The following is a 72,089-nucleotide window of genomic DNA, read 5'->3' as shown; positions in this document are numbered from 1 at the left end:
GACTACTTTACTAAATGGGCGGAAGCAGAAGCATTAGCAGCTATAACTACTGCGAATGCCATAACCTTCCTCTGGAAGTCAGTGGTGTGCCGGTTCGGGATTCCCCATGCTTTCGTCACAGATAATGGGAAGCAGTTTGACTGTGAACCGTTTCGGAAGTGGTGTTCGGAGCTCCGTATCCGAAACCATTATGCTTCGGTACAATACCCAAAGGCGAATGGTCAAGTAGAGGCGACAAACAAGACCTTGGTAAAGATCCTGAAGAAAAAGCTTGATAAGAAGAAAGGAGCATGGGTTGATTACGTTCCAGAGGTGCTGTGGTCGTACCGAACCACCAGAAGAACTCCAACGGGCGAGACACCATTCTCACTTACATATGGAACCGAGGCGGTGATTCCTGTGGAAGTAGGATCTCCAAGCTTCCGGGTGGCTCATTACAATCCAGGACTCAACGACGAGAATGCTAAGGTACACCTGGACCTGTTGCAGGAGAAAAGAGACGACGCTCATGTCACATGGGCGGCATATCAGAATCGAACGGCTCGGTACTTTAACAAACAGGTGGTGCCCAGAAAGTTCCAAATCGGAGATTGGGTATTCAGGAAGGTGAGCTTGATGACGAAAGATCCAACGGAAGGCAAAATGGGACCCGGATGGGAAGGCCCCTACAAGGTAATAGGATGCCATCAGAAGGGAGCTTATCGCTTGATGACCGAGACCGGAAAGATACTTCCAAGATCATGGAATGCCGAGCACCTGAAAAAATATTTCATGTAGTTCATTGTTCTCTCTTTTCAGTTTTTTACAAACAATTTCATATTCAATAAAGAATGTCTATTCCCAGTATCTACTGACAATCGTAGAAATCCAAGAATCAATCCGATCTATATACTTAGGAAAAGTCTCTCGGTTTGTCCAAAACCGAGAGCAGGAAAAGCCTCTCGGTTTGTCCAAAACCGAGAGCAAGAAAAGTCTCTTGGTCATTCAACACCAAGAGCAGGAAAAGTCTCTCGGTTTGTCCAAAACCGAGAGCAGGAAAAGCCTCTCGGTTTGTCCAAAACCGAGAGCAAGAAAAGTCTCTTGGTCATTCAACACCAAGAGCAGGAAAAGTCTCTCGGTCACTCAGTACCGAGAGCAGGAAAAGTCTCTCGGTTTGTCCAAAACCGAGAGCAAGAAAAGTCTCTTGGTCATTCAACACCAAGAGCAGGAAAAGTCTCTCGGTTTGTCCAAAACCGAGAGCAGGAAAAGCCTCTCGGTTTGTCCAAAACCGAGAGCAAGAAAAGTCTTTTGGTCATTCAACACCAAGAGCAGGAAAAGTCTCTCGGTTTGTCCAAAACCGAGAGCAGGAAAAGCCTCTCGGTTTGTCCAAAAACGAGAGCAAGAAAAGTCTCTTGGTCATTCAACACCAAGAGCAGGAAAAGTCTCTCGGTCACTCAGTACCGAGAGCAGGAAAAGCCTCTCGGTTTGTCCAAAACCGAGAGCAAGAAAAGTCTCTTGGTCATTCAGTACCGAGAGCAGGAAAAGCCTCTCGGTTTGTCCAAAACCGAGAGCAAGAAAAGTCTCTTGGTCATTTAACACCAAGAGCAGGAAAAGTCTTTCGGTCACTCAGTACCAAGAGCAGGAAAAGTCTCTCGGTTTGTCCAAAACGGAGAGCAAGAAAAGTCTCTTGGTCATTCAACACCAAGAGCAGGAAAAGTCTCTCGGTTTGTCCAAAACGGAGAGCAAGAAAAGTCTCTTGGTCATTCAACACCAAGAGCTGGAAAAGTCTCTCGGTCTTTCCAAAACCGAGAGCAAGGAAAACCTAAAGGTCAGTCCAATAAAGGCTATCAATGCAGGATTGCAGGTTTTCGGAAGGACAAGAGCATCCAGGAAAGAATCTGCCCACGTCCTTTCCTTAGACAACCCGAAGTGGTCATGAAAAGAACACTAAGACAAGAAAACCTCTCGGTTGGAGGTCTCCAAATGTTGAAAGATTGAAGCCTTCAAAGATAAAGAAATTAAAAGGTGAATATTTCAAGTTATGATTTCATTTCAGTAAAATATGAGGTCTCTTACAGGTTACAAAGATTTCCGAACAGAAAGGTAAAGCTCAACAACCTGACTACCCACCTCGAACGACTTAGCCTGCGGTCGCAGACTAAGGTTATGGGGGGTAACTCATTAAGGTAAGCAGGAAAGTCTCTCGGTCTGTCAAACACCGAGAGCAGAAAAGGTTTTTCGGTTTGTCCGACACCGAAAACAGAAAAGAAAATGCCTAAGCAAAAGGTAGAAATTTCATTCAAAAGATATCATATTCGAAGTTTTATACAAAGAAAAATGTACAGGTAAAGAAAAGATAAGATAAAAATTCAAGAAAACAGCTTCTAGCTGGCAGGATCGTCAAGAGGGTCTTCTTCGGGAACTGGCTCGTCAAGACCCCAATTCGGAACGTCGGGCATAAAGTCCTTACCGAACTCCTCCATCTCATCAATGGCTTCTTCGGGAAAACCCACCAACGTCGGATCAACAGTCTCGGGATCAAATTTATATTGAGGATTTGTCACCAAAGTTCGAAAATTTTCGAAACCCCAATGACAACCCCGACCCCAACTCTGATCCCGAAGATAAGGCGCATAGCTCAACTGCTTCTGATAACGTTTGAGCTTTGCCCGATCGGCGTCATATCTGGCCCTGAGACGAATCAAGAGACTCTCCGAGTGATCCTGCGCCTTGAGAGCTTTATCCCTCTCGGCTGTAAGTCTTTCAACCTCATCTTTGAGTTTGTCCTTTTCAGCCTCGGCACTCAACGCATTCTTGCACGCCTCGGAGCATTCATTCTGCACAGTCGACAAACGGGTAGACAATTGATCCGCACGATCCAGCTCGGAAGAAAGACTTTCAATAGAGCGAGCGTACCGACCGTTGGCCTCCGCCACTTCGTTACTCAAACGAGCGTTAGCAGAACGCATCTCGGATATAATCAAGTCCCGGGACGCGAGTTCCTCGTCCTTGGACTGAAGAAGAGACTTCAGCGCCGCAACTTCATCCTCTAAACCCGAGATGCGGGCTTGCACTTCGGAGGAAGGAGTGGGCGGAGACGCAGGACGATTTTCGCACTTCTGCCAGAGGGCAGTCATCTTCACAAGAAGCTGTCAAGAAAAAAGTAAGCAAAGTCAGAATCGGGATGCAAACAGAATAAAAAGTCCTAGCTCCAGAAACTTACCTGATAATGAGAGATGAGAATGCCTTGGGCGATCTTCTCGGGAGAAGACGCCCCTGCATTCCCCAGATATCCCTCGGGGATTAAGTTCTTTATGGCCTCCATCGGATGACCCAGAAGACCCCTGCCCAAAATCTCGAAGCCGGCCGAGACCCTGGAGGAAGAGCTAGGACCCACTTGAGGTACAGCCCCGGTGCTTGGGCTGGCCTCAGCACGAGACTCGCTCCTAGTAGAAGTCTCGGGGAGCACGCCAGCTTCAGGAATAACGTTCTCAGAATCGATCCGAGACTCCTCAGCCACTCCAACATGGGGAGTTGTTTCGGGTTGACCGGGACTTTGAGTTTCAGGAGCAGATCCCGGCACCTCCTGATCAATCACTTCCCGAGAGGGGCAAGGCTCTTCAACGTCCTCAGCCTCGAACATTCCAGTAGGAGTCTCGGTTTGTATAGGCGCAGAACATGAAACTTGGGGGGTGGAGCACCCCGTTTCACGATTTTCTTCAGGGGGTGGTGGTGTTTCTGGACGTTCCGAAGAAGGAGTTCGGGGAGTACCTTCTACTTCAGACTCTTCAGCCAAAGGCTCGTCTCGGGGGGTGCCGACTTCTTCATCCATCTCTTCGAGAAAGTCACCACTTGAAGCGACAGGCTCTTGGCGCACTTCCTCTTTGTCGGAAGGTATTATAACCGCTTTACCCCACAATCGCCCGGCGTCCGCGAGTCTTTGAGCCATTCGGTCCTGGCCTGTAAGCTTCCGTTTCCTGGCCGGATGCTTTACCCTACGCGCAACTGGGACATCTCGGGCCTCAGGTACATTTCCTTCTCCTTCTCTAGACCTCTCAGGTACCGCACATTGTTCACCATGGAACGAAGCCTCGGAGCCAGACTCATCCCGTGGAACAAAGGAAGGAGCAGGACTAGCCTCGGGAATGAAACCCCGAAAGCTGGTAGACCCCTCTTCAACGCTTACCCTAGGTGATGGAGCCGAAGGAGTTCTCCTCGCACCTGAAGCGGCCAAAGGAATCTTCTGTTTCTTTTGTGCAGGAACATCCCCGAGAACTTCCTCAGGTGACCTCTTCTTAGTCGTAGGTCTCGGGGATGGAGGGGCTTCATTCCTCTTCTTGACAGCTCCCCTCTTGGTGATTAACTGTTTGTCTCTCGGAATGTCATATCCGAGAAATTGCCTCATATTCTCCTCGGTGACGAGATTGTCAAAATCGACTTCTTCAAACTTGTCGGCCTTGACTCTGGCAGCGGACCACCCACTTATCTCCTTAACATCCTCCAGTTCGGATACAGTGAGCGAAGGGGGGTCACTTCGGTCAGGTCGCAACAACTGCCAAGTCCGAGGCATCATACGATCTTCAGGAAGGAGAGTACCTTCGGGGCATTCCCACTCCCCGGAAACTCTGAAAAACTGCATCTCCCAGAACTTGTTGTTCGTCAGCCCACTCTTGAGCTTGATGAAAACAGGCGGGTGACGGACGCAGAGTTCAATCATTCCCTCTGCAGTCTGCCTCGGCCTATAGATGTTGAAGAATTGCAGGATGTTCATCTCCTTCTTCAACACAAGCCTCCATAGGATGTAAGAGGCGAACAGGTACCGCTAAGCATTTGGCATTATCTGACTGGGCGCGATCATCAGAAAAAGAACGAAGTCTCGAGCAATCTCCGGAAACGGTAATCGGAGCCCAGCAAGAAACATCCTCTCATAAAGGGTAATATCACCGCCATTAATGGACCGAGCTCCAGGCGCCTGATAGAACATCTTCACAGTTGGAGAAATTTCATAGTTCGAGCGAAGGACACCCTCATGCTTCGCGAAGATGATGGAATCGACCCTGCTCTCCAAAGGAGAAAGATCCACAGAGCCGTCGGATCTCTTTGTCCGAGCCCGAGACGAGGCTGAGACAGCTTTCTTGGGAGCCATGGAAGAAAGAAGAAAGGCAGAAACAGAAAAATACAGAGAAAGGAAAAGTTTGGGGAGGAAGACGACAATGGAGTATCGAGAAAAGGAAGTATCAGTGAGTGAACAGTACAATATCCCAACTTTAAACGCCTCCACTACCACGTGTCCGAAATGCCAAAGGGCGCTGTCGATTCAAAATTTCCGAAGGTGAAAAGGCGCGCCTTCCGTAAATTCAGCATTAAATACGCTGCCTCGACAATACCATTTAATGATGACAAAAAGGCGGCTGTGCAGAGATGACGTCGACATTGGGAAAAGAAGCGGTCAAATTTAAAATTTGAACTGTTGAAAAGACGCGCCCTGCGCAAACATCGGATACAGACTGGCAGCCGGAAAGTAATTCTCTTATTTCTGTTTATTTCTGAAATTAGAGAATTAGGGGGGTAACTGTTAGGGATAAAATCAACCCTAGAGACACGTGGATCCAATGACATCTCGGAGTTATGTCTCGGCTACTTGTTCCGCGTGGTTCCATCTAGTGAAGGGAAGGTCGTTTAGGTCCGAAGACATCTCGGAGATATGACGATGTCTCGGTCTTAACATTCCAGGTTACGGTATATAAAATATCCCGTGATCTCCCAGCCAAGATGGAGTGAACATATCTCGGATATTTGTGCCTCGGAGTAATAACACCTCGGTATGATATCGAGTCAGTGCGGTATCTTCTCGGGGTGATATCCATTGGATGAGTCAACATCTCAGAGTATAAACATCTCGGACTTACACAACCCTGTTATGGTGAGGATATATCCCGAGATCTCCAGGTAAGAGCGGAAACGTCTCGAATATCATCACCTCGGAGGTCAGCTGAAATGTGCTACAGTCTCCTAAGAAGGTGCCATCCGCCATACCCGTCTCAGAATTCGATAAGGATAGAATCCCAGGAGATCAGGGATAAACTACAGATCCATGATTTATGGGATAAGATGGTTATTGACATGGAATCGAATTTAAAGAAGTACAAACGCAATCAACTGCGGATTCAACACTCCTACTCAAATTCCCAGAAGATATGATTAAAACTCAAACCAGGCTAGGACTCAAACTCCTAATCCAACTCAATGTCAAGAGGGTCCGGCCTATAAATAAAGACCGTCACACCAGGTATAAAGACACGAATTCTCTAAGCTCTTGAGATTAAGATTAAGAATTCTCTACAGAAAACTTTTTAGACTGACTTAGGCATCGGAGTGGGCGTGGTCGGCACCCCCGACGAGTTGTTTGTTCCTTTTTGTAGGGTCAAAGTGTTCGGTAGCAGCGAATCCTTAGGCGACACGTCACCATACCGGAAACTGTACCAACAACATTTTCCCCAAATGAACTACCGGCCATTATCAATATGTCTCTTGTGTCGTTTACAAGTTGTCTAAATTCAATTATGTAAGATGTATGATGAGTTGTGGTCTTGATTGGATGGGGATTCACTGCAATTCCTTGTATCATTATCCGACTCAATTATAGTTTGCCACATGCTCTTTCGGATATATGGACTCCGAATTTTCTTAAGAAAATCTTATTTGTAAATTAAAAATTAGATTTAAGGTTCCCTCATAAAGTTCTCATGAAACCATATTTCTCATTGTTATTGAAAGCATTTGTCTAATTATTTAGCTAGTCATATGTATACATATTTAAAATACAAAAATTTTCAATTTAGTGTATCAAACTTTAAAAAAATTTCAATGTCACCTCTCCCATTAGGATTTGGGGTGAAACCATAATTACATATATAGTTATATTTAATTAAAGGGAAAAGTACACATAACCCCTTCAAACTACTACTCAATTGTCAACGTACACCCTAAACTACCAATTGTGTTAATATCCCCTCCTAAACTACCAAAAAATGTCAATATCCCCCCTAAGACCAACAAAAAGACAAAAAGGACCCTAATTTTTTTGAATAAGACAAAAATGTCTTCATAAATTCAAAAAATTTAAACTAAAACTAAAAAACTTAAAAAAAAAAATTAAAAAAAAACGAATTTTTTTATTTTTTTATTTTAAAAAGCAAACAAAAAATAACTGATTTTTTTTTTTATTAAAAAAACAAATGAAAAAAAAGAAAAAAGAAAAAAGAAAAACCAGTTTGTTTTAAACGAAAAAGAACATTTTTTTAAAGAAAAAAAAACGAAAAAACAAAAAATAACTTAAATTTATTTATTTATTTTTTTTAAAAATAAAACAAATGAAAAAAAAAACCAGTTTTTATTAAATTAAAAAAACGAAAAAGAACAATTTTTTTAAAAAAAAAAAAAAAAAAGAAAAGAAAAATGAAAATTATTATTTAAAAAAAAAACAGTTTTAATTTTTAATTTTTTTTTGGAATAATTTTTTGTTATTTTATATTTTTTTAATAATTTTTTTAGTTTTTTTATTTTATTTTAATAATTTTATGAAGGACATTTTTGTCATTAGGGGGACATTGACATTTTCTGGTAGTTTAAGGGGGGAGGTTGACACAATTGGTAGTTTAGAGAGTACATTGACAATGATGTGGTAGTTTGAGGGGCTTATGTGTCATTTTCCCTTAATTAAAATATATAGTTACAAAATTACAAAGTTATCTATTATAGTTATCTACTTTTTCATAAATTTGACTAATAGAATGAAGGTTTTGATATGCAAATAGTAGTTCAATACTTTTTTTTGGTAAGAATATCAATTCATAGTAACATATTGACATCGGCATATAGATATTTGATGATTATCCTCTCTCACAACAAAAACATTCTGACAGGTGATGCAACAAAAACACAATAGCCTCTAGTGAGTAGTGATCCAACAAAAACATTCTGACAAACGACAAAAATTAACGGTCTCAGCTCAATAAATTTGAAAAAGTAATGTTTTTTACACCACTCTTATATAATTTTAATTTTTTTTTTAATATTTATCATTACATATTTAAGGTCTACATGTAAAAAAAACAAATTCAAAAATTAATCATAAAAAAATTAATTAAAATTATACAAAAACTATATAAGAGTCGTAAAAAAAACATTGCTCAATTTGAAATACTTTTCTTTGCTAGCTTTGTCATAACTGATTAATGAAGCTCCTTGTCCTGTCCTGGTCTGCTTTTGGATGAATTAAAGCTACAACCCCTGTTTATTTTGTCTTCTTCTCAAGTTGTGGTCTTTCCGTAAATAACTTCCGTACTGACACCCCACGTGGAAGGTAGATTTTTATACCTTGTTTTTTCTTCGCTTCTGTAGGTACAATAACTACCTTACTAAATATCCTTATTTATTAATAATTAAAATAAAATAAAAATTTAACAACATCCTCGTTGGAGGATTCACGTACATATAACTTAGCAAATTTATTTTTTATTTTAATTGAAAAAAATCAAATTTTTTATTTTATCTATCTATTTTTTAATTTTTTTTTTCATCTGATTCTTTATTTTAACTATTATTTTTTATTATTCCATTTAAATATTTGAACATTTACGAGAATGCTCTTGTTATTGAAAAGTAAGACTCCGATCGCGTAAAATATGACAGTTCGGTAAACTAGGCAAGTTGTCATACATTTCTTGGCCATTTACATAAGGAATATATTACTTTGTGTTTGGGTGTAGAATTTTTGAAATTAGAATTAAATTTTTATTGTGTTTATAAATTTTGAGGTTTGACTTTTTAGAAAAAGTTAAATAAAATATGATTTGTTTAGAAAAAGTTGAATAAAATATAATTTATTTTTGAAAAAAGTAGAATCAAAATCATATTCTGTTTCCAAAATTCATCTTCTAATTATTTATTACTCATTTATATACAAATAAGTTTTAAATTTACTACTGATTTTGTGGGACCCACAAATCCAATGATAAATTTAAAAATGAGATGGTTAGGGCCTAGGGGATGAATTTGTAAAATTTTTTCTTTACATAAAATCTTAAAAATTCGTAAGAAAAATGATGCACATACATTTTCTGCACATCTTCATACAACCAAATTTCAAATCTATCATAGACTTTGACATGGCTTGTTTGGGTGTACCATTTTTAAAAAAATTGCGAATACTGAGAGAATTTGTTTTTTGAAATTATGTTTGAATGATTAAGAAAACCTAAGACAAAACTATAAAAAATTGAATAAAATCAAAATAGAATTTGATATTTAAAAAAAAGTATTTGAAAACAAAAATCACCCAAATATATGTTTGATATTTCTATCTTGAAATCATTTTCTTATTCATTTTTCCTCGTTACCAAAAGGATTATATGCTTTTTTCCTTTGCAGCGGGGCCGGAATCACATGTAGCTTAGGCTTCACCTTTCTAAAATTTAAAAAATGTTACAAAAATTAAATATTTATATAAAATAAACTCCCTAAAAATTTTACTTTTTAAATTTTATCTCGGCTCTCTTAAAATTCTAGTTCCGCACCTGTTTTGGTATGAAAAAAATACACTATTGCTCAAAAAAAAGAAAAAAAAAAAATACATTGGTGCTATTAGAAGAGAGAGAGAGAGGGGAAAAAAAAAAAAAAAAACAAGATCACTGCTGTTAATTAGCAAAAACTAACTATAATCACGTATAAATCTACAACACCACAGCCAAGGCATGCAGGATGATGAACCTCGAGATCATCTAAACAATAAGAATTAATTATTAAATATGCAAGCCATATTCTCCGTCATCCTAGCCAAAGACCTAAGGTTGCATCCAACTATAGTATCGACAAAAGTACACGTATCCTCCTTACTATTCTCCACCGGAACATCTACCACGTACGACTCGATCACGACAGTTTTCACGCCTTCTTCATCTTCCTCCTCATGCAAGGTTGTGGTGGAACGATAATTCACAAGCCGGTGATCGCCGCCAATGACGCTGAAAACCATGACGTGCATGTCATCATCAAGCTTGTCAAGCCTCTCGGTGCTAGTTCTGGCCGGTAAGCCGGAGATGACCATCACATCGCGTATGCTTCCGATGCCACCGTAGCCTGGACGCATGGTGCTAGTCTTCACGAACCGCTTGTAGGCTTGTGGGTTGTCAAAGCGGCGGACCATGGACCAAACTAGTGAGAGAGGTGCGTCTATTGTTTGGACTAGGCTTGAACCGCACTGGTTTGGGGAGAGAAGGGGCTTGTGGAAGCGACTCATCATGGCTTGTGTCATCTGACTCCTCTGGCTCTGTAGAAGATGTACGTTGATGTTGCTACTGCTGACTATATATATAGATTATAGACACACATATACATATATTATATATAGTCGTATTAATAATGGATTTACTAAATTTAGCAAAGGTTTTTGGGAGAGAGAGTCACTGAGACTTCAACTTAGGGTCCGTAAAGTGCCCTTCATGCGTCTTGGGTTTTGAGCTCTTTGCCAAACTGTCGGTGAGAATTGCAGGGCTTCTTTCAAGTTCCAACCCAACCTTATAAAGAGTATAAAAAAGAATTAAGGTTTTTTATACTAATCAGACATAGAAATTCTCATTACGAGATTTGAATTTATACCCTAACATATATATCTAACTACTAAAGATTTTTTTAGGCCATTGAAACCACCACACTTAGAGTTGTTAGATATTGAGCTCAGCTGCTCGTGAACTCAGTTCGACTCAGCTCACTTAAACTCGATTCAATCTCAATTCAAAAAATAAATGAGCCGTTTGTGATCGCAATAATCTGCTCGTACATTAAATGAGACATACTCGTATAAACTCGATTTGGCTCGGATAAAGCTCATGAGCTCGACTTGTATAAGCTTGACATAACTTGTTCGGCTCGAATCGTTAGCTCACTCGTTTATATATATATATATATATATATATATATATATATTGAAATAAGTTTTATAAATATAAGATTCTATAATTGTAATGTATAAATATTAACATAGTAAACGTAATATACGTAATACTGCAAACGTTTCATTTAGAATATGAAATATATATCAAAGTTAAAATTGTATTGAATTTTAATATTATTTTTTTAAAAAGTAAAAAATATTAAATAATATCAATAGCGCTTGAACCGCTTGAGCTCGATTGGAGGTTCAAATCAAATTCGAACAACTCTTAACAAGTCAAATTCAAACAACTCTTCAAAACTCGGTTCGAACTCAAACCGAATTCGAATTCGAATTCCTATTTTATATATTCAAGTCAAATTCAGCAATTTCAAACTCAACTAGACTAGAATACAGCTCTAACCACGCTAGATGGTGAGCTCAATACATTAACTGTTCAAGTGATAAGTTTATCTTTTGTTTCATGTTAACGGGTTAATAATGGATTTACTAAATTTAGTAAAAGTTTTTGGGACAGAGAGTCAATGAGACTTTAGCTTTTGGCTTCTTCTGTTAGGAGTCCGTAAAGTGTCCTTCATTCCTCTTTTGCTCTCATCATGTCATTCAAGGCTGACCATACGACAAACAAGTAAAAACTCTAAGTAATAATTAGAGTCGGCAAGTTTTGTCCGCTACTGAAAATTTAAAATTACTAGATTATAATTAAAGAGTTTTTTTTTTTTTTTTTTTTTTTTTTTTTAAAAAAAAAAAAAAAATTAAACAATTTAACCTATTTAATTAAATGACTTAGATTATAATTAATTTATATAATTTTATATTTATACCGGGACATAATCCAAACCAATTTTTACACGACCTGCAAATTCGACATGAAATTAGCGAATTAAAACTGAGAGGTTTGATCTGTTTAATTAAACAAGTCAGATTAGATTTGACTTATATGCAGGGACGGAGCCATACATTTTAATGGGAGGGGGCTAAATAAATTTTTTTCTTAAGTAGGGGTTAAAGTAGATATATGAAGGCAAATTTTAACTAAATTAAACATCACCCAGTTTTGATATTTTTATTATTCCCTTCAAATTAAAAATCAATAAGCAAAAGTAAAAAGAGTTTTTTGGAAAAATAAAAAAAAAACCGTTGTCCAAAGATTCAGAAAATGAAAAAAAAGAAAAAAAAGAAAAAAAAAGGTATCAGTTTCTGTATTGAAATTGAGAAATTTCAGTTAAATGAATTGTGTGCTTCTCGGCCTTCTCGTAAGGCTTTACCTGAATGACATGGCTCTTGAAGCTAACATTATCTTGCTCCTTTTGCTAGAACAGCCCACTCTAACTAACACAATAGCTCACTAACTGTTATACAAAACACATTTTCCTAAACGCAATACAAAACAAATGGAACGCATATCTTTTAGACTTTTTTAATGTCATCTTGCTATTTTTGCCAATTTTACCTTATTTTTACTACACATTCTTAGGAAATCGAGCTTCGTTAGGCGTGTGACTCCTTAATTCCACACATGTCTTCTTCCAATGCACTGCTTTGCTAAACCCTTTTCATTTACTTTAAACAAAGCCTCTACAACTTTGTAAAGCTCCTTCTATTGTTACCTTTTCAGACATGTCCGTTGCTACCGGTGAAATATTAAAGGAAAAAGTTTTGATAATAAAGCTATTGTTCCAAATTAGATGAAATCAATTGAATAGATAATAAAAATGAAGGGGCTAAGGGGCAAAAAAAATTATTATTAGGAGCCAATAGGTAAATAATTTTTTTTTTTTTTTTAACCTTAATTATTATTTTTTTTCTTAAGAGTTGAGGGGGGTCATGGCCCCACAGACCCGACCTCCCCCCCCCCCCCCCCCCCCCCCCCCCCGGGTCATTGCTTATATAGTTTTAAATTCGGCTTGTGTGCTTTAGTAAAAACTAAAGCACATCATCTGTAAAAGAAAAAAAAAAAACCGAGAGTCCAGATTTAAACAACATTTTTGCCCCATTTTACGATTTTTCGTTTAAGTTTAAAACACTTGTATTCTTAAAACCTCTCTTAAAAAAGCTCTTTGCAAGTGTTGTCGATGCAGATCTGAATTAGTGCCGGCTCGATAAATTTTGAGGCCTAAGACAACAAGTTTAAGTGAGACCATTTTCTTATATTTAAATATTAATTAAATTAAATTTATTTTAATATTTATATTATAGTTTTTTTTAATATGTCAATTATAACATTTTTTTCTATTTATAAAATGTATTTTAAAACTTTTTTATTTCATTTTATAACTTATTAGATAGATAATGACTTATCACTTCATTTAATGATATAAAATAATAAGATTTAAAGAAAAATAAAGAGAAAAATAGAAATAGATTATATAACGATTGATTTGTAATAGAACATAATACCGAAAAAATTGTTGAAAATTGAAGACACACCGAAGATGTAATTTTATATATTATGCATAACACAAACAATGAGAATTTATAGAGTTTGAAGACTTTTCATATTTTTCTAAACATTCAATTCAAATAATGTAGAAGTCTACTCAAAAATAAAGAAAAAGAAAATAATAAACGTTAGATAAAAAATTATGCAACTTGGACTAATTTCATGAATCTAAAAATGGAGCTTTTAAAAAGAGTAAAAAAGTGGAACTTTCCAAGAATATATGAATTTTTTTTGAGACTTTCAATTTGTAATTGCTCTTACCATGATTGAGGGTCTTAATTAGAAGCTATTTATTAAATTTTTACCATATTAGAGTCTTAAAATTTGTTTTGGAAATAACATTTATCGTACAATTATTAAGTGAAGGCCTTAATTAATGAGTATTTTATTAACTTTTAATCGTATTAGAGCCTTAAAATATTTTTTGTGAGCTTTATTTTTTTTTTTAAAAAAAAAATATATATTTATTGTATAATTACTAATTGGGGCCTTAGGCTACGCCTAAATCATCCGATGCTCGAGCGAGCCATGATCTATCTGAATACCCTCATTTGAGAAAAAAAAGAATTTTATTATCCAATCAAAACATGAATACTCATTTGAAAAATGTTGCAGTCCACGCTAAAAAAATAATTGACAAAAAATAATTATGGAGAAACCCAAAAACCGCATTTTTCCTTTCTTTTTCCTACTGTTTTTGAGGAACCAAACAAACAGAAAAAAAAGGTCAAAAAAATATGTTGGTCCAGGTCCACTCAACATTTTCAAATGGGTATTCATGTTTTGATTTTATGTTATATCTCTTAATTCTGTCCTTATTGAGTTTTATTTTCTTTATTTTTCTCTGAGAGCTAGTTTTCTTCTCTTTATTAACAGAAACTTTCTCTCATGGAAGTGGTGGCCGGAATCCAATGTCTATTAAACATTTGATCTGAATCCAACGTTTCTGAGTTGCTCCATAATCATTTTTTGCCATTTTTTTGGGTGGAAAAATGGTGTTGGGGATAAATCCCACTCAACCCGATCCAAAGAGGAGATTCAAAAGTCTAATAAGGTCCAAACAGATAAGAATAATGATCAGATAAGAATAATGATCATTATCAGAAGTCTAAGAAGATATCAGATCAGAAGTCTAAGAAGATATCAGATCAGAAGTCTAAGAAGATATCAGATCAGAGGTCTAAGAAGATATCAGATTAGAAGTCTAAGAAGATGTCAGATCAGAAGTCTAAGAAGATATCAGATTGGAAGTCTAAGAAGATATCCAATTAGAAGTCTAGTAAAGGATTGAAGTCCAATTAGAACTCGGACAGCAGTTCTAGATCAACAAGGAGCAGGAGTCCTAATCCAGGTTTGACTCCACCTCTATGCCTATAAATAGGCCCATACCCCAGGTATAAACTAAGACTCAATTTTATGCATAAAGCATTATTTTCTCACAGAAGCTAACTTAGGCATCGGAGCAGGACCCCCGGAAGGGTCCCTAGGTTTTGTTGTTTTGCAGAGTTATTGAGAAGCGTGAAGAACATCAAAAGAACGTGCAGATTCACACCATACCGAAAACTGTACCAACAGTTTGGCGCCGTCTGTGGGAAACGATTATTCGTTCCTTATAAAAGAAAAAGAAGATCCAGCATGGTGATGAACACACGTTCCGGAAGCCAGACCAATCGATAGCCCGTGGCCCCACAGGAACCGGCTATTCAGAATAATTTGCAGCCTCCACCGAACCCTCCCCCGGGGGGTGGAGATCAAGATCGCATAGCAGCGTTGGAAGCCCAGATTGAAGACTTAAATGCAGAATTGTTACGCATGAGGACGAGACAGCCCAATCCCGAGATGAACAGGGATGAGCGTGAGGAAGAAGATCACAATAGCAACATTAATCCTCGGAGGGAGGATGACCGCCAAGGAGATCTGAGCAGAATTATTGCCGAGCTGGAGAGAAGGTGCACGGACATGGAGATGGAAAGAAAGGACAAAGGCAGATCCGTGATGGTGGACAAGCTCCTAATGGGTACAGACTCACCCTTCACCAGACGGGTGGCAGACTATCAGCTTCCCGATAAGTTTAAGGTACCCCAAATTCTAAGTTATGCAGGAGACAGAGATCCCTTGGATCACCTAGAGAATTTCAAAGCTCATCTAGACCTTCACGGGACACCCGATGAAGTAGCATGCCGGGCCTTCCCTCTTACTCTTTCGGGGAATGCCCGAGACTGGTTCAGGAAGCTGCCCCCGAATTCCGTTGATCAGTTCAAGGAATTGTCCAAGATATTCCTAACGGAGTTCTTGGCTTTCCGGACAAGGAAGAAGCCTTCGGGATATTTGCTATCATTGCACCAGCAGGGCAATGAGAGTCTTAAGGAGTTTATGGCTCGGTTCAACCGAGAGAAGGCTACGGTCGAAGATCCGACCGAGGATATGATTTTTGCTGCCATTTATCAGGGAATTTCACCCGAGGAGCCTTTGATGAAGAAGTTGATCCGGAAGCAACCGAGTACCTTGCAGGGCCTCATGGATAAGGTAGAAGAATTCATTAATCAGGAAGAGACGCTGAAGTCTATGGCCAGTTCTAGACTACCCCGAGAGACAGCCCCAGAAAAGAAAAGGAAAGAACTCAAGAAAGCTGATTGGGAAGAGCAGAGGCAGGTAAAGAAGTTCAAAGATTACAACTTTACACCTCTTAATGCCGAGATATCAGAAGTCCTCATGGAGATCAAGAGAGATCCGGCGTTTCGGGAACCGCAAAAGATACCAGGTAATCCTCCTTATAGGAATGCAGGGAAGTATTGTGATTTCCATAAACAAGCAGGTCATTACACCGAGGGGTGCGTAACCCTAAGGTTGTTAATAGAAGAATTCATAAAGAATGGCAAGTTGGTTCGGTTCTTGGGAGAGCGACGGAACCATCAAGGAAATAACAGGCCTCGGAATCATCAGGACTATCAGCCCCGAGATCAACAGCCACGGGATTACTATCCCCGAGACCGTCCTCAGCTAGACGAAAGGCATCAAGAGAATGCTCCCCGAGATGACATAGAAAGAAGAGAGGACTGAAGAAGCAGAAGCCCACAGCATAGAGAGCCGAGGCAACAGCAGTATCTGCCCGTGATCCCATAAAAAGGACTCTCGGAAATTTCAGGCTTGCTTTTATTTTTTAGTATTTATATTTGCAAAGAACTAGACTTTTATTTTTAATTCAGACTAGACAGAAAATTCCCCAGATTTTGGGAATAAGTATTTTCAGAATAAATGAATAAAGCTGACTTAAGCATCGGAGTGTTTCCGGTCTAGGGACCAGGAACCCGTTGATGTTGTTTCTTTTGCAGGCAAAAACTCTCGGATCAGTCCTAGCCGAGAGTCTCGGATCAGTCCTAGCCGAGATCAAGAAGAAAGGGGGGTCGTCTCGGATCAGTCCTAGCCGAGAGTCTCGGATCAGTCCTAGCTGAGACCAAAACTTCTCGGATTAGTCCTAGCCGAGAAGGAGCCTCTCGGATCAGTCCTAGCCGAGAGCAAGAACAACTTCTCGGATCAGTCCTAGCCGAGAAGGAGCCTCTCGGATCAGTCCTAGCCGAGAGCAAGAAAAACTTCTCGGATCAGTCCTAGCTGAGAAGGAGCCTCTCGGATCAGTCCTAGCCGAGAGCAAGAAAAACTTCTCGGATCAGTCCTAGCCGAGAAGGAGCCTCTCGGATCAGTCCTAGCCGAGAGCAAGAAAAAACTTCTCGGATCAGTCCTAGCCGAGAAGGAGAGTCTCGGATCAGTCCTAGCCGAGACCAAGAAGAAAACTCTCGGATCAGTCCTAGCCGAGAGTCTCGGATCAGTCCTAGCCGAGAGTCTCGGATCAATCCTAGCCGAGAGAAAGGAGCATCTCGGATCAGTCCTAGCCGAGAGCAAGAAGAAACTTCTCGGGGGGTCGGATTTAACCCTCGGGTTTTGCAGGTTTTTCAAGATACAGGGAGAAAACCCTAAGGAAAAACAATAAGGTAATTGGGGGGTAAGATTTAACCCTCGGGTTTTGCAGGTTAGCAGGTTTTCAGAAGGAGACAAAGATCGGGTTTCCTTAGACATGGAATTCCCATTATTCAAGCAAGCTTTGGATAAGGGAATTGGGGGGTAACTGTTGGGGATAAATCCCACTCAACCCGATCCAAAGAGGAGATTCAAAAGTCTAATAAGGTCCAAACAGATAAGAATAATGATCAGATAAGAATAATGATCATTATCAGAAGTCTAAGAAGATATCAGATCAGAAGTCTAAGAAATATCAGATCAGAAGTCTAAGAAGATATCAGATCAGAGGTCTAAGAAGATATCAGATCAGAGGTCTAAGAAGATATCAGATCAGAAGTCTAAGAAGATGTCAGATCAGAAGTCTAAGAAGATATCAGATTGGAAGTCTAAGAAGATATCCAATTAGAAGTCTAGTAAAGGATTGAAGTCCAATTAGAACTCGGACAGCAGTTCTAGATCAACAAGGGGCAGGAGTCCTAATCCAGGTTTGACTCCACCTCTATGCCTATAAATAGGCCCATACCCCAGGTATAAACTAAGACTCAATTTTATGCATAAAACATTATTTTCTCACAGAAGCTAACTTAGGCATCGGAGCGGGACCCCCGGAAGGGTCCCTAGGTTTTGTTGTTTTGCAGAGTTATTGAGAAGCGTGAAGAACATCAAAAGAACGTGCAGATTCACACCATATCGGAAACTGTACCAACAAATGGGTATATGAGATTTGATTGTAAAATAAGTTTTTTTTTTTTCAAATGGGTATTCAGATCTGCCATTGACAACACCTACAAAGAGCTTTCATAGAGAGAGAGCAATGAGTATTCAGCTCTGCCATTGACACATACCAAACACCTTTCACAGAGAGAAAGTGTTTAAGAATACATTATGTTTTGAACACAAGCGAGAAAGATAAAATGGGGTGATGTGTTTAAATCTCAAACCTTAATTTTTACGAGAAATGTGCTGTAGTTATTACAGCATAGAAGGCTGATTCTTTAATTTTATATTTATACCTCGATATAATCTGAACTCACAAATTTGCCACCTCTCTAAGCAATGATTTTTTTTTTTTTTGAAAATCTCAACTTAATAATTAGTACACCAACGCTTTTGAAAAGTGATTGAACTCTTTAATTAAAAGAAGCTTAATGGTTAATAGTTAATAGTCTAATGGTCTATTAAGTCATTGATTATTTATAAACGTCCGGAATGGATCCCAATTTTTTTGAACAAATTCCTTGGTATTATAAATCATCAGCAATAACTGGAATCAAAACATAAGGACAACTAGTTCCTAATTACAATATTACAATTCAATGACAAAGGAGAATATAAGAACTTTGCTCTTATTAATAGTCTAATTGCATTAGCATGTTTCCTCACATTGTACGCATATTATACACACATTTATCATATATGTAGGTCTACAAAAAACACAACACATATTATACACACATTTACCATATATGTACGTATAGAAATAAGGATCCGGCTTCCATGCGGTAGTTTAAACTACCGCATGAGTGCTAGAGTGGAAAACGGTATTGTTTTCCACTTAAAAAATTTGCAAAACTTAAACTTAATAATAAAAAATTTATTAAAACTTAAAAATTATAATAATAATAATTATTAAAAATAAAAAATATAAAAACCTAAAGAACAAAAGAGGTGGCCGGCGTTGTCCAAGGGAGTGGTCGGCCACCCCATTTTTGGCCAAGGGGGTGGCTCCATTGGCCAATCTGGGGTGGATCATCCACCCCAGTCGGCTTTGGGGGTGGTCCGGCCACCCCCAAAAAGCTAAAAAACAAAAAAAAAAATGTTAGGGTTTTGGGGGGTGGCTGGACCACCCCCAAAGGCCTTGGGGGTGGCCGAGATCGGCCATATGGGGAGGTTGAAACCACCCCCAGGCCTTTAGGGGTGGTCCGACCACCCCCAAAACCCAAACCTTTTTTTGTTTTTTGTTTTTTGGCATTTTGGAGGTGGTTTCGACCACCTCATACAACTGATATGGGGGTGGTCCGGCCACCCCCCAAACCCCTAACTTTTTTTTTTGGCCTTTTGGGGGTGGCCGGACCACCCCCAAAGCCGATTGGGGTGGTTCGTCCACCCCAGATCGGCCAAGGGGGTGGCTCCAACCACCCCCTTGGCCAAAAATGGGGTGGCTGGCCACCCTCTTGGGCAACGTCGGCCACCCTTTTGAGTTTTTGAAGTTTTTATATTTTTGATTTTTAATTATTATTATTTTTAAGTTTTAATAAATTTTTTATTATTAAGTTTAGGTTTTGTAAATTTTTTTAAGTGAAAAATAGAACTATCGTATGAAAAATGGTACCATTTTTTACTACTACACTCATGTAATAGTTTAAACTACAGCAGCAAAGTCAAATCCTACAAATATCCTACAAATATCAGAAGTTCATAACTCGTTAAAGTTCGTGTACTTTAAAGCTGGGATCCCCTTCCGGATAAGATTTTGCGACGTCAAAGTCTAGATAACGACGATGTCAGATGTGCCAGGATAAGAGCTCTGCTATGTATATATCTTCCACGTACGGCAACTATACGTACGTAAGATTTTCATAATGTAAAGAACGGGATTTTAGATGTGCAGCATGACGATGCAATTCTTATATATTTTTCGACCACCATAATTCGCATCAGTGGTGCCACCCTCTATTCTAATATTCTCATTGGTGGTGGTTTGCATGGTGTCGACATGCTCCCGTGCTTAGAACTTAATTAGAAGGATAGTTTTGTCACTTCATCACTTTTATTTATTTATTATTTAGTGTTTTCATGAGTTGAACTGTTTATTTAAAATAAAAAGCGGTCCATAAAGCAATAATAATAATAATAACAAAAGAAAAAAGTATACATTTCTCCATCAAACTACTACTCAATTGTCAATATCCTTCTCAAACTATTAAAAAATATCAATGTCCCCTTAAGACTAACAAAAATACAAAAATGACCCTAAAATTTTTTTAATAAGACAAAAATGTTTTTACAAATTCAAAAAAAAAAAGAAGCTAAAACTAAAAAATTAAAAAACAAAATCGAAAATTTTTTTTAAAAAAACGAGAAAGAGAACCAAAAATTAAAGGAAAAGAACGAAAAAATAACTGAAAATTATATAAACTTTTTTTTTAAAAAAAAAAAGGAAAAAAAAAAGGGAAGAAAAACCAGTTTTTTTTTGTATAACTTTTTGTTATTTTAGATTAATTTAATAATTTTTTAGTTTTTTCTTTTAAATTTTAATAATTTTATGAATGATATTTTTGTCACTAGAAAAGCATTGACATTTTTTAAGAGTTTAAGAGGAGACATTGATACACTTGGTAATTTGGAAAGACATTGACAAGAAAATGATAGTTTAAAAGTGTTATGTGTACTTTTCTAAAAAAAAAAATAAAAAAAATAGTATAAGTGATACAATACCTTAAATATTGCACCGAATCCAAATCGTCTAAAAGGAATATGCTGATCGAAGATGCGGAAACTAGAGGTGGTTTGTTTGTTACGTGGTGAAGAGTCAAGACTGGAAGGTGGTAACAAGGGCGGCGATTGCATCTCACTGGCAACGCATTGGTATTGGGAAGTAATTAAGATCAATTTTGAAAGAAGAACTCCCTGCAGGATGGCAGATGGCAGTTGGCAAACCATCAGTTTGTTGTTAGCATTATTCACGTAATAAGAACATTCAGAGCAGTCCCAACAAATGATGTAAATTCTACTTTTAGCTAGTTTAGATAACAAGAATGATAAAACACCGTTCCATCAGTTTATCTAAAACAAACGTAAAATAGATTCAGCCAACATCTATGAACAGTGCAATGCTACATGTGGCATTGCACTGTTCATAGATCCAAACTTGTTTATGTTCTTTCTTCTTTCTCTCGTGGGCGCGCCGCATCTCTCTCTCTCTCTCTCTCTCTCTCTCTCTCTCTCTCTCTCTCTCGTGGCTTTCTTCTTTCTCTCGTGCGTCCCCAAGTCTCCCTCTCTTTGTGTCGTCTATGGCTGTTGCTTGGGCGGGTCGATATTGTTCTTGTTCCTCCGATCAATGGTTGGATGAGAGGGCGGTGTGGAACCAGATACTCGTCTCCGATCCAGCCTCACCGGAGGTATTCGTCTCCGACGACATGCTGGTCCAGTGGCTCATCATCTCCCGCTTCAAGGTCTCGCCAGGAAACAACTCCGACTCTAACAATATCGGCGCTAGAAAGAATGGCTATGATGTGAATTTTAATTGTACTCGCAAGTGTACGAATCGTTTGCAATAAAGGGTTTTGCAAGTGCGAGGTCGATCCCACAGGGAATTGTGTTCTTGAAAACAAATTTATGACTAAATTAATTAAATCTTAACCTAGTTCCAAAAAAACGTTTGATTTTTTATAAAAAGAAAAATAACATAAAGTAAATAAAGTAAAATAAAATAAAAGAAAAGGTACTAAGGTTTTGGAATCCACACCCACCAAATCATAGCAACATATTCTCATGTTCATCAATACACATCCGAAGTTCTCATTATACAAATCTTATGTATGTTCTACTATGCTTTAAAAAATCATTAAATCATTCAATGAATCCGTTCTTTGCACAAATTACAAAAGATATCCGGTTTAAACCAAATCATCAAATGTATCCGTAGAACGAAACATAATGAATATCTAACGTTTTGATAAATAAAAACCCAAGCAATCAATTATGTGAAATTATCTCAAATTATCAAATGTATCATTGAATCACAAAAGATATCCAAGAATCATTCCACACATTGAAAAGAAGTAAAACATAGGAAAAATTAAACCAAATAAAATCGGATAGTATAAACTTACATGAAAATATTGTTGCTCTTCAATGGTGAGGCTTCATCCTCAACCTTAGTTGAAAAATTAGCTACACATGGCTATGAAAAATAAATCCTAAACTAAAGAAAAGCTAAAAAGAAGAAAAGAATATTTTGGTCTCTAGCTTCTCTCCTCTTTCTTGAGACTTAGAGGTCTATTTATAGGGAGAAAACAAATCCTAGAAGCCCTAGAATTCCTAGAAAAATCGGAGGTTAGTCTCCTAGTTTGAGTAGGAGACTCAAAACTCAATCCAAGAAGGAAAAGGACTTCAAATCCGTCCAGATTTGCGGTCTTTTATTGCGGGATACTTTTGGCATAGCAGACGTCTGAATTAGGAAAATTATATTTCACAATTATTTGTAGAAAATTGAGTTAACTTTCCAACGCCGCTTGATTCACCTTAATCGGATATTTGAGATGAAAGTTATGGTCAAAATACTATAACATGTGCAGAATCTGAATTCTAATCCGATTTTGACTCCAATTAGAGAAATTCCGATTTAGTCCTCTCCTTGATTTGGTTGAACATAACCACATCATCTAGGTCTTCTCAAAGTGTGCTTTCTTTCACCATAAAGCTATTGTTTTCTCTCAATGACTTGCAAAATACTAAAATACAAAAACTAACAACAAACATTAGAAAATAGCAAAACTAAAGGTTTAGTAAATGCAAATTAAGGGGTCCACATATGCAATATTTGACACTCATCAGGCTACTCCAACTCTGCTAATTTATTAAGGTTTTTTTTTTTTTTGTTTTTTTTTGTGTGTGTGTGTGTGTGTGTGTGTGTGTTTGTGGGAAACGGAGATGATGGGTTGGAGTTGATGAGAGGAGGGCTTGATGGGTTGGAGTTGATGAGAGGAGGGCTTGATTTGGGTATTTTTGACGAGGGAGAGGCGATCGACGGTGGAGATGTTGTGGAGGAGGACGCCGGAGGGGAAAGGAGGGAGAAGATGGCATGGGTGGAATCATCCGGAAGAAAAAAAAAATAAAAAAAAATTATGAGTGTAGTCTATGCAGATGATACATGCCTGAAGATGAACCATCCAAAAGAAAGAAAGAAAGAAAGAATAAAAAATTTTAAAAATGCTTATTTTAATAAAATAGAGAGAAATTTAGATAATCTAATGGAGAATGCCTTTTAAAACTCGTTAGCTAAATTAGATAAAGTGTGTTTTGGTTAGCTACAATAGATTGAGAAATAGATAAGCTGTTGGGAGTGGTCTCACAGTTGGTTATGTAAAACCCACTGTGAATCTATAATAGGTAATCAAAGTAAAAAAAAGCCCCTCCAATAGATTCTTTAAACCCAACGCCAGAATACATTCCTTAGCATTTTTGAACAGTGTTACGCCTCATGTGGCGTGACACTGTTCACAAACATATTATTATTATTAATTTTTCTCTTCTTCTCTTTCTCCAGAAACTTCTACCTTTCTGTTCTCTCCTTTCGCCTGCCTTTTCTCTCTGGCTTTCTTCTTTCTCTTGTGTGTCCCTGCGTCTCCCTCTCGTTGTATCACTGATGGTTGTTGCTTGGGCGGGTTGGTGGCTTTTGCTCGTGAGTCCTCAGCCAGACCCAAAAATGAATCGTTGAGAGGAACCGGCGGAGCCTTAGCAACGGGTTGATGGAAACCATGGGATCGAATTGATTGGTAGGTGGGGGGTTAAACTCAGAGAGCATGATTTGGAGCCATGTGGACAGATCGCACTCGGAGAAGGAGAAGACAAAGATGAGGGAGAGGCAGATTCTGGTGTTTCGGTGGAAACCATGGGATGGTTTCCAAGAACTTCGTCCTCCTTGTGATCCTCGTTGGCCTGATCCAATTGATCTGTAGACTCGCCGTGAAACCCAGCGACGCCGTTTCAGATTTGGATTTGGGAGGATGGGTACGGGTTGCCAATTTTCTAGAAGTTTCTGAGTTGGGGCGTATGGGTTTGGGTTGCTGATATTCCGCAAATTTCTGGGTTTGGGTTGCCGATTTCTGGAGGTTTCTGGTGGTCTAGTTCGGTGGTTATGGTTGCCGGTTGTATGTAGTCTATGTGGTGTGTCTATGTGATAATTCTGGTTGATTCCGGTTGGTTGATAATGGTGTGGTGATGTATCGTGAGTTGATTTTGATCTTGAAAGTGCAGGTCGTTTGGTTGATGAAATGCCTGTGAGATGATTTCGGGTTTGTGGAGATGAGTGGATATGAGGTTTGAAATTTAGATCATCCATTGTGGATGCTCTAAACAAATTCTTCTTTTACCATGCCTTCTTTATGGATACATTTTTATTGGGAGAATAAAAAATAAAACAAAAAAAAGTCCCCACAATTAATCTACAATATAATTAATATTTAAATACAATAAAAATGTGGTTGGATATTTTCGGACATAGAATTGTAAAGCCAAATACTTAAATACAAAATACATATTCTTCACTCTTTTTTTTTTTCCTAAATTATTTTCTATTTGTACAGGGTTCGTACATGGATCCCAATAACATAGTCATTTTAGTTCTTGAGTTTTCACACATCTAAAAATTGTTACCTAAGTTTCAAAAAATATATATATATATATATTTCTTAGGTTTTAATCAGTTTAAAACTCACTCTATCAGGTTTTTTTTTTTTTTGTCTAAATTGCCAGCCCCCAAATTACTCGCAAGCCACAACTATGTAATAAATAGGACTAGTCATACCATCACTCCCTGTAAAATTCCCATTATACTCTTAAAAATAATAAAATTATAAGAAAAGAAAAGAAAAGAAAAGAAAAGAAAAGAAAAAAAAAAAAAAAAAAAAAAAAAAACACCTATGTAGCAGGGTAGTGGCTATCCAGGGTGGGTTTTTTTTTTTTTTTTTTTCCTTTAACTTTGTAAGGGTATAATTGAAATTTGATATGAATTGATGATGACCAAATATTGAATATTTAAACCCCTTAATTTACTTTGTAGGTTGCTAAAGAAAAACGACAGCTTTAAGGTGACAAATGCAAAATTTGGAAGAAAGCATACTTTGAGAAGACCTAGATGATGTGGTTATGTCTAACCAAATCAATGAAATGATTAAATAAGAATTTCTCTAATTGGAGTCAAAATCGGATTGGATTAAATTTCAGATTCTGCACATGTCATAGTATTTTGTCCATAACTTTCTGCTTAAGTATCGGATTAAGGTGAAACCAGCGTTGTTGAAAAGCTAACTCAAAATAATACAAATCATTGTTAAATATGATTTTCCTAATTCGAACGTCTGCTATGCCAAAAGTTTTCTGCAATATAAGAACGCAAATTTGGACGAATCCTATTCCGATTTGTACTAGGATTGCTTCCAAATTTGACTAGGAGATTGAAGTATGATTTTTTTGGGATTTCTAGGGCTTCTAGGGTTTGTTTGCTCCCTATAAATAGACCGTTATGCCTCAAGAAAAAGAAAAGGGAGGGGGAAGCTAGAGACCATAAATATTTTCTTTTTAGTTTAGTTTTTCTTTAGGTTTAGGATTTATTTTTCATAATCATGTGTAGCTAAATTCTCAACTAAGGTTGAGGATGAAGCCTTATAGATGAAGAATAACAATACTTCCATGTAAGTCTTTATTATCCAATTTTATTTGGTTTAATTTTTCCAATGTTTTACTTCTTTTTAATGTGTGGAATGATTCTTAGATATCTTATGTGATTTAAGGATACATTTGATGATTTGAGATAATTTCACATAATTGATTGCTTGGTTTTTATTTACAAAACAAGTGGATATCCCTTGTGATTTATTCTACGGATACATTTGATGATTTGTTTTAAACCGGATATTTTTTGTAATTTGTGTAAAGAATGGATACATTTGATGTTTTGATTAAATATTTGAAGCATAGTAAAACATACATAGGATTTTAATTGTGAGAACTTCGGATTAATATTGATGAACATGGAGTATGTAGTTATGATTCGGTGAGTGTGGATTCCAAAATCTTAGTATTTTTGTTTTGTTTTATTTTAGGGGTAATTACCTTTTCCCCCCATTAACTACCAGCCATTGTCAACATGCCCCCATGAACTGACACCTCGACCAAAAGAGAGCATCCAACTACCAACTTTACACACTTTGCTCCCTTCCGTCAAGGAATTCCGTTAACTTGGACGGAATATTCTATTTTTGGGCGTTAATTTTGGTTTAAAGACCAAAATGCCCTCCAACAGTAATTAATAAAAAAATATTAAAATTAATATGTTTAAAAAAGTTGAGGGCATTTATGTCTTTTTACGAATTAAACTGACGGAATGGGGCAAAGTGTGTAAAGTTGGTAGTTGGATGCTCTCTTTTGGTCGAGGTGTCAGTTCATGGGGGCATGTTGACAATGACTGGTAGTTGATGGGGGAAAAAGGTAATTACCCCTTTATTTTATTTATGTTTTTGTTTTATTTATTAAAAACAATCTCTTAATTTGTGGAACTAGGTTAGGATTAGATTAATTTAGTCATAAATTTGTTTTCAAAAACACAATTCCTTGTGGAATCGACCTCGCACTTACAATCCATTAACTACAAACGATTCGTGCACTTGCAAGTACAATTAAAATTCACATCATGAATGATGGGTATTACAAGTCCACTTCATTACATGCTTATTGGTGACTTGGTAACTAGCTGAGGTGAAAGAAGTTGTCTTAGCATTTGGACCAAAAAGATGATGGTGAGAGTAATTTTTAAAGTTTCTGTCACCATAGTTTTTCTGTCCAAAAGCAATGAAAGTTGAGGGAGCTTAAGTAAAGTTTCTCCTAAAAAGAATAATGCACGGACTTATTAGGAAGTTTAAGCCTCCATTAGACCAAATGAGTTACCCATCTTCAAGACGTAGTAAATGCGCTTCTTGTGACAGGTTTTTGTCTCTTAACTATTTCCTTAAATGAGGTGATAAAATTTTGCATTGTATGGTAACAAGGTTGCTCTCAAATTCTTAATGACCAAAGGAATAAATTTAATTCACGAGTTTGTTATAAGTTATTAAAACTTTTGTCCCTTTTTGCTTACTATTTTTTTTTAGTTTTAGTGTTTCTTTAATTGTAAAATTAAAAAAAGAAATCAGATTTTAGTATAAAGATCAAATGGGTCACTCGTGGATCAAAGCATGTTAACCCATTGTTACACCAAAAAAATAATTAGGACACTAAGTAATTTAATAAGTAAGTTTAAACACTTAGAAAGCAAGAAAAACCTTAAAATAAGATGGGGAAAAGTTGTTCAATAAGCTCGTTCGCACGAGTGCAGCCGAGTCACCCAGTGTAGCTCGTCTGTACATGTTGCAGCTGAGTCTAGAACAGAATGTCTTGTCCACAATGCTCGTTCGTACGCGTTGCAGCCGAGAATAGAATGTCTCATCGACAATGGTCTTTCGGACGAGAGCAGCCGTGTTCCAGTCCGAGAGGTTCATCCGCAATCTCATTCCTACAAGTTGCAAAAAAGGGCACTACACGTTCGTGCGAGTCGTGCTAGTATAAATATCCAGCATGCAATTTCCACTTCATTTTCTCCTTTTTTTTCACGCACATCCTTTCTTCTCTCTCCTAGGGTTGAAGGTTTGGGTGTAGGTAATGATTCAAGGGAGTTTTCAAAGCCAAATCTAACCCTAGAAACATGATTTTTGGTGTAAGAATGTTGATTCTATCGTTCGATTTGAGGCAAAATCGCTGAACCCCAGTTTTACTAGAGGTTGAGTTGATTTCTAGGGCTTATGCTTAATCTCTCAATTTCTTTAGGGCTTTTGTTTGTGGTAGGGTTGTAAGCTTGGGTTAAGCTTCAGATTAAAGTTCCGTGGACCGGAGCTTTGGAATCCTCCATTGTTCAAGGTAAGATCCTAAACTTTAGGTTTTATTTAAGTGTTCTAATTAAATTGGAATTTTGAGTATCTAACCCAAGAGTTTCTCCATAGGTTATCATGGTTTAATAACACTTGCGATATTCAAGTGTCACTAGTTTGTCTAGAGTAAAGTAGAGTTGTGATTAGTGTTTAATAGTGTGTTTGCAATGTACTAATGTAGTTAGGCATTGCGAGCTTTGGAGTTAGGGTTGTCCATCGACATCAAGTGAAAAGTAGTAAGTATTTATACTTCTTGATGATGATACTACCATTTAAAGGTTTTTAGATGCTTTTCAATGCTTAGTAAGTTTTCCCTTGCTAAGTAAAAGAAATGAATTTTAAATGAACTTCTCAAGCATGATATAGATGTTTAAATTCGAGTCAATGTTATTTTGAGATATTACGTGATTTATGGTACTTTGATGAATTGATTAATATTTATGAGATATGTCTCGATGAATGTTTATGAGAATTATGATGTTGATGAGTTTAAGATACAATAAATGATTTGAGTTAAAATATGATGTTAATGATTTCATGAGCATGAAAGTAAATGAAAGTATGATATAACACGCATCATGAACATGTATATGGGGAAGGAAATGTATGATGACATGAGACATGTAAGAAAAGGTTAAAGGCTAAAGATCTGATGAAATAAGAGAAACTCCTTGATGGGGGTGAGCCCCATTCGTCAGGAAGGCAACGATAAGATGAATGATAAAACGAAATGTTTAATGAACGATAAAAAATGAAAAAGTTGTTGTTGGGGGTTAGCCACATCTTCCCTACAAAAAGGTTGGGTGACAAATGAGAAAGTCCTCAATGGGGGAAAGCCTCACCCATTATTGCATTAAACAAAAATAAAAAGAAATGGAAAGATAACATGGATGATGCATGTTTTATGTTTGGTATATGATTTTATTTATGAGGGTTTACGCTAGATGTGCCAGTATACATGTGTGTTTGAATGGAACAGAGCATATCTATACGGTCAAAACTATAATGTATATGATAGTTTATACTTTTACGCTTAGATGTGCACGTATGCTTGTTCTTTGCCATAATTCGTGGCGGCATGTATACTTGCATAACTGATAGGTATGATAAATATATGTAAAGAGTTACATTGCAATTTAGATGAGTTAGTATGCGTACGATTCAAGTGGAAAGATGAATGGGCTTATACTCTCTTAGCTAAATGGTAAGTTCTATGGATTTTCATGACTACGATGTTTACTTCATCAGCTACATAATGTTTTAAAAGAGATCTCAAACCAGTAGTAGATGATGTTGTAAACACTTGGTAGAAAGTGAAGTTGGCTTATTGTGAAAAATCAGTGCTTGTTGACTCACTTATTTTTGCTTATGCTATCGTGGGTCTTCGCGATTGCATAGATTCTGTGGCCTATTACTGGGGCTACTACAATTGAGGTCGTGGGGTGTCACATCTTTTTGTTTAGACTAGCATGTATTAGTCTATCTTTTTTGTACATCATCATTATTATATTGATACACTCATTATGTATATTGGCTTATGTCTCTTGTGACAATTTTGTATAGCCACTTTTTTTGTATGTATTAAATGATGCAATGTTAAAGCTTTATAACATAGATGTTTATATCAACTCTGGATGTCGTATATGTATCTCATTCTTATGCGTTTAAAAGTTTCCGCTGTTACGTATAATCCCTGATGTGATTAACTCATGTTATGAGATGCTATTAGGTGTGTACATGTTATTGTGATGATTGGGTTCATGGTGTGCAGTCATGTCACTACAATGATCCGTTTAAGAAAAAAAAAAATTGTATTCAACTGGGTCGTCACACCCATGATTAAATTTTTTATTAAATGGGTCAAGTGGCTTGACTCAGTAGTGAGCTAAACCCGATTATACTAAACCCTAACCCTTTAATTTCATTTCAGGTTTGCGAGCTATGTCAAAAGTTGTTAGCCCTATGTGTAGTACACATTTTTAATATTAAAGTGGTGCATTCATAAAATTTATTAATTCTATATGCAAATACTTATTCAAGAAACTTATTATGTTTATTTTTTCTTATAGAAGTTCAATTCAATCCCATTGAATTAAATAAATAAATAAATAAAAGAAGAAAAGTTCAAGATCCATGAGAAAGAGTCAAGTTTAACTAGAGGCCTAAAGTTGATAGATATTGGACCAACCCGCTAAAGTAAGTGAATTTCAACCATTTAAGAAAATTCAAAGTCCAAGATCAATAGAGAGTTATTTAGAGGTCGAAGACATTAAAATTTTTCAATGCAAATAAAGAATATGTGATAATATGCTGTAAGTACAGGTTTTTATTTAGAGACCTAATTTGGAAACAAAAGCTGTAGATAAAAACAAACACTCAGTTAGTTTTTTGGGAATAACACTTTCTACAAATATCTTATTGAAGCAATTTTTGGTGAATTGGGAAGATGACTTTAAGGGAGAAAAAAATAGCTTTGAGTTGCTACATTTCTATGTCAGATTGAGGCAATTATGTCACTTCTTGGAGTTCGTGATATAATCATGGCCGCATTACTATTTTGGGATTGAGCTAGCTCTGAGTTGAAACTGGGATTAAAGATTCTTAGTCCAATATAACTCAATAATAGGGCATGATGAGCCATATATTTTTTTCAACAAGATGTGCTATGTTGGTCTAGAAGGAATTTGGTATAGTTCTCTTGAAAACGTATTTTTTAATGTAAGTGAACTAGTAGGTCACACGATATATTAACACAAATGAATAGAGCCTTTCATTGCTTTGATGATAGAGATGAACGGTTAGACTTTGCCCACTATGTGTAAGTGAGAGATGTTGAACTTTGAGTTCTAATAGATCCAACCCAAATGGGAACCCATAGTGAGCCCATTTAGCTTATTCGATAAAAGTATATTATTTTTGAATATGTAAAATATGGATAGTGAAAATGTGAAAGTAAATATAATATTATGTATAAATATTTATTCATATTTAACATTCTGATGTGTGTTTTAATGAGTACTCGCAAGCGCACGAATCGTTTGCAATATAGTGTGTGCAAGTGCGAGGTCGAATCCACAGGGAAATGGTCAAATATTGGTGTCTTGTTTAATCAACCTCATTTTAACCTAGTTCCAAAGGTTTGAGGATTGATTAAAGAACAAAAGACTAAATAAAAGAGATGAAATGAAATATGCAAATTAAAAGGAACTAAGGCTAAGGAATTTATCAAACCAAATCCAACAACTCACACTCTTGGTTTCCACTTGAACACCCAAAGAACATTAAGCTTAGGGTGTCATTCAAGTTTCTCAACCATAAACCTTAGAACCATTAAATGAATCCAACTCAAAGATAAATCACAAAGAGTATCCATTTGAAATCAAATCATCCAATGTATCCATTTAGTGAATAAATCACAATAGATATCATCATTCAAACCGATAAAACAATGTATCCATCGGTTGAAACACATTAAATGTCCTATATCTACCAACAACCACATTCATTGCAAAAAATAAAGCATTTAAATGAATGAAACTTGAATAACAAATATGATATATCATCAAATGTGCAAGTAGTATAACAAGAGTGTGAGTGTCATCAATAGAAAGGTTTCATCCTCAACCTTAGTTGAGGTTACTAGCCTTCCATGACTAAGAACACCATAAGAAAATGAAGAACAAACATGGAAATAAAAGAAAAGCTTTTCAAAGAGAAAGTGTCTAAGAACAAAAGCTACTGAAGTACATTTTGAAATGAACGAAATTAAACCTAGCTACTGTTCTCTGAACTCTCCAACAAGGAGGCATGGCTATGGCTTTTATAGAAGGAAATTAGGGCTAGAAACCCATGTAAAATGACTCCTCTAACCCCCTCTAGGGTTCCTCTCTTACTAGACACAACCAAGGTCACGAAACCAGCGTGTTCTGCTGCGAAAATCAGAGGGAGAACTGCTTTTTGTCATGGAAAAGCTCTTGATTGGATGTTCTGGCGCGCTTCTGCAAAAGCAAGTTCTGGGAATTTTCTATCGATCGATCGACTTCGAGCAAAATTCGATCGATCGAATTTAAGTTCGATCGATCGAGTTCTTCAGAACTTCCGAATTTTCCAAGCAATTCCACATGAATTTTGCCATTCCTCACTTATTGACCTACAAAACATAAAAACACAAAAACTAACCAAAGCATCAGAAAATAACAAGGCTAAAGGTCTAACTAATGTAAATCAAGGGGTCCAAATATACAATATTTGGTACTCATCAAATACCCCCAAACTTACATTTTGCTAGTCCCTTAGTAAAACAAAATGAAAAACTAAATCAAAGCATGAAACATAAATCCTCTTTCGTGGGAGAAACGATTGTATTTAGCATATGCAACAAGCCTTTTAAACCCCTAGGACTTCCTAGTGGACGAGTGAAGTCTCGTGAGGGTTTGCCAGAAATGATACCCACAAACATTGAAGTACTGAATTATCAATTGAGCAAAAATCATCATTCAAACACATGGTTCACACATCATGAGTATATTTAACAAAATGAATATCATACTATCATGTTATCAAAAATCGATCAACTCATAGATGGAAAATTGAGGCAACACATGTTCAAAAGTGTAAGGTGTGAATAACATAGAGTCATGTGGTTTCGATTTTCCTCAAAGCACATATATCCAAAAATTCGCAGGACTTCCATCAAATAACCAAGGCTTATCTTACATTTATTATTATTTATTTATTATTTTTGTGTTGGCTATGCAATGCTTGACTACATTAAGCTTTCTAATTGACCCATGTAACGAGTGTTGGGCCAGTGACTCCCAAACCAGATGGTTTTAGGGCACTAGATGTAAAAACATCCCTAAGGGCTTAATTACTTAAGTCAAAAAGGCTACGAAGTCAAACTAGCCAAACAAACATCCAAGCTGAAATTCTAATCTTTTTACGCGAACACCCAATGCTTAATGAGGCAAGGGGCCCGGTTACTCAATGAGAAGTCAAATTGGTGATATTATTCTAAGCAGTTTTTTTTTTTTTTTTTTTTTTTTTTTTTTTTTTTTTTTTTAACAATAAGTCAAGGTTTCATCAACAAGTCATCCTACAAATCTCAAGACACATAATTTTTAATTCAAATCTCATACCCCACAGAAACAATGCTAATGTGCTTGTGATAAACAATTTAAACATGTCAAGTCTCTCTAATCCAAAGATGAGTCAAAAGATCTCAGATTTTAATGATATGCAAAATTCAACATGTTAAACAAACCAATGAGATGCAAACCATAGTAAGATGTAACCATGCTCAACTAACAATAAGGTATATATATATTAACGAGTATTAACAAAGCAAACATTAAATGAAAACAGATAGAAATGTCTACCCCACCCCCAAACTAAAATGACACATTGTCCCCAATGTGGCTAGAGATACAATACCAAAATGGTGATACAAGTTGGGCACACTGCAAGAGAAGTGCTCCCCCAAACTTGAATGACAGACACTGTCCTAAAAATCACAACTAAAACACAAGAAATAAAATCAAATGATAAGGAAAAATGATGAGGGTTGCCTCCCACAAGCGCTAAGTTTTCAGTCTTCAGCCAGACTTTCCATCCTGACGACAATCACTCCGAGTAACTCGGATCCTCTAAAAGAGTCGTCTCAACCTCCGAGCTCTGTAACTCCAAAAATGGCTTCAGTCGTTGCCCGTTCACCTTGAACGTGTTGCCATTTTTTGGATCCTCAATCTCAATTGCCCCATAAGAAGACACTGATCGAACTATGAAAGGGCTTGTCCATCGAGATCGGAGCTTCCCTGGAAACAGATGCTGACATGAATTGTAAAGAAGGACTTTGTGATCGGGCTCAAAAAATCACCTCAATATGTTCTGGTCGTGAACCTTCTTCATCCGTGCTTTGTACATCCTAGTACAATCATAAGCATCGTTCCTCAGCTCTTCCAATTCATTGAGTTAGAGCTTCCTTTGTGAGCCAACCTTTGTGAGATCGAAATTCAGTTGCTTAATGGCCCAGTAGGCTCTGTGCTCCAACTCCATAGGCAGATGGCATGCTTTTCCGTACACTATACGGTAAGGTGACATGCCAATCGGCGTCTTGAAAGCTGTCCGGTACGCCCATAATGCATCGTTCAACTGGAGAGACCAATCTTTCCTTGACGGGTTCACCGTCTTCTCTAAAATCCTCTTGATCTCTCTGTTTGAAACCTCCACTTGTCCACTTGTCTGAGGGTGATAGGAAGTGGCAACCTTGTGCGTGATGCAATATTTCTTCATCAGCTGCTCAAAAAATCGGTTGCAGAAATGCTTTCCACCATCACTAATAATTGCTCGAGGAGTACCAAAACGAGCAAATATAGTGTCTTTTAAAAACTGAACCACAAATCTGTGGTCATTGGTCTTGCAGGCAACCGCCTCCACCCATTTGGACACGTACTCCACTGTAACCAGAATGTACAGATAGCCGAAGGAAAGTGGGAAAGGTCCCATGAAATCAATGCCCCATACATCAAAGATCTCAACAATAAGAATCGGGTTGATGGGCATCATATTTCGGCGTGAAATACTCCCTAGCTTCTGACAGCGCTCGCATGAAACACAATAAGTGTGAGCGTCTTGAAAGATGGTCGGCCAGTAAAAACCGCACTGCAAAATCTTTGCAGCAGTCTTCTTTGTACTGAAGTGGACTCCACAGGCATGATCATGATAGAAGGAGATGACATTGGATTGGTCGGGCTCGGGAATGCATCTCCTAATGATCTGATCGGGACAATACTTGAACAAGTAAGGATCGTCCCAGAAAAAATTCTTCACCACGGACATGAATTTGGACTTATCTTGCCGCCCCCAATGCAAAGGCATTTGACTGGTGACAAGATAGTTCACTATGTCAGCAAACCATGGTGAGTGAGCATGAGCAGTATGCATCAACTGCTCATCGGGGAAGGTCTCAGAGATGGGGACGGCTTCTTCCATGAAGTCCACGGTTATCCTCGAGAGATGATCAGCCACCACGTTTTTGAAACCCTTCTTGTCCGAAATCTCAATGTCGAACTCTTGTAAGAGCAAAATCCACCGGATGAGGTGAGATTTAGCATCCTTTTTGGAGAAAAGATACTTCAATGCCGCGTGATCCGAGTAGATGATGACTTTCAATCCTAGTAGGTAGGATCGAAACTTGTCCAGAGCAAATACGACTGCCAGCAGCTCCTTCTTAGTGGTCGAATAATTCAGCTGGGTGTCATTTAGAGTTCGACTTGCATAATAAATGACGTGGGGAAGTTTGTCAATGCGCTGCCCCAACACAGCTCCAACGGCGTAATCTGACGCGTCACACATGATCTCGAAAGGTGTACCCCTGCTCGGGGGCCGAATGATGGGTGTGGATGTCAGAATTGCCTTTAAGGCCCCAAATGCCTTCTTGCAGTCCTCGTCAAAAATGAAAGGGGCCTCCTTCACAAACAGTTTGCACAAGGGCCGGGCGATCTTGCTGAAATCCTGGATGAATCGCCGATAAAATCATGCATGGCCCAGAAAAGAGCGAACCTCTTTCACCGTTCGTGGGGGCGGAAGGTTGGATATCAGTTCTACCTTCGCCTTGTCTACTTCTATCCCCCGACGAGAGATGACGTGCTCGAGCACAATTCCTTGCTGTACCATAAAGTGGCACTTCTCCCAATTGAGTACCAGGTTCTTCTCTTTACACCTCACCAAGACTAACGTGAGGTGGTGCAAACACTCCTCAAAAGATGACCCGAAAACCGAGAAGTCGTCCATAAATACCTCCAGGAAACGCTCCACCATGTCAGAAAAGATGCTGATCATGCACCGCTGAAAAGTAGCGGGTGCATTGCATAAGCCAAAGGGCATGCGTCGGTAGGCGAACGTCCCGAACGGACAAGTGAAGGTCGTCTTCTCTTGGTCTTCAGGGTCCACAGGGACCTGGTTATATATAGAATAACCATCCAAAAAACAGTAATACTTGTGCCCGGCCAACCGCTCCACAATTTGATCAATGAACGAAAGAGGAAAGTGATCTTTCCTGGTGGCGGTGTTCAGCTTGCGGTAGTCGATGCAGACTCTCCATCCAGACTGTACTCGAGTTAGGACCAACTTGCCTTCCTTGTTCTGCACGACCGTTACTCCAGCTCGCTTGGGCACGACATGAATGGGGCTCACCCATTTGCTGTCAGAGATTGGGTAGATGATGCCAGCATCCAACAACTTGATTACTTCTCCTCTGACGACTTCCTTCATGGTCAGGTTTAACTTTCTCTGTGGCTCCCTCGATGGTTTGGTGTCTTCCTCCAGATGTATCTTGTGCATAACCACCGAAGGGCTGATTCCCTTAATATCTTCTATGGTCCAGCCTATAGCTTCTTTGTGCTCTCTCAAAACGTCTAGCAACTTCTCCTCCCGACCAACATGAAGATCTGAAGCTATGATTACCTGCAGAGTTTCGGCTGAACCGAGGAATTTATACTTAAGATTGTCCAGCAGGGGCTTAAGTTCCTTCTTAGGAGGCTCAGGTATTGTTGCCTCCTCTTCTTCCTTGCTCTCCAGAGGAGCAAACTCTAAAACGGCATTTGCTTGCTCAAGTAACGCATCCAAGTCTAGATCCTTTCCGAACTGAGCAAAGCATGCCTCCAGGGGGTCTTTGGTGCTTGATTCTTCCTCGATGATCTCCTCAATCAAGCAGGCACTTCCGATCTCATCGCATTCCCTCGGCCTCTTGTTGATGTCAAAGATGTTCAGCTCTATTGTCATATTGCCGAAGGAGATCTTCATTACCCCCGTCCTACAGTTGATCAGGGCGTTAGTCGTAGCTAAGAATGGTCGCCCGAGGATCACCGGTATTTGAACTCCAATGTTCTGTACCGGCTCAGTATCTAGCATTATAATATCCACGGGGAAATAAAACTTGTCCACTTTAATCAAAACATCCTCCACTATTCCCTGTGGTATCTTAACTGATCGGTCAGCCAACTGCAGTGTCATGGAGGTGGGCTTCAATTCTCCTAACCCCAATTGCAGGTAAACTGAATAGGGTAGGAGATTGACACTGGCTCCAAGGTCTAGCAGTGCCTTCTCAATGTGGCTGATGCCTATTGTGCAGGAAATAGTAGGACATCCGGGGTCCTTATTCTTGATAGGCAGCCTACACTGGAGGATTGAGCTGACTTGCTCGATCAAGCAAACTTTTTTCGGGACATTGGTTTTCCGCTTTACAGTTACCAAATCCTTCAAGAATTTGGCATAAGACGAAACTTGCTGGATGGCATCAAGAAACGGGATGTTAATCTGTACTTGCTTGAACACCTCCAGAATGTCCTCAAATTTTCCTCCCTTCTTTGGCACGAGAAGACTATCAAGGAATGGCGTCTTAGGTATGAACGACCTAGGAGGAGTCTCTATGGTCGGAGCTAATGGAGATGGCTCGGTATCTCTCTTTTCCACGCTCCTGCTTCCTTGTCCTTCTTGTGCAGCAGGGTTCTCCTCAGGGTGAACCACTTGGTTGTCTACTTGTTTCCCTGACCTCAGTGTGACAACAGCTTGCACATGCTCCAACCCATGCACTGCATTTGACGAACTTCCCTCATGGAACTGCAACTTTGGATTTGGCACAGGCTGACTAGGGAGCTTTCCCTTCTCTCTCTCCCCCAGGTGACTAGCAATTTGCCCGATCTGGGTCTCCATCTTAGCAATAGCTTGAGTGTTCACCATGGTAGCATTCTTCACGTCATTGATGGATTGGCCTGTGAGCTGGATGAAGGCCTTAAGAGTGTCTTCCAAAGAAGATTGTGAAGAAGAGGCAGAAGATTGAGCAGGGGCTTGGTATGTCGGTGCTGGCTGGGAGGGACGGCTTTGATGGTGAACCGGCTGATGAAATCCAGGGGGGTATTGAGTGTGGGATTGGTGAGGGACTCCCCCTTGAGTCATAGGCTGGTTCTGCTTCCGTGAGCAATTAGGGTGGTTTCGCCACCCTGGATTGTAGGTCTCGGAAAAAGGTCCATTGGCTTGCTTCCTATAGTCGTTGAAAGCGTTCACTTGCTCCATTGGTGATTTGACAAAAGCTGGCAAAGATGGGCAAGTCTGTGCTAAGTGCATGGGACTAGCACAGATGGAACAACAATCAACGTGGAATGGGTTGGCAGCACTGATGGATTTGCTAACAACTAGGGCTTCGACCTTCTTTGTGAGAGCATCTATTTTCATTTTTAATTCTACATCCTCCTTAACCTCGTAGATGCCTCCCTTCTTCTGAATGCGAGCAGCTTTATCTCAACAGCTTGAAAAATCCCACTGTTGGGAATTGTCAGATAACTGATATAAGGTCCTATACGCCTCCTCTCCCGTCAAACTCAGAAATGCACCTTCGTTCATCGACTCGATCATGCTACGGTTGGATTGAGTTAATCCTTGATAGAAAAATTGCATGAGTCTCCACTTCTCGTATCCATGTGGAGGGCACTTAATCAACATATCTTGAAATCTCTCCCAACTCTCAGAAAATTTCTCATCTTCTTCTTGAGTAAATGAGCTTATCTCCTTCCTACACTCATTGACTTTGGACATGGGGAAGAATTTGTTGTAGAACTTGTTTAGCAAGTTCTCCCAAGAAGTGATGGAACCAGGCATGTTTGAATCCAACCATGCCTTGGCTTTATCATGGAGTGAGAAAGGAAAAAGCCTAAGATGCACGTACTCTTCAGAAAAATTTTGAAATTTGAAGGTGGCACAGATGTCTTTGAATTTCTTCACATGGCTATAAGGATTTTCGAGGTCCAAGCCATGGAATGCGGGTAGGAGTTGGATGACATGAGATTTGAGGTCAAAGTGAGTGGCATTGGTTGGGGGTAACACTATACACGAAAGAGAATTTGTTGCAACGGGTGCAAACAAATCCCTAAGTGTTCTAGTATGATCAACGTTTTCTCCCCGATTCCTCTCATTCTCATCCGCATGCATGTTATCTCCCATTTCAACAGAATTTCTAAACCGTCTCCTAAGAGTTCTTTCAATTTCGGGATCTAAAGATGTCAAGTCTAAGTTCAAAGATCTTCTACCAAGCATACACCAAGCATACACAAATGTTTAACCAAAAGACAAACAAAAATAAAGAAAAGAATTTGCTAATGGGGAGCAAAGTTCTCCAAAGTACAATCTAGGCTAGTTCCCAGGTAGGTGAGGGGGGTTACATTGGACACACTTAAATCCCAAGACCTTTCCTTGCCAGAATTCACCTTGTTATTGCCTTTAGATAGCTAAGTAGACCCACACTAGCAAGAAATGTTTTTTTTTTTTTTTTTTTTTTTTTTTTTTTTTTTTTATCAAAAGAAAAATAACACAACTAAGATAAAAAGGTAAAGACTAACAAAAATGCATACAATTTACACAAAGATAGCAGCAAAAGTAAAAATAAGAATACTTACAAATTGGGACCAAAAAGAATTTTTGGTAAAAATTTATGCTACTGATCTTATGTAGGAGCTGCCTTCTGAGTTGAGGTCGATCGATCGAAATTGTAGTAGATCGATTGAATATTTGAAATGTTGCAGGAACAGAAACAGGAACAAAAATAGAACATAAACTCTTTTTTTTTTTTTTTTTTTTTTTTTTTTCTTTTTTTTATCTTTTGTGTTAGAACAAAGTAAGACAAATTGAGGGTAATATGAAACACAAACTACACAGAATTTGAACTAAATTATAATGAACTAAAAGAAAATTAAACAAACAGCAAAATACTATTAAACACAAAGAAATTATGAACAAAAATGGACAAAATGGACTAAAAGAAGTACTGGAACAGAGATACTCACCTTGTTCCGAGCTGCTGCTGTGCAGAAAGTTCGTTCGATCGAAGTCTATTTCGATCGATCGAATATATTTTCGATCGATTGACTTTATATTAGGCAGATGCTAACTCGATCGATCGAATTTATTTTCGATCGATCGATTCTTCGGGGTACCCAGTAAGTTGCAGAAGCTGCAGAACAGATCCGGGAGAAACAAAAATCTATCTAACTAGTAGAAAAACAAAATCAATCAAACAAAAACCGATTTTTGAACCAATTTCCCCGGCAACGGCGGCAAAAACTTGATGTGTGTTTTAATGAGTACTCGCAAGCGCACGAATCGTTTGCAATATAGTGTGTGCAAGTGCGAGGTCGAATCCACAGGGAAATGGTCAAATATTGGTGTCTTGTTTAATCAACCTCATTTTAACATAGTTCCAAAGGTTTGAGGATTGATTAAAGAACAAAAGACTAAATAAAAGAGATGAATGAAATATGCAAATTAAAAGGAACTAAGGCTAAGGAATCTACCAAACCAAATCCAACAACTCACACTCTTGGTTTCCACTTGAACACCCAAAGAACATTAAGCTTAGGGTGTCATTCAAGTTTCTCAACCATAAACCTTAGAACTATTAAATGAATCCAACTCAAAGATAAATCACAAAGAGTACCCATTTGAAATCAAATCATCCAATGTATCCATTTAGTGAACAAATCACAATGGATATCATCATTCAAACCGATAAAACAATGTGTCCATCGGTTGAAACACATTAAATGTCCTATATCTACCAACAACCACATTCATTGCAAAAGATAAAGCATTTAAATGAATGGAACTTGAATATCAAATATGATATATCATCAAATGTGCAAGTAGTATAACAAGAGTGTGAGTGTCATCAATGGAAAGGTTTCATCCTCAACTTTAGTTAAGGTTACTAGCCTTCCATGGCTAAGAACACCACAAGAACATGAAGAACAAACATGGAAATAAAAGAAAAGCTTTTCAAAGAGAAAGTGTCTAAGAACAAAAGCTACTGAAGTACACTTTGAAATGAACGAAATTAAACCTAGCTACTATTCTCTGAACTCTCTAACAAGGAGGCATGGCTATGGCTTTTATAGAAGGAAATTAAGGCTAGAAACCCATGTAAAATGACTCCTCTAACCTCTTCTAGGGTTCCTCTCTTGCTAGAGACAACCAAGGTCACGAAACCAGCGTGTTCTGCTGCGAAAATCAGAGGGAGAACTACTTTTTGTCATGGAGAAGCTCCTGATTGGGTGTTCTGGCGCGCTTCTGCAAAAGTAAGTTCTGGAAATTTTCGATCGATCGACTTCGGGAAAAATTCGATCGATCGATCGAGTTCTTCAGAACTTCCGAATTTTCCAAGCAATTCCACATGAATTTTGCCATTCCTCACTTATTGACCTACAAAACATAAAAACACAAAAACTAACCAAAGCATCAGAAAATAACAAGGCTAAAGGTCTAACTAATGTAAATCAAGGGGTCCAAATATACAATATTTGGTACTCATCATATTGTATGTTGTAATAATAAGAAGTATTTATTTAATTTTTTCTACAAACAATATATTGTTTTTTAGGTTTCAATGCACCGGCAAGTAACTCTAAAATCTCCAAAAATAAACTAGACCAATGAATCCCATATAAAATTGAACTACCAAATTACATAGTTTTGGGTGCACACTGGTCCAATTTAAAAACTCAAAAACACGAGGATATCAAATCATATAGTATAGCATCCTGGTTTAACAGTATTCCACAACTAAAAACAATATTATTTAAAACAAGGGATAATTAAGAATTGATATCTAATATGTCTTGCTCTAGCACATTTCCTGAGAATCCTCCATATGAATATGTAACCATAACATGCTTTAAATGTAAAATGCAGCTTAATAAATAAAGTGATTAGTGAAGAACATGTAAAAACATGCATCGAGTTAAGTAGAAGGTCAACTAGATAAAAATTATACTTAATGTGCAAATGACATGAAAAGAAAAAAGAAAAAAGAAAAAACATAAAAGTTTATTACTCTTGTGGTATAACTAGGCATGGATACAGAATAGCCAAAGCCTTTAAGTAATCATCATCTCACCCGTCCATTTAAAGCGTTAGATCATAATTTCTTAATTTTTCATTTCATAATTTAATGTCTTTCTATCTAGTAACATACCTTTAACAAAAAATATTCTTTATATTGATGCGAAAAATTCTTGAGAATGTTGCATTATATGATTGGCATAAAAAGATATGTGACTTGCATGCTTTCCTTCTTAAATACCTTGTACCGTATTTAGGGTTTTCTTATAAATATATTATGTTGTAACCCTAAATCATATAGTGAAATATAGTCGTACTTTTGTGGACGTAGGCACATTTTCGGATCACATAAATTTGCCTCTCCATTTTCTCTTACTCTTTCTCTTTCGGTTCTATATTATTAATCATTGTTGTGCACGGTAATAACACCCTCTTCCTCTCTGGAAGCACCACCAAATTCCACGACTAGTTCTTATGTAGAGACTCCATCTCCTCCGCCATAGCACCCACTCATTTGCTCTTCTCGTGGCTATTGACAGCCTCTTCAAAAGTAGTAAGATCTCCGCTGCCGATGACGAGAATAAGAAGCCATGCTTTCATAACCGTACATGGCTGGTGAGTCTAGGTCTATCTGTGGCTATAGTGTGGTGCTCCTCAACTCCTGAAGTAGAGGTCCTTGTACCTTGAGAAATGTTGTCCTGCACAGGAGTCTCTAACTATACCTGCACCACCTGCTTATCACTACTACTACTTTTTGGCACCTGCTTCTCTTCAACTTGAGTACTCTTCAACATGGAATTTTCATCAAATACCATGTCTCCACTGATTACCACCTTGTATGGAATTTTCATCAAATACCACGTCTCCACTGATCACCGCCTTGTTTGCCTTCGGATTTCAAAACTTATAACCCTTAGCCCATTTCTCATATTCGAGAAAGACACATTGTCTAGACTTCGAATCAAGCTTTGATCGTTCCTTACTAGGTATGTGCACATAGAGTGAACAACCAAATACTCTCAAACCAAAGTAATCTACCTCATTACCAGTCCACACCTCTTCTGCAACTTTACCATCTAGTGTTACCCTCGGTGACTTGTTAATCAAGTAGCATCTCATACTCACTGCATCTACCCAAAAAATAATTGCAAGTCTAGCACTCAACCTGGGATATTGTGCTTTCTCTGCTATAGACATGTTCATCCTTTCCGCCACACCATTTTGTTGTGGTGTCATGTGTACTATGAAATGTTTCTTTATACCATGCTGCTAATAGAAATTCTTGAACTTTGCATTTGTGTACTCAATACCATTATCTGTCTTGAGGCACTTAGCATTTCTCAAATTTTGGTTCTCTACTTCAGCTTTTCACAACTGAACTTGGCAAACGCCTTTGACTTGTGTTGCATGAAGTACACCCAAACCTTTATAGAAAAATCATCAATAAAAGTCAAGAAATACATATGTCCTCCTTTTGACGCTGTCCTCACTGGTTCCCAAACATTAGAGGCAACATAATCCAGAATACCCTCTGTCTTGTTTGTGGCTATCTTGAATTGCACTCGATTTTGCTTCCCCAGAACACGAAACTTACAGAAATCAAGCTTCCACATTTTGACACCCTTCAGCAGATTTCTCTTATGAAGCTCCAACATGCCCCGTTCGCCCATATGACCCAACCGCATGTGCCACAAAACAATAAAATCGGATTCAGATTCCAGAGAGGCAACTCCACCTACAACTGTACTCTCCACCAGTTTGTAGGTATTCTTTGAACTTTTCTACCCTCTCATCACTTCCATCGCACCCTTAGTCACCTTCATTACTCCACCATTAGACTTATAACCAAAACTATTTGAGTCTAAAGTACCTAATGAAATCAGATTGTTTTCCACATTTGGTACATTTCTAACATCATTTAACGTTCTAATCACACCATCAAACATCTTAATCCTAATATTACCTATGCTAGTAATTTTACGATGTGCACCATTACCCATAGTAAATATACCAGAATTAACTGACTTTTAGATGTCAAACCAATCTCTGTTGGAAGTCACGTGAAACGAACATGGTAAGTCCAAAATCCAGGAATCCACATGATGCTCTGAATTTGATGCAACAGAAAGCATATCACCAGCACCAATGTCTGAGTCATCCTCCACTACGTTCACAGACCTTGAGGAAACTTCATTTTTTTCGTCCTTGTTCTTCTTCCAGTCTGGATAGTCCCGCTTTATGTGCCCTTTATTCCCGCACTTATAATAGTTGATGTCTTTCATTTTCTTGGAATTTGATCGAGAATTCTTGCCATTCGAGCCACCTTTGTTACTGCTTCTTCCACGCTCCTGGTTACCATTCACAACTAGCTCTTCTAATTGAGAACTGTCATCACTAGCTTTCTTCCTCTGATGAAAAGCCACAAGGCTCTTGTAATGTTCTCTAACTCCAAGGGCTTCTTCCCCCATGTCATAGTTGTAACCAAATTTTCATACGTAGCAAAAGCTGTGAATGAATTCAATAACATCAACGCCTTGTCTTCGTCTTCGAACTTCACATTAACCCTCTTCAAATTGTTGATTACCTGATTGAACACATTGATTTGTTGGCCCAAATCTGAGGCATCCACAATCTTCAAGCTGTACAATCGCTGCTTTAAATAGATTGTGTTCGTCAAAGACTTGGACATATACCGAATCTCTAGTTTCAACCAAACTGCCGCTAGAGATTCTTTGTCCATGCCATGATACATCACGTCATCCCCAGACAAAGCCAAATAGTAGCCACTGCTTTAACCTCAAGCTCCTTCCAATCTATGTTCGACATGTCATCTGGTTTTGTCCCATATAAAGCCTTCACCATTCCTTGTTTCATCAACAAATCCTTGGCATGTCTCTGCCATAACCCAAAGTTATCGGTTCCATTGAATTTCATTATGTTGAATTTCACAGAAGATGTGCCAACCCCAACTATTGCGAAACCTAGGCTCTGATACCAATTGATGTCACCGTGCACAACAATGATGAATAATACGGAATCGAAAAGAGAGAGAGCAAGAGAAAATCGAGACACAGATTTACGTGGTTCGACAATGTTCCTACGTCTATAGGAATGCGGCTATATATTACTACATGATTTAGGGTTACAACATAACATACTTATAAGAAAAACCTTATTGTACGTTCGTATCTATACTAGTATTTCGTGTTACTCTCCATCCCTGAAAGAATATAAGCCACTTGTTCCAACAGTCTTCTTTTGCGCTATATGAAGATTTATAAGCATTCTAACAAACAAGTTGTTGTAACATGGCTTCCATCTTTGCATTCAAGGCAATCAATTTGGCGGACCAACAAATGGCTAGAGAGAGAGAGAGAGAGAGAAAAAGATGTTGGAAATAAACTCAAATGTTGTTATAAGACATTTTGGTTTGTATTGAATAAAGTTGTTATTCATTGATTTGTTTAAATGAGCATATGGCATAGAACCTGATTTATTTACACGGTTAACTGTATTAATTATTTATCATGTACATGTAAATGGTCCACGAATTACATTGAATATGGTTTATGGTGTGAGTAATAAAACTATCACATAAAAGATCTTAACCACAAACAATACAATTTATAATATATTAATCGCAGTTAGTAATGGAATTGAGTATTTCATTTATGAAGACTATAATATATCAATCATGATAATCTATCTTGATCATCTAAAGTAATGACTTCGGATTGATGTCTTGATGTGGATACAATGCACTGAACAAGCCACGAGCATTGTAATATGTTTAAAAAATTGTTGAAAGGAATAATTTTAATTCACAGACTTCTTATGATATTAATTCTAAATCTTGAAAGGATTGCGAACTTAGATGTAAAGTGGAGATCACTTTGATGCATTTAGGAGTGAGACCTTCACTACAGCCAAAATTCTCGGTGCATTGGATGATCATGTGTAGCTTAGTGGGGGCATCATTCTCAATAAGGGACCCAAGTCCTTTGTTTAAGTGGATTATAAATTTTTTCCCTTGAGATAGATTTAATAAAGTAATTATTCTTAATCCCTAGCGAGGGTATATATTTTGGTAAGAGTTACTAAAATACTTATGTACATTGTGAAATGAGATTTCACAAGTACAAGAATAATTATGTGATTAAATTAGGTACTTAAGGCTAAAAGGTACTAAATTAAAGTGACAGTCTAATTGACTTTAATTCGACTAAAGAATATTTCATGAATGAATCAAAAGTCAATATTAAGATTTTTTAAGGGATTAATTGATTTAATTAAAATACAAATTAGAGTACAATTACAATTGTTTAGTGGAATCAATTGTAATTAAATAGTGACTTGTAACAAGTCATGAGATGACAAGTGTCACAAGCCTATTGGAAGCTAAATTTTATTTTTTTCATTTGGGTCCGTCTCAGAGCTAAAGAAAATTAACCATGCTGACAGGCTTCTATTTTAATTGGACTCAATGTTTTTAATTGTTAAAACATGGGCTAGAGAGACAGTGTTTTAGGCGCATGAATAAAGGAATAGGCTTGGGATAAAACCCAAGCCCAATAGAATTGAATTGGCGCATGGGCTGGCCGTGTATCACTAGGGGCAAGGAGCTAGGGAAAAACCCTAGCCCTTGCCCCCTGCAATCTTCTAGTGGAAGTAGTTTTCTTGCCTATCTAAGTAATCATATCCTATAAATTGAGGTGCATGCAGTCTTATTATTCACTCTTGTAAACACAACTATGTGAGCCCACTCTCTCGTCATATTTAGGCATTGGGGACAAGACCTGATGGTCCCAATATCCCTTTCGTGGCTGTGTATATTGGAGAAGTAAGAGGAAATGAATTTTTGCTCAATAGGCAAGGAGTGGCCATGCACTAAGTAAGCAATCATCTCTTGTTAATTTTTTAAAATAGCATGATCTTCCCATGTTTTCAGAAAGTCGATCTTGGGGTCTTTTCGCTGTGCAAGAGAGAGAGAGAGAGCATATAGAGTAGTTAAGAAATCTTTACCATATCTAATGCTCGGGATTTTGTGTATAGACGACATCTGTGCGCGTCTTGAAATGCCTTTCATAACATTCTTTGCAACAGGTCCCAATATCACGTCGATGTTTTACACAATTTTTACTCAAAATAAATGCTCATAAGTCATCTTCTCTCCTCCATGGTGACTCAACCAACATTTTGTATAAGCCGAAATAATACAAAATTGAAAACCAATCATCCGGTGTTGCAATTTGATTTCACACAGTTTAATTTAATTAGCATGGCATGTATGTATTGTTCCTTGAATTTCATCAAGTTTAGAGGAGTGAGGATACATGATAGGTAGTGGAAAGGGACAAAAAGAGGTAGGGAAAATGTCTTTAGTTTGAACTCTATCAAGTTTATGAAAATAAGGAAGCAGTGTGGAAGGTGATGAGGAATGGAAAGAGATTTAGGCAAGCTCATTAGCTTGCACTTTTAGGAGAATAAGGATAAGCAATTCTATAATCACTCGCATAAGTTTTCTAATACATTTGCAAGCCATAAATATTTGTCAACTTTAAAAACTTTTTAGTTTGATGTATAATCAAAGATGATTACTGCTTTGCCCTTATATATTGTATGAAATTCATTTATTTTGAAAGTAATTTGATTCAAATAAATGTTGTTTAATAGTTGTTACCTTTGGATCTATTCCATTTTCTAGCTAAGTGCCTTTTAGGTTAAGTAATATCGTATTGTTGGGATTTTAAGATTCGTTTTTAAATATTTTTTTATGTTAACTTGTGCATTTTTGAAAAACAAGTGTACTGGTATGAATTTAATTACTTTCAAATGGACAAGTGAAGGGGAAATCTTCTAGTCATGATATATTACATCAAGACACCTATACAAAAAGTTTTAAAAATATTGATTTGAAATGCATGATAAATATTCATATTATAATTTTTAGAATGAAATAATTATACAATTCATTTATATAAAGACACTATATATATCAAAGTTATTACTGAAAAGCACACGCTTTCATGGAAATGAATAAACTTAAAGAAAAAAAAATTGTAAGTGATAAAGAAACATTTGAAATAAATATAGTAAATTAAGTTGATCAAGGATAGGAATAAATGTTGATTCAATACTTAAAGCAATGCAAAATACTATGTCACATGACATTACATAAAGAAAGTTTATTTAAATGGAAAGCTGCTTAAAAAAAAAAAAGAAAAAGAAAAATAAAAAATTGATAGAGTAAGATAGATCAAAAATAAAGTGCCCTTTTTCATTTTTTATTTGTTGAAAGGGAAAAAGCAAGTGTCTCATAGTTTGGGTTAGAAGTTTCCAAGAAAGTTATTATTTAATTAATTAGTAATTTGCATAAAAAATATCAAAACTCGAAAGGTTGGTATTCGTATGAACATATGAAGATCCTATCAAAAGGACAAAATATATTAAATGAAAGCACATATTTCGAAGGCTATAGGGATAATTTCATTTTAGTGACTATAGTTCTATCTTCAACAAAAGGTGCAAGAGCAAGTACCTGCTAAAAGAAGCATCTCTGTAGAATCAAAAGGTTATTCTATTCGACTGAAAAATGACGTTTACTCTATACGAATGGGTAGAATGCAATGCAAATTAAACTACAATTTAAAAATATCATTATGAAATATAACATCGGAAGAAAAAAAAAATATTAGGGTTTATGCCCCGAAGTCCAATTCCTTTTTGTATGAGAATTTAGTTTATTAAATAAATTTGTTTATTTCTTGAATTATTTCAAGAACATTGGGCATATTACAGTTTATATGTATGTATTAATTGATTATTATTTATCAGATACTTATAAGTCCTTAAGTTGTATTGAATATGGTTTAAGGTGTATTATTGAGATTATCACACTGAAGATCTTAAACCATAAACCTTGTTAACTTATAAACTATTGTTTGTAGTCGGTAATAGATTTTGGCATTCCATTTGATAAAATAAGAACTTATCAATCATGTTGATCTATCTTGACCATGTGAAATGAAGACTTCTGATTGATATGTTGGTGTGAATGCAATGCACTAAACCGACCATTTGAGTTGATATTCTACCTTAACGATTGTAGATATAAATAACTTGAAGTCATGACTACTTATAGCATTGATTCTCAATCCTTAGAGGAATGTGAACTCAAATATGGAGTGAAGGTTACTTTGATGAATTTAGGAGTGAGATCTTTCATGGTCAAAATTTCGGTGTGTTGGGTGATCACATGCAACATTTTGGGAACACTATTCCGCAAGATGGAATCCATAATCTTTAGATTTAATCAAAGCGACATTAAACATCCCTTTGAGATAGATTTAATAGAGTTGATTATTCTTAATCTTAGGCCTGAGTGTTTCATTAAGGAGTCACTAAAACTTTTGTATTGAATGAAATGAGATTTCAAAGAGTACAAGAATAATCAATGGATTAAATTGTGTACTTTAGGCTTAAGAGGTAGTGCATTAAAGTGGCAGTCTTTATAGCACTTTAATTCGACTACAAATAATATAATCGTGGGATAAAATACAAATTATAAGAAGTCATTAGGAGTATTTGAAATATCAAAAATAAATACTAGAGTGAAATTATAATTATTTAGTGGAATTAATTGTAATTAACAGTAACCTAAAATAAGTCATGACATGACAAGTGTTATAGGCTTGTTGGAGCTAGTATTATTTTCCCTTTAGGGCATTCCTCAAACTGATTATTACTTTTATTGGGATTGACCTAATTTACACAAGTAAGAACCCCTAGTGGTCGTGTATCTGAAGAAAGGGTCAGGATTTTTCCAATTCCTTCTTAGACTAGTAGACACATACCTTTTAAGAAATCAAGACTTGAGTGCAATTACTACAAGGTGTAAGTCAAATATCTAATTACACACGTGGAATTACTACATTAAAGATAATAGATCTTGTAGCGGAATAATTTTTTTCTTTTAAAATAGGTAATCCTCACATAACACTTCAGAACTGTTTTATAAGCCTCAATTAAATAAAAATAAACATCGTGCTTTTATATGATAAATACACACTAGTGTATTTATTAAACATAAGTTCCACAGGCGGCACATTGGCAGATATAAGAGTGTTCTTACATATCAAAGAAAACGTAACAATCAAAGCAGTACATAGGAAAGAAGCAGATTAAACATAGCAATGCAACAAAAGGAGGCAATAAGTAGCCTCATCCATGATGACCAAAACTGGCGAAAAGATTCTAATCCTCTTCCGCCAAACCTGCAACATTATCTAAGCAAATATGGGGTTACCACATTTAAATAGGCGGATAAGTGAGTCTACTGTCTCAATAAGCATAAATATCAATGATTTATAAAATTTCATAATCATATGTTTATAGTAACAACAATGTTAGATTTTCCAAAAAAGAGACATTTATAGCACGAAAGTATAGCTAATAAGATAAACACTGAAATTATGTTTTATAGTACATTAGAAATCCTCTTACCTCTGATCATTTCTTCTATATATTATAAACAATCATGCAATATTCATCTTATTCTTGTTTCTTTCTATTATCACACTCTTGCTCCAGGGCCATTTTCATTTTAACGGCTATTTATCACCCTCACCTTATTTGGCACTGGTAGCTTACAAAAGGGTGAACTGTTCCGCAAGAATAACGAATAGCAAATGTCAAGGATGGGATAGCTGAGCCATAGAAAAGGGCGGAAGAGTGCATGAAACGGAACAATCCACCACAAGGTATCTATACGGTGAATTGGGATGTGGCTATTGACTCTGCCAACAAGCGTTTGAGGGTCAACGCTAACAGATGAGCCTATTTACAACTGTTAGTTCGTGGGACTTTATCAATAATAGCTGTTAGATGAGGAAAAGTGGAAGAAGGGAAAGTCTTTCATTTTCTGATTTTGCTTTGCTACCAATTTCTATAGCACGATTACGCTCGAGCTCACCATGTTGTGGGTTCTTGCTGGTGGCTTGATGGTTTGTGTTTGATCCATTGGATTCTAGCCCAATTTCAATCGCGCTTGAGCCCAATTTTCTTGCAGCATTTAGGATTTGCCCTTTTAAGCCTTAAAAGTGATGTATTTGATTGTATTTTTCCTTATACACCTAAGAATGCCTAAACACAAAAACAATACAAAATATTATATTACAACGAAACTAAGGGCCTAATATATGCGAGTTAAGGGGCTTGAATGTGCAACATTCAATGCTCATCAAAAACCAACTATTGGATATGTACGACCCACATATTGGAAAAAAAAATCCAATGTTTAGTTTGAAAAAAATGTTGTACAAAGGTTGTAAACGTATCATAACATTTTTTTCTCTCCCACTATCTCTACTTTATTATTTTTATCTCTTTGAATGGAGTAATGCTAGAAGTCCCCATTGTATCTTTCTTGTGTCTCTCCAAAAATGATGTAGCTTTTAAAATTATTTAATTTGTGATAGGTCACTATTGAATTTTGATCAAATTATAATTTTAAATGCAACATCATTTTTAAAAAGACAAAAGAGACTTCTACAATTACTCCTTTGAAGACCCACCTCTTTTAAATTCCTCTAGTTTCCTCCACCAAACCTAGCCACTCCTATTTCCTCCACAATCACACTTATTATTCATCCCTCAAATCAACCAATGCTCATCCTCTTACCTCTTTTCATTTTGTTTAGAATTCAATCTGTCAATTTTTTTTTTTTGTCACTTCAACATGCCGCATGCCACCGCCATGCACCTCTAATCAACTGGTAAATCTGTTGTCATCCACTTTTTGGCATAATTTTCTCCATTTTTTTCATCTCAACTCTCTCCTATCTTAGGCCCTCTCTTCCCTGTGGTTGTGATTTTGTTAATTGGGTTGGAAAATAGGGTTAAATAGGGAATTGGTACATATAGTTTAACTTTTTTATTTTTTGTCCCCTGTGTTCATGTTGTATTGTAGATGATACCTGGGCAATAGGAAAAGACGAAAATGGTACATCCGTCCAAATTTCCGTAAAAAAAACTAACGATAGTTCACGTGTTTACTCTCAGGTGTTGACATGTATCATATGCGTTAAAAAAAAAAAAAAAAAAAAAAAAAAAAAAAAAAAAAAACTGAAAATAAGACGCTTTAAAAATTAACAAAAAATTAAAAAATTGAAAATAATAGAACTTAAAAATAAAAAAAAATATATTAAAAACTAAAAAAAAAAATTGAAAAAAAGAAGAAGAGGAGGGGTGGCTGAGCCATCCCTTTGGCCGGTCATAGGTGGGTCGGCCACCCCCAAGGGCCTAACCCCATTCATTTTATTTTATTTTTTTGTTGCTCTTTGGCCCTTGGGGGTGGCCAAACCACCCACATGGGCCACGGGAGTGTTCGGCCACCCCCAAAGCGGCCAAAGGGGTGGCTCCTCCTCATTTTTTTTTTCATTATTTTTTAAAAGTTTTTAATACTTTTTTTTTTATTTTTTATTTTTAAGTTTCATTATTTTCAATTTTTTATTAATTTTTAAAGCTTTTTATTTTTCCATTTTTTTAATGCATATGACAAGTGTCAATCCCTGAGAGTAGATACGTGGACTACTATTAGTTTTTTTACGAAAATTTGGACGGAAGTACCATCTCCTTCTTTTCCTATAGCCAAAGTACCATATGCGATGCAAAATGAAGCACATGAGGCAAAAAATAAAAAAGTCAAACCACATGGGGTAAAAATGTGTTTAACCCTAAAAAATAATAATAATATATATATAGTATAGAAAAAAAAAATAAATGATTGAATGAAAAATACATTTAAAAAGACATTAGTTAAAATAGAAAAAAGTTTAATTAGTTATTTCAGATAAAAAAAAATTTAGAATTCATTGTGCATGCTCGTGGAGGCATAATCTATTACGTACCTAATATTAAAATGAATTCTCGAAGGAAGATGATAGATCAAACGATAAAGGCAAGAAGGTGAATGAAGATTTAAGACTGTTTCGGTAAGCATTAAAATTGAAGGAGAAAGAATCAATCGAATGGTGAGTAGGATTGGCAAAGAGACTGAATGAAAGGGTTGATCGAGGCTACAATATTGTAGACTTAAAAAAAAAAGTGAAATTAGGACGGCAGACCTTAAAGATCCTAATTAGTCCACTTACCAAAAAAATAGGGAGGAAGATCCTAAGTGCAAATCTATTAGAGATATATTAAGATAAAAAAGCAATCTCTCTTTCTTAGAATAGTTTCCTTTGGGAATCCTGTATGCCCCTATAACCATACGTCTCCTCCAAATACATGCATATTATATATATATATATATATGAAAGCCCTAATTATACGGATGGGCTGTAAAACACCACTGTTACAGCCTCCAGTAAAAATTTGACACATCAGAAAAAATACTATACAGAATAATAGGATGAAAACACCATATCTTTCAGCCAAACCAACTCATCAATCACTTTTCTCATCCCCACTCGGACGAGGTTTCAACTGAAAATTCTGGGAGCAGTTCGTATACGAAGGGTAATGGTTGGGACGAGGTAGTGGGTGCATCCATTGGGGTCCGCCATTGACAACAGGGTCGGAAAATAGTGCTCCTCTAGGAAGCAATCATCGTCCCAGTAACATGGAAGCTTGATATTTTCGCCAGAGTGTCCTATCCTTGATAACAGTCAGCGCATGAGAAAGAAAAATTGAGATCCGACACGGAACTTCTTGAATAGGATCTTGGGCATCATCGCGAACTGGCCCCTCGAAGTGTAGCGCCTCCAGAGCATGCGCTCCTTGGATAGGATCTCAATGAAGCTCTTGTACCTGATCCAGACGCCGAACAGGGGGGACTCTAGGTTGGAGTTGGTCCGATCGAAGGATGGGGACGAGACAGTGGAGTGGTAGACGTAGCGGAAGGAGTTGAGGGGGATGCAATACTGGGAGAGGACGGCGAAGAAGGCGTTGGCAGGGTCATTAATGAGAGCAGTGGTGAGGATAAGCATGGGGGAAGCACGATAGGTGCACTTGGCGGGGATAAATCGGCCGTAAAAAATGCACTTGGGACATGTGACGTTGGCGGCAAGATCTGCGTGGACATGGATGTTGTAGAGGCCAGAGTGGCCGTGGAAAAAGCGTTGCCAAAAGGGAGCAAAGTGGAGGTCGGAGTTGGTGAGGAAGAGAAAGGCGATTTTGAGCTTGGGGTTGGAGTTGGAGAGGTCGGAGAATGTGAAGGGGTTGGAGAGAGAGACGGCGCGGTCGAAGAGCGTGATGTCAGGGAGCGGGATGGGGAGGGAGGGGTGACGTGGCGGGGGTGTTATTAGAAAGAGTAGGAGAAAAGGGATTTATTTTATTTTATTTTATTTTTCCGATGATATTTGGTTTAGGCTTAAAGATACTGTGTTTTCTTTACCATTCTACTTGGTGTTTTGAGCCAATGTGTTGGTGTTTTATTGGATGCCGTGTGTATATATATATATATGTGTGTGTGTGTGTGTGTGTGCGCGCGCGCGCGCAAGATAGGGGTTCACAACAATTATGTGACATGTGATTGGACAGATCAAAATTTATTTGGACAGGCAGATCCTATATATAAAATCTCTCACACTATTTGTTCAATGCTAGCAATTCGAACAGTAATTATTGTCAAAACAAAAATATTTCTATAAAGCTTTTGATCCGCACATATCAACTTTTCCATCCTTGATTTATTACAACAATTAAACAAAAAGAAATAAAAGCATTTATTTTCAAAGCCTCCAAAAATTCTTAACCAAAAAGTTTTTAGAAAAAGAAAGAAACAAAAAAAAAAAAAAAACCTTTTCAATAATTTTCTAGAATGAAATATTTATTCATGTATTTATTCATGACTGATTCGTTAAAATAAAAAAAAAAAAAATAAATAAAAATAAAAATCTGTTTGTTAATGTATTTTGGAAAGTGGTTTTTGTTTTTTTTTTTTTTTATTCGAAACATTTGTATGATGTGACAAAGGTGAAAATTGTTTGTATTTTTAGGATTATTTGGTGTTTTAGGTGTTCATTAGTGTTTTTGTTTCAAAAACATAAAACAAAAGAAAAAAATACAAAAAGTTTAAGAATCGTCGGTTGTTAGCAATTGTTAACCACGATCAAGTATAAAATAAGGAAAAATTACAGTTTAGCCCTCCAAACTGCCAATCGTTTTGCAAGTAGCCCCACGAACTACCAACTCTTAGACTTTAGCCTCCAAGCTACAAAAAACATTTCAAAAATGCCCAGTTTGTCAAAATATGCATATAATACCCCTTCTACGTATTTTTTCAATTAAAAATTAAAAAAAATTAATTTTTTTTTTAAAAAAAAGAAAGCCACCCCCCAAATACCCTTTTTCTTTTTCATTTTTTTTTAAAAAATAAAAAGTAAAATTTTAGTTTTTTTATTATTTTATTATTTATTATTTTTAAATTTAATTTTAATTGAAAAATGACACGTGACGGGGGTATTATAGGCATATTTCAACAAAATTGGCCTTTTTGAACCATTTTCATAGTTTGGGGGTTAGAGTCCAAGCGTTGGCAATTCGTAGGTGTTGGGGAAATTATCATCCCCTAGGCAAATGGGCCTATATCCGAACCTGGGCCCAGTTGATCTTGCTGGCCCAACTTGACCCGCTTAGTCACTAAGATTTAACAGAATCCTATAATACCTTGAAGGCTATATTTGGAACACATGGGATAAGATACATGATTAAAAAATCCTATGAAGAGTAAGTGTCCCACTCTCCCACGCAACCTCTATCTCATCCCACTAAGGGTCTCACTTAGCCATGACATGAAGGTGGAACAATGCGGTTGATAATATGTGCCTATAAATAGGCTGCTACCCCAGGTATAAAATACACTCTGATTATATATTGAAAATATACAAAAACTCTCGACTCTGAGTACTCTCCAAAATGGCTCACTGACTTGGGCATTGGAGAGGGGACATCGAGAAACCCTCTTTTGACGCATTGTTTGTTCTTCCTTGTAGATTACGAAGAATACGGCGAATCAAAGATCTACACGTCAACAGACAGAAAACTGATCTAACAGTTTGGCGCCGTCTGTGGGAAACGACAAATCGTTTCTTACGAATTTTTTTTTTTTTTTTTTTTTTTCAGAATGGTGACTTGCGATCAGATCACGCCCCTCGTTAAACAGAGTGATGGTACTGGTGCACCGACGAACTTACAGGATCGAGTAGTACTGGTTCACCAATCAGACCAACGAAAGTACCGGGATGTGTACGTATGGGCCAAACTAGATCCAAGGAGCGATCGTTATGCGCCGCCTGTCCGAGATCCACCACGGTCAGTTCGACCTCACTCTCACACGCAAAGATTCTGTACTAACAGAGACGACACTGAAGAAAGGCCAAAAAGGCAGACAAATGAACCCAATCACATAGTCGAGCGTTCTGGTGGAACCATGTAGTCTAGCGAAAGGAGTTTCTTCTCCACTAAGGAAAATTCGGAGTCTTCACAACCAAAAAAAAAGTGGAACTGGAACTGGAACTCGAGGCATGATGGAGTGATGCTGTCACTCACGGTCCAGAGATGCCGTACCATTCACCTTTGCCAGATTCACAGATAAGTTCGTTGCTGTTTTGCTATTCACAATACTCAATCATGCTTCATGAACGTAGCGTACGTAGGCAATTTTGTTATTTTCTTCTTTTAAAGACAAAAACCAAAAGAAGAATCATGGCGTTAAGTACTTATTTCCAATCCCAATTTTCTAAAAAGAAATGAAGGGATATGGGGTAGAAGACCACGTCATGCCATGGCCCTGCAAAATATTCTTGTTTTGGCCTGATCAATCCTGTATATATATTGGGACCATGGAGGATGCTTGCCAAGAGAAATCACGTACCCTGACATCTATACAAGTCGGTGATGACGATGGCTTACCATCCACAACCATCTTGCTGTTCATATGATGCCTTTGCAGGTGCCACAAAGTAAAGAGGAGAGAAAGCCGTGTGGACTAAAAACCAGAACCAGCAAATACTTTCTGCAAAATTGGATGAGACAGTAGCTGGACCTAGAAGGCCCGTGACTTGATTGCAGCCCATCTGGAGCCTGTTTGTTCTAGGGGCAATGTTAAGCCAAGTGCATCACCTGCCGAGGAGAACTGACATGTGGTCCTTATTTGGCCACATCTCTTTACCTGCAGAAACCAAGGTCATAAAGCCATGAATTCATCAGATCACTCACGCAGGTGCTTAGAAAAAGAAGGCTACGAGAAGAGGCTTGCGAAAGAGAAAAGCAATTCGGGTGGTCTCTAGAACCTGTAATTGCAGAAGCAAGCCCGAAGACTCGCAAACCAAATCTATTTGCTCGGCATATCCAGACTGAAAAATGGGGGCACTGCGAAAAGAACCAGAAGCTCCCCATTTTTGCATTTCACGAAACTAACCCACAAAAGTTTCTCCAAGATCTGGTGCAAGACCCTTGTAGATACCACCGAGACCAGGGGCTACGCCTACGCGTACCCTGTCAAACTCAGAGTTCAGAGAGGAAGAGAGAGCACAAATGAAGAAGATGATTCTATTATGAGAAGTGAAGTTAATTACAGAGAAAGGAAAGATTACATATATATTAACTGATAACTACAGTTAACTAAAGCTAACTAAAGTCGAGTTAATACAACAGAAAAAGAACTAATATAACAGAGTAACCGTCTAACTATATACAAAGAAAAACTATTCTTTTTATCTCTAATACTCCCCCTCAAGATGGATGGCAAAGATCACGAATAGACATCTTGGACAACAAAGTAGTAAAAACATTACAACCAAAGGGTTTAGTTAGAAGGTCAGCAAGCTGGTGTTGAGAAGACACATGAAAAGGTTTGATGAGGCCGAGTTGTATCTTTTCCCGAATGAGATGGCAGTCAATTTCTATGTGTTTAGTTCGCTCATGATAGACCGGATTCTCGGCTATGTGAATGGCTACTTGACTATCACAGTACAAAGAAGCTGCTTGTGGATGGGGAATAAGAAAATCCTGAAGTAAAGAGAAAAGCCATAAAATTTCATAGCAAACCGAGGCCATGGACCTATACTCAGCCTCTGCAGAAGATCTGGATACAGTTTGCTGTTTCTTGGATTTCCAAGAAATAAGTGAATCACCAATGAACACACAATAACCAGTGATTGATCTCCTTGTATCCACACAACCGGCCCAATCAGAATCACAAAAGGCTTTGAGGTGTAATTCTGATTTGGCAGGGAAGAAAAGACCTTGAGCAGAAGCAAATTTGATGTATCTCAGAAACCTGAGCAGCATAAAGATGAGGTTGGCGTGGTTTATCCATAAACTGACTGAGAGTTTGCACAGAATATGCAAGGTCGGGTCGAGTGATTGTCAAATAAAGTAAACGACCAACCAGTCTTCAGTAAGATGTAGGATTCGAGAGTAAATCACCAACATCCCTAGACAATTTTAAGTTTTGCTCCATGGGAAACTGAACAGGTTTTGAAGCTAACAAACCGGAATCTGCCAAAATCTCCAAAGCATACTTTCGTTGACATACAGAAATTCCACAAGATGATCTAGCAATCTCCAAGCCAAGAAAAAATCTCAAAGGACCCAAGTCTTTGAGCTTAAAACGCTCATTCAGCAGTGAAATAAAAGAACTAACAACATGAGAGTCATTACTTGCTATGGCAACATCATCAACATAAACAAGTAAAGCAAGAAATGAAGAACCTTGAAGTCGAGTGAAAAGAGAATAATCAGCTTTGGACTGTACAAATCCAAGATCAATAAGGGTGGATGAAAACTTGGAGAACCATTGTCTCGAGGCTTGCTTCAAGCTATATAGAGACTTAGTGAGCCGACACACTTTGGACTCCCCCTTAGTGCCAAAACCCGGAGGCATCTTTATATAAACTTCTTCATGCAAATCTCCATGCAGAAATGCATTATTGACATCCAATTGATGAATAACCCAGTTCTTGGCAGCAGCAAGAGCTAAAAGACACCTAACAGTGGTCATTTTAGCTACCGGAGAAGAGGTATCAAGGTAATCTAAACCCTCACACTGGGTATATCCTTTGGCTACTAACCGAGCTTTATACCTCTCTATGCTACCATCTGCCTTATGTTTTATCTTGTAAACCCACTTGCAACCGATTGGGTGTTTATTAGGTGGAAGATCACAAACAACCCATGTATGATTTGCCTCTAAAGTTGAAATCTCAGCAGATATAGCATCACGCCAGTGACTAAACTTAACAGCCTCATGATAAAATGTAGGTTCAGATTGAGCAGAAATAGAAAAACAAAAGTGTTTATAAGCAGGAGAAAGTTTATCATAAGAAAGATAACTAGATAAGGAGTAAGGAATACCTGAATTTGATGCTGTGGAGGAAGGTAGAGATGGGAAAGAAGAAGCCAGTTGACAATGATATTGCTGCAAATACCTAGGTTGAGTCTTAGTTCGAGTAGATCGACGAAGAGATGAAGGCATAATAGGTGATGAAGAAGAAACAGGAGATGTAGATTGTTGTATATTAGAATGTTGTGGTGCAGAATGTTGTATAGTAGAATGTTGTGGTGTAGAATATTGTATATTAGAGTGTTGTGGTGTAGAAGGATGAGATGTAAGTGAGGAAGGAACCGAATGTGTGGTAGAAATAGGTAAAGAAACCGGAAAGTCAAGTATAGGTATAGGCAAAGAAATTGTGGAATGCTGTGAAGGCTGAGTGGTAAAACAACCATCAGATGAAGAATGTATGAGATTTAAAGCAAAGGGAAAAAGGTGTTCATGAAAAACAGCACCCCGAGAAACGACAATGGATTTTGTATGTAAATTGAAAAATTTGTAACCTTTGATGCCAAATGGGTAACCAATGAATACACAGGGAATGGCTCGAGAATTAAACTTAGTTCTATTGCGAGACAAAGTAGAAATATAAGCAAGGCAACCAAATATTCTGAGATGGCAATAAGATGGAGAAGTGGAAAAAAAGTAATTCATGAGGTGACTTATTTGATAGAAGGAGGGTAGGAATATGGTTTATAAGATATGCAGCGGACAAAATGCATTCTCCCCAAAAAGAAATAGGAACCTGAGATTGAAAGTTTAACGCTCTAGCAACATTAAGTAAATGTTGGTGTTTTCTCTCCACAACAGCATTTTGCTGTGGAGTTTCAACACAAGACAATTGGTGAATGGTTCCATTAGAAGAAAAAAAATCATGCATCTTGAATTCAGAACCATTATCAGAACAAAACACTTAATTTTGAGATTAAATTGTGTTTGTACAAGGTTAAAAAATGATTTAATAAGAGAACGAGTTTGAGACTTGCTTTTCATGAGATGCACCCAAGTAAACCGGGTATAATCATCCACAATGGAGAGAAAGAAAACTGAGCCATTTATTGATGGAGTAGCCATTGGCCCCCAAATGTCACAATGGACAATTTCAAAAGGCATACAAGTATGAGTAGTGTGTACAGGAAAAGGAATTCTATGTTGTTTAGCCAAAGGGCAAACAGAACAAATGTCTTTATTAATACAGGAAATTTCAGGGAAATTATGATGTAAAGGCTGCATTCGTGATACAGAAGGGTGACCTAATCTATAATGCCAAACATCATGAGAAGGGGTCTTTATTGTGCTATTACAACTAGAAATTGAAAGAGCTGAAGGAGATGAAACCTTCGGTTGCTGCATAAGATAGAATAGACCACCTTCTTCCTTACCCACTCCAATCGTCTTCCAAGGACACAAATTCTGTATGAAACAAAATCCAGCAAGAAAGATGAGACAAGCTTTCAAGAACTTAATGATTTTACTTGCTGAAATGCGATTAAACGAAAAAGAAGGTACACAAAGAACTTTAGTCAATATAAGATTGTCTGAAATAAACACTGTCCCAATGTGTGTAACAGGGACGACAGATACATTTGTTAATTTGACAAAAGAAGATACAACGGCCGTAATTGTGGTAAACAATGAAGGGCAATTGATCATGTGATCAGTTGCCCCTGTGTCAGTAATCCAGGGAGTGGATTTGGGATTAAAAGATGGAGATTTTGTTAAGAAAGCAAAGGAAAAAACTGAATACTGAGGATTAAGAGTAGTAAGAGAAGAAACACAACTTGACACTTCAGAAGAAGTGGAAGCTGGAGCAGAGGAAGAGGCATGCAAACTACCTGCCATGTTTGCAAATGCCTGATGAGTAAAATTCTACTGTTGAAGAAGGGACAGAAGCTGTTGGCACTGATCAGGCGTGATGGTGAATTGAGGTACAGCTTGTTGAGGTGGATTCTGCTGAGGAACAGAATTCAAATCAACCTCTTGCACATGATTTGCAGAATGAATAGGAGCAGAATTCTGAAGATTCTTCGTGAAATTGAACCCTGGTGGAAAACCGTGTAGGCGATAACATTTGTCGGCAATGTGACCTGGCACGCCACAATGAGCACAAATGGGCTTATCCTTGCGATAAGGCTGTTTGGTGAAACGAGCTAGTGGTCCAGTAGATTTCGTCATAAGAGCAGTGGACACCTGATTGAGGATGTGAGACTTGACCAAAATCTCTTGTTGTTTCTCTTCTTGAATAACTAAAGAGAAGACTTTGTTAACTGATGGTAAAGGCTCCAAAAGTAAAATCTGACCACGGATGGCAGCAAAGGATTCGTTGAGCCCCATTAGGAATTGATAAACATATTCCTGATGATAGTGAGCAGCGACCACTTGCATTCCAGCACAAGACCAGGGAGGAATAGGCCTATAATTGCTAAGCTCATCCCACAGAGACTTAAGCAATGTGAAGTAAGAACTCACAGAAGAGTTTCCTTGCGAAAAACCCTAGGACTATTTTTCTGAGAAAAACGTTCCTTGAGATCAAGCCAGAATTGAGGATCCAAGACAGAATCATATTGTTGCAACTCACCCAAGCGTGATGTTCGGCACCAGCATCGATCGAAGGTTGAGGAAGACTTCCATCAACAAAAGCCAATTTGTTCTTGGCCGTAAGAGCCATTATCATAGAGTGGCTCCAAGTATTGTAGTTGTCGCCGGTGAGCGATTGAGTAACAAGAATCGCTCCAGGACTTTCATTTTGAGGTAAGTAAAAAGGACTCAATGGATTAGTGAAAACGGATGGTGAAATGGTGAATTGAAGAGGACGATTATCAGTAGGAGGAATCTGGGAGGAAGAGGAAGAATCATCATGCGCCATTGTTGTATGCTCTGATACCATGTCAAACTCAGAGTTCAGAGAGGAAGAGAGAGCACAAATGAAGAAGATGATTCTATTATGAGAAGTGAAGTTAATTACAGAGAAAGGAAAGATTACATATATATTAACTGATAACTGCAGTTAACTAAAGCTAACTAAAGTCGAGTTAATACAACAGAAAAAGAACTAATATAACAGAGTAACTGTCTAACTATATACAAAGAAAAACTATTCTTTTTATCTCTAATATACCCCCCAAAGGAGGCCTACCCAACTATTTTTCACTTCAATGGGTTCTAGAGCTCCACCTTGAAGGGAGCGCACTTGCTTCTCGACAAACATTTCGGTGATTATTTGCTGACCCGCTCGGCAATAAATTCTCAGAAGTTTGTGATGAAAAGTTCAGGGAGCTAAAGAAACGGTTGGGAGTTTCCTAACAAGGCGAGCAGACTTGCTCGATACTTCTTTGACAAGATTAATGAGGCAAACAAAGGCAATCAAAATGCTCCTATTTTAGTGGTTGTACAAATATCGGGTCTGCACTTATAGAAAGAGGATGATCTGTTACCGAGACCTCTCTTCAGTCAACATGATGCCGAGACAACACCTCCTTAGTTGGCCTCCGGGTCGGCCATTTCCATAACACCCAGAAGGTGGAGTGGCTATAGCATTTCGATTTTCACCGAGGGTCATTGTCCAGCAATCACGTCCTTCAGACATGGCAATGTGGTTGAAGAACAACCAAAAAATGATGCGGCTTTCTCAACTTTTGATAAGCCAAATTCTAGTGGGAGTTAGCCTCGGCGGCTTCCACACATGCACGCCAACGGGATCGGCACGTCATTGTTTATTGTCAAGATGGTTCTCCCGTGAACAAGGAACCTGTTGCATAAAAGCAGTGGCAGTAGTCTCAAGACCCCAAGCGCCTCGGTCCATGGAGTTATCATGTGTGCATGGCAAAGTTTCACGTACAAGCCTTTTTATTCTAATCACGTGGATTTTTGGCTTCTGGGCCTGTTTTTTGACCTCTATCCGACCTTTTCACCGATCAATGACTCACTGCAAGGGATACACAAGGGAAAGAGAACGAAGAAGAACACAAGTGGCATCCTATCCAGCTTCATGAAGAAGGCCATGGATTTCATAATCAGTAATGCTTCAAAAAGGATTAATCCCGATATGCCTTTGTACGGCTCCAATGCCTAAAAGAGACCCTTCTTCGATTCGAAGATTGCCGCAGAACTTCTCAAAATCATGCAAATCTTCCGACAACGGTTGTGCCGACAATGCCGTTCATCTTCGCCAAATTCACAGATAAGTTCATGATTTGTTTTGCAGACATCACCATTTATTGCAACATTTAATTATGCTTCCAAAAGAAAAAAGAAAAAAGGGCACATTACTGGTACACAAATTTGCTAGACTTCGCTATATATGCTGAACTTGCAAACATGTGAGACATGAGACAAGGCATTTGAACTCCTTGCGTTTCTCACAAAGCTATAAAAATATTACATCATGAGAATATCAAGGCAGCCTTATTTGGCCGAGACCTCTAAATTTATCCTTGTGCTTTGTTTAAAAAAGAGAAAGGCTTATTCTTTTTGTATATTACAAGACAAATCAATAATGCTTGAAATTGCACCATTATCATTACTAGTAACTCTTGTTAAGGCATGTGCTCACCCAAAATACCGGAAAGGTGTTTTGTTAATATCTTCTGCAGAAATGACAAAAAGGGAAAATCTGAGTCGAGGATAAAAAATTCGAGCCAAGGATAAACTCCGAGGCGAGGATAAAATCCGAGCCAAGGATAAATTCGACCGAGGCTCCAATCCGACCAAGGGTCCAATTTTCCCAAGGGTGAAATCCAAGCCGAGGATCCAATCCGAGTCAAGGATCATTCCGAGCCAAGGATAAATCCCGACCCAAGGATAAACTCCGAGGCGAGGATCCAATCCGAGTCAGGGATCATTTCGAGCCAAGCATAAATCCTGACCCAAGGGTAAAATCCGAGCCAATGATAAACTCCAAGGCGAGGATAAAATCAGAGCCTAGGATCCAATCCGAGTCAAGGATCATTCCGAGCCAAGGATAAATCCCAACCCAAGGGTAAAATCCGAGCCAAGGTAAACTCCGAAGCGAGGATAAAATCCGAGCCAAGGATAAATTTGACTGAGGCTCCAATCCGACCAAGGCTCCAATTTTCCCGAGGATAAAAATCTGAATCGAAGATAAATTCAGAGCTATGGAAACATTCCGAGCCAAAGGAGCAATCCGATTGAGGCTCAATGCACAACTTCATCAGAATATTGAGATAAGTTCACTCTTTTCATTTTCATTTATGCTAGCCTACTCATAAATTTTTAGACAGTCAAATATAACTCATGCATTGATCGGTGAAGTTTAAAATGAACTTTTCACCGCAACATATAAAAATGATTACACATCAAGTCTAAAAATTGGGGGGTACCAACAAACTTTTCCTCCGGTAGTACAAAACAAATATCCTAAACTTTCGTACTTAGCTAAAAATCAGCTAAGTATAAAAGTTGGGGGGTACCAACTCGGTGAAATAGAAAACTGAATATGAAGACTATATCAAGTCGCATGATTGAATCTTAGTGCAATTTTGCATACTTTGCATTAATAAATTGTTAAATGCTAGATTCTGTTGCATATATGCATACCTATGTGCTTTTTAGACATAGGAGATGCTAATATTTCATACCAAAGGTCTCTATCTAGCGAGATCAGAAAATTCTAAAAAAATACCCATGCTTTGTCAAGCTTCTCCTACGCAGGTCTTCCATGGCTACAGAAGTCAAGAGGGCTCGTCGAGAGAATTTTAATGGCAACCAACTAAAGACGGTTTGAATCATTACAAACTCATAAGGGATTCACCCCGAAATATTTAAAACGTTAACGTTCATTTGAGATCCAAACAAAAATAGTTTCCAGAATACCCAGAATATTCTTTGGAAGACAGGTAGCTTCCAGAAGATCTTGTATTGCCTGCTCATATGTGGCAACTACCAGCAAGATCAATTGGGCCCTATGTTGCATACTAAAATGCAAAATGCCATCGCAACAAACTTACATGACTCGAATCACGTTGAGGGGATTCGAGCTGAGACTTGAATCACATTGAGGGGATTCAAGCCGGAGAAACTTATATGACTCGAATCACTTTGAGTGAATTCGAGCCGAGACTTGAATCACGTTGAGGGGATTCGAGTCGAGACTTGAATCACGTTGAGGGGATTCAAGTCGGAGAAACTTATATGAGACTCGAATCACGTTGAAATGATTCGAGCCGAAGGTACATATGAAACTCGAGCACTACAGCCTCATCCTGTCTCGAGATTACTCGGCACGATTCGAGCACAAATAGGCCTCACATATGAAACTCGAGCACTACAGCCTCATCCTGTCTCGAGATTACTCGGCACGATTCGAGCACAAATAGGCCTCAGCATAAGCTGAGCAGCCATAAGCCTCAGACCACTAAAGCCTCGACACTAGTCCGAGCATCCAAAGCCTCAGCCAAGGCTCCAAACATCATCAAACGCCAACAACCACAGTTGCTTGGAAATCAGCCCATCGACTCAGGTATGCAAACTAATCATTACTCGATACAAGTATACATCTGTTCTAACAGATTTCAAGGATCCTGCTTCGGCAAAAGTCATGACAACAAACCAAACGGGGAGACAACCCCTACAAAAAAAAATCATACGAGACGAAATTTTGGTTCAGAAATAAACCAAGCCATACATGAGGAAGTGGAAAAGCTACTGCAAGCCGATTTCATTCGAGAGGTTGACTATCCCGAATGGCTAGCCAATATTGTGTTGGTAAAGAAGTCGAGTGGAGACAACCCTACAACAGAAACACATAGCAGTACCCTACATGATCTACATGCCTAAAATCTGAGGTCCGATCCTAAGATCCGAGGGTGAAATCCAAGTCAAGGGTGAAAAATCCGAGGCCGAGGCAAGAAGTCTCTGAGACAAAAAAAATTTCCAAGAGTAAAGAAGTCTCCAAGATGAAAAAAATTTCGAGTCTGAAAAAGTTTCCGAGACAAAAAATTTTCCGAGAGTAAAGAAGTCTCTGAGACGAAAAGTTTTCCAAGTCTGAAAAAGTCTCATAGACAAAAAATTTTCCGAGACGAAAAGTTTTCCGAGTCTGAAAAAGTCTCAGAGACAAAAAATTTCCCAAGAGTAAAGAAGTCTCTGAGCCGAAAAATTTTCCAAGTCTAAAAAAGTCTCCGAGACAAAAAAATTTCCGAAATTAAAGAAGTCTTTGAGACGAAAAATTGACGAAAAATTTTCCGGGCCTAAGAAATTTTCCAAATCTGACCAAAATTCTGAGGCAAAAACAGAAAATTTCTCGAGGCGGAAATAAAATTCCGAGACAGAAATATCCCGAGGCCGAGATAGCCCAGGTACAAAATACACTCTGATTATATATTGAAAATATACAAAAACTCTCGACTCTGAATACTCTCCAAAATTGCCCACTGACTTAGGCATCGGAGAGGGGACGTCGGGAGACCCCCCCTTTGACGCATTGTTTGTTCTTCCTTGTAGATTACGAAGAACACGGCGAATCAAAGATCTACACGTCACCAAACAGAAAACTGTTCTAACAGTAGGGCTACTTGCAAAACGATTGGCAGTTTAGAGGGCCAAATTATAATTTTCTCATAAAATAATGATAGTGAGAGAGAAAATCTGTTAGGACCTATGGAGATGGAGAAAAAGATACAAAATTAGGATTTGGTGGCCTCATAAGTATGAGGAAGAGAGAAGGAATTGTAAGGTTGAAGATAAAAGATTACATAGAATGACTACAATGGCTGCCACTTGTAAAAGGGGGTGATGTTATGAAACATTTACCCACTATTCCTATCTTTTATTCCCTTTTCCATTCCATTTACTTTTCTGCAATGACTCGGCTTCTCTTTCTTCTTTCCCACAATAGTTGTATTTCAAGTAATGATATGGACTATTATTTTATCCTTTTAAATTGATGTGGGTCACGTGGCTTTTAAAATTATTATTGGATTTGAGATGGATCACTATTTAATTTTGATCCAATTACAATGATCGATTTTGCATTTATCTAAAAAAATAGTTTTTTTTTTTTGGGTACTAATACACCCCTTGGTTTTTTTTTTTTTTTTTTTTTTTTAATTTGTGTTTTAATTTTTAATTTTAGTTTTTAAGAGAATAAGGGTATTATCGGGAAAAAAATGGCCTTTTTGGCACACCTTGGTAGTTTGAGGGGTCACTTTGGTACATTTGAAAGTTCATGGTGCTATTTTAAAATCAATTGTTAGTTGAAGAAGCTTTTTTATATTTTTCCCAAGTTAAATATATATAGGCTTAAAAACTAGGTTTGATCCCTATGAAAAAATAAGTTTGACCTCTCATTCATACTTTACGCCATCCAAATGAGAAATTTTGGTTTCACCCTTAGAAATAACTATTCCTTTCTTAATAGGGGTGGGTGTCCAGTAAGTCGGTGTCGGAAATGGCATTTTCGATTGCCGCCTACCCTTGTTGGTAAAGTCGGGTAATTACTCGACTTTGTTTCGCCAAGGAATATTTTCGATAAGGTCGGATAATTCGGGAAATCAGGAAAGTCAGTAATTTTCAATCGGGTAAATTGGTAAAAGATGGGCTTTTTTAATTTGGACTTTTTAAATAAATGTTTTAAATTGCCAGCCCAATTACACTTGGACATTGGTTCCAACTTTGAATGTATTTAAAACATTGAAATATTGCATAAATGTTCTGTTTTTGAGAAAAAAAAAATTATCAATATAAAGTAATAAATAACTCAATAAAAATTAAAAACATTTGTGGCACATCTGTACTAATGGAGAAAATATATTACGGATTGGCTTTTGCTTAAATTGAGAAAAAATTGACCATTGAGAGTTCCAAACCTAACATACCACATGCATAGTTCTTAAACTTATTAACATATACACAATAAGTTAATAAACCCAACATACCACATTTCATAATAAACCCAACATACCACTTTCCAAACTACTTTCTAATGTGGTAATGTAAGTATGTAACCAACTAACAATTTCCAAACCTAACAACAAAAGAAAAATTCAAAAGGAAAGGAAAGCAAAACAAATTAACAATTCAATCCATTCTCAAACAAAATCAAAAGCAAAGCAAAACAAATTAACAATTCAACCTATTCTCAAATAAAATCAAAAGCAAAGCAAAGCAATGCAAAACAAATTAAATAGTTCGATTACAACAATTTCAAATTTCCAAATCAACCATTCCAGTCCATGAGCCACCTTGAACAGAGATACATAAACCTTCAATTTCCATCCTTCAATAATCAAACAAACCAAAACATAAATATAGTTAGTAGTCAAATAAAAATAATAAAAGACCATATAAAGAAGTAAATATCAAGTAAGACAACATCGATAAGATGTAAAAAACTTACCAAATACCTACAACAAGCATTACTCGACAAAGTACATCCCCAAGCCTTAATCGTTGTCAAGTGTGATAGAATTAGACAAAATTTCTACCACAATGCAATTTTTCAAGTATTAGTAAAAATCAATTCAATCATATAAATTGAATAATTTAAACAATGTCAATGAACAAATATTAAATTAACTAATATTAGTGTATTACCTAAGTCAAGCTTGTAGCTCTCTTCATCTTCAACAATAGGCAAAGGCAAGTCCCTACATGGCTCGTCATGCTTACTCCAAGTAGATCTCAATCAATTCTGACTACATATAAGAGCCTCCACTATTTTTGGAGCCAAAGAACTTCAAAAACAGTCTATGACGCGACCTCCAGTGCTAAATGCAGACTTAGAAGCAACGGTGGTAAGTGGAATAGACAAGACATCTCGCGCTATCAAAGAGAGAACTGGATACTTTGCTGAATTTACATTCCACCACATTAAGATATCAAAGCTTTCACTTGGTGTTTCAACATCCTCCACATAATATTTTTCTATCTCTGTCCAAGCTAGCATCAAATTTCTCGTTTCCGAAAATGAATGGTAGTCCACTAAAGCATCTCGATTTAGATTTATTTCATAAGAAGTACCACTACCCACACCCAATGAGGTTGAACTTGTCCCATTCTGATCTTCATTTGATGGTCTTGCCCCCACTTACTCCAACATTCATAGCATAGTGACTATATAACTGTTCCAAAACATTATTTAACTTGAAGACAATCCTGCTCGTTTTTGCCTCACCTACATTCTTCAAGAACTAAAACTGCAATACGTTAATTTTGTAACAGGGATCAAGCACAGAAGCAACAAACAACAAGGGGTTAATTTTCTCAAAGTCTCCTTAATACTTATCATATTTCGATTTCATTTTGGACTCTGTGGTACTCAACATATCATCATCACTTCCACAGTAAGCTGTCAAACAATTATAAACCATTTGCAGTATATTGAAATACATGTTGGAAGTTGAGTATAAGGAACCTGATATCTTCATTGTCACATCATAAAACACTTTCAAATTTTTTGTTAAGTGTCGAACATTAGCCCAATCCTCATCACTCGGAGGCCCCAACCCCTTTTTCCTTAGCCCATCATCACACAATTAGTTTGAAAAATTTGTATCTTCATCTAACATTAGATCAAAGGCCCTTTCATACTTCATCGCCACCTCTAACATGGTATAAGTAGAGTTCCATCTAGTGGGAACATCAAGAGTCAACGAAGTATTACACCCAATTGTCTTCCTTTCTGCACAATACTTAAATTGGATCAATCTCTGAAGGGATCCCTTCACATACTTCACCATATTTTGGACCCTTACAATTGAATCATCTATATCCTTCAAATCCTCATGCACAATTAGATTGAGAATATTGGCACAAAACCTTACATGAATAAACTCATGACGACAAAGAACATCATTATTGGCCATATTTCTTTTTCTGAACCAGTCACGTGCACTATCATTAGCAGTTGCATTGTCAACTGATATTGTCAACAACCTTTCAATTCCCCATTCCACCAAACACTGCTCTACTTCCCTTGCAATTGTTTTCCACTTGTGATCCAACACTTGGCGAAATGACAATATTCTTTTGTGATATTTTCAAGCTTGATCAATGAAATGTCTAGTGATGCACATGTAATTCATATTCTAAATTGAAGTCTATGTTTCAGTGATCAAAAAACCCTTTGGCCAGTCATCAAAAACTCGGTCTTCATTGTATTTTTATGATTCAAATACAACTTGACACAATCCTTCATCACTATATAACGGAAAGGAAGCTTAAATCTAGGCTCAAGAACCCTAAACATTTTTTTAAACCCCATCCTCTCCACAGTTGAAAAAGGCATCTCATCAACAATAATCATCTCACAAAGTGTATCCCTAATGAGTTTTTCAGAATACATGGCAATCATTAGGTTCTTACTACTACCACCACACTTAGTCTACCTGGACACAAAAGTAAACTTAGTTTGAGAGCTATCTTGTCTAGCTTCAAACTCTTTTACTTTTGGCATGTCCTAAAATGATACAATATGTTAGAGGTCCCATAGTTTATTGCATGACAGTTATAAGGAGCCTCACAATAGTTACAATGTGCCACATGATCTTCTTCGAGACTATCTACATTTTTAGTAAAATGTTCCCAAACTATAGATTTATTCGCAACATTTCTAGTCCTTTTCTTCTTAGGTCGTGGTGGTCGTCCACCACGAACTGGCATAGAATCAGTATATCTATTAGTTTCAAACTCATTAGATTCATCGTCATCATTCATATCTACCCCACCCATCAAATTATCAATAGGAGATAGTGGATACTGATAACAAGAAGTTGTAGTTGATGCAGAAGATGTAGGTGTACCTATTGGTGGTGGTGGACCTGGTGGTGTACCTATTGGTGGTATAGGTGTAGGACTTGTAGGTGTAGGACCTATAGGTGTACCTTTAAAACCTTTACAACCAAGAGTAGGTGTAGGTGCATCCATCTGATATTAAAAACACAGTAAAAGGCAAAAATCAATTCATATAACCAACAATGGCATGGCATCATGCCATTGTAAGTAGAAAAACATAAGCACTATTAACATATAGTGAGAATGAGATCGGTGTCAGTGATTTATATGCATGCATATATAGTTCTATGCTTCTGTTTTTTTTTTTTCTTTCTTTCTTTCGCTTTTCTCTTTAATTTACACGTTCATATATCCACATCATGTGCTTGAAATAAAATAATAAATAAATAAATAATCAAGAACAAGACATGATTTTTTCTTTCACTTAATTACATGTCTACACAAAAACAATAAATTGAGAAATATTCCCTTTAAATCCTATGTTTATAGGAAGAAAGAACATTCAAGAAAAAGAATCTTCCATATTAAGGTTGTGTAACTACTAACTATCATGGTAATATCTTTTAACTCACAATATTCTATTAATTTCAATATATAAATAGTAAATTTGAATAATTTAATTAAGATAAATGATATGAGTACATCTCTTATATATCTCATTTTCAAATTCACCCATAAATTCAATTGTGAATTTAAAATTTAGTTGTATGGAGATGTGTATGAGATGTATGTGTATAATTTATCTTTAATTAAAAACAAAGATTCAATTTAATAATTCTAAGGTCAGTGTAGAGAATCTTATTCATAATTGCCATTGTCATATTCTTTGCAAAACTTTTATATGTTATATTTCCTATGTAGCAACATATATACTATTATTTATGTGAAATATAATATGAAACATAAAATATGAAAAAGGGCTCCGCTTGATAATATTTTTTGTCATCTTCTCAAAACAAAAACATTAATAAACAACCAAAACACAAAAACAATTTTTATCTTTAAATCATATCATATAATTTTGTTCAAACTAAAAAAAAAACACCC

The 72,089-nt window shown here is 37.4% G+C and overlaps 1 protein-coding gene, 1 long non-coding RNA gene and 1 pseudogene across 2 annotated transcripts; all 3 read right to left on the bottom strand.

Annotated features, from left to right (window-relative positions):
* Nucleotides 1–9,775: 9,775 nt before the first annotated feature.
* Nucleotides 9,776–10,293, bottom strand: LOC133868973 (abscisic acid receptor PYL11-like). Its single transcript, XM_062305959.1, has one exon. It carries the CDS (start codon nucleotides 10,280–10,282, stop codon nucleotides 9,776–9,778), a length of 507 nt encoding a protein of 168 aa, XP_062161943.1. The 5' UTR covers nucleotides 10,283–10,293.
* A 29,580-nt stretch (nucleotides 10,294–39,873) lies between these two features.
* LOC133869692 (uncharacterized) lies at nucleotides 39,874–47,504 on the bottom strand. The gene is made up of 3 exons (XR_009900499.1): nucleotides 46,982–47,504; nucleotides 41,061–41,320; nucleotides 39,874–40,076 (listed from the first exon to the last, which is right to left on the bottom strand). It is a non-coding gene; the product is annotated as an uncharacterized LOC133869692 (long non-coding RNA).
* A 5,935-nt stretch (nucleotides 47,505–53,439) lies between these two features.
* Nucleotides 53,440–54,246, bottom strand: LOC133868972 (glycosyltransferase BC10-like; annotated as a pseudogene).
* Nucleotides 54,247–72,089: the final 17,843 nt, after the last annotated feature.

This window comes from Alnus glutinosa, chromosome 5 (assembly GCF_958979055.1).
Source record: "Alnus glutinosa chromosome 5, dhAlnGlut1.1, whole genome shotgun sequence".
NCBI lineage: Eukaryota > Viridiplantae > Streptophyta > Magnoliopsida > Fagales > Betulaceae > Alnus > Alnus glutinosa.
This window is presented reverse-complemented; position numbering and strand designations above follow the sequence as displayed.

What these genes read in the sequence shown, in the direction of transcription:
- LOC133868973 (XM_062305959.1), bottom strand. Translation starts at nt 10,282, where the DNA reads ATGATGAGTCGCTTCCACAAGCCCCTTCTCTCCCCAAACCAGTGCGGT.